At 40.6% G+C, this 72,089-nt stretch overlaps 1 protein-coding gene across 1 annotated transcript; it reads left to right on the top strand.

The window, feature by feature from the left end:
* Positions 1 to 34,423: 34,423 nt before the first annotated feature.
* ISL1 (ISL LIM homeobox 1) lies at positions 34,424 to 45,855 on the top strand. The gene is made up of 6 exons (XM_027095059.1): positions 34,424 to 35,004; positions 35,834 to 36,023; positions 38,767 to 39,026; positions 40,855 to 41,141; positions 42,388 to 42,555; positions 44,605 to 45,855. The coding sequence occupies exons 1-6, from the start codon at positions 34,977 to 34,979 to the stop codon at positions 44,719 to 44,721; spliced, it is 1,050 nt and encodes a 349-aa protein (XP_026950860.1). The 5' UTR covers positions 34,424 to 34,976; the 3' UTR covers positions 44,722 to 45,855.
* The last annotated feature ends 26,234 nt before the right edge of the window (positions 45,856 to 72,089 follow it).

The following is a 72,089-nucleotide window of genomic DNA, read 5'->3' as shown; positions in this document are numbered from 1 at the left end:
GAGCCATGGCCGCTGAGCCATGGCCACTGAGCCTGCGCGTCCGGAGTCTGTGCTCCGCAACGGGAGAGGCCACAACAGTGAGAGGCCCGCGTCCGGCAAAATAAATAAATAAAACACAGGTCATAAAGAACAATAGTGATGTACATTAAATATACTGTCACATACATCACTTTCTTAAAACCTTCATTCAATCCTGGCAGAGACCACAATTAATTTAGAGCTTCTCATTTATTTCCTATCAAACATTTGGCTATAGTATAATAAAAAGAATAGCAAAACCCAACACTTTTTGAAAGGTTCCACTTGCTTGAAGTGTAGATGCTGAAGCCAAAATTGAAAATGACTGGATTTTCCTATAAACTAGTTGACCTATTTATTCCAGAAATGGTCACCATTCAGCCACACTAACCATGACAAATCAACACCTTGAAGATTTACTGAATGTACCAGTTTATGTTCAGTAAATGTTCATATGTATGGCTTTACATAGACTCTTTGAATACTACAAATTATCAACTACAGATATTTTTTAAGTAAAACTTTTTCTTGGGAAGGAATAATAGTAAATGACAAATCATAAGTTAAAACTCTTTCCCAATTCTGAGAACTGTAGGCAGAAAAGGAAGGAAAGTATAGAGTGGCTAAAATTAACATGGCTTATTTGAATGTAAAGATTAATTTGAAAACACTTCAAGTTCAGAATACTGTGGTACCTCTCAAAAATGGGGATGGAGTGTATATTTAAGTGTGAGACAAGACAGGTGGGGAACTTTAGTCCTACCACTGATGGACTTGCACATCCAGAGAACTGGTCCTCAGAACAGAATCAGTGCCTGCGGAACAAAAGGGAGAAAGTCAGGGTGATGGAGGAAAAAAAAAAAGTTTACATATGTAGCTAACTAGACTCCTTGATGAATAGAAAGAAAAGCTCTTGAAAATAAGGCTTAATTTATAGTGTTCATAAGTGAAGTTATGAGGAAATAGTAAATAGTACTTTTCTAGTTTCTAGAAATGGATAAATAGTAAACGACAACAAGTATCTTACTTGTTTTATAATATCTTTAGCACAAACTAAAGTGAAACAACTGTAATGGAGGGTAGGAAAAAACCAACAAAGTTTTCTTACAGTTTTCAGAGCAAATGCCAACATTAAAACAAGAATATTAAGTACATATAAATGAAGGTGGTTTGGCTCAGACAGGCTGGCAAATATAACATTTAAGTGAAAAAAAGCACCAAAATGCTGCCTTCTCTATTAAAACCCCAAAGAATTTTAATTTAAACTTAGAGTTTTAAGTAAAACATTACACATTAATTATCCAGTCTCCAAGGACATGCAAAATACGTCTTTTTGCAGGAAGTTGGTTCAGCATTGACTAGTTGCCAACTGTCAAGCTAAGGAACTTTTAAAGAGAATTGAATGCAGAGGTTTAAAAAGGTAGAGGAATTAAGATAATATATACATGTATAAAGAACTGGTATAGCTCTTGTTATAATTATCTGTGAAACTATACTTTTAAAATGAAGAGAAGCATATTGCTATTGGGAAAGTTTTCATTTACATCTTTTAAAGATAAGAAAGTATATTATCATTCTACATAAATTGTCACTTTTTTGTTTTAAGAAAAATAACTTCAATCAAAAAAAATTCAAGTTTAAAGATTTATGTCCTTACAATCCACAAATCTTTTAAAATTTATTTACAAATGTTTATTTGTTCAAATAAATAAATGATGAATCTGTAAATTAAATACACAAATGGTGAATAATGGTATCTAAATGAATTAATAGGAATTTCTTATATGCAAAGTATGTCCTTAATATATATTATCTTCAAAGTTTACATATATATAATACAAGTAATTGAACTTAAAACACAGGAAATCATCATGCCTAAGAGTTTGATGTGGATTATAAACCAGTCATTCAGTAAATGAGAAACTTTAATCAAAAGCTCCAGACCAAACACCATTAACTGTAGTAAAGCTTCCTTTGGAAGAGTTTCATGTTGCCTGAAATTTTCACTCGTAGGAAACTAAGGGAGTTGTTGTAATCTACCTCCATCTTCCAATGGTGTTTTACATATTGCCATGTGCACAGAGTTTCAAAATATGAATATTTACATGTAAGTGGAAAACTATATTCAAATTAAACATTTAAGAATAAGAAAATATATTTTGTTTTTAGACTTGGTATTGCCATTCCCCACCCTCATTCTGCTTTTCTTCCTATAACCAGCCATTTAAAAATGCTTGAGGCATAACCTTTTGTTTAAATGCATTCTTTTTTTTTTTAAATAAATTTATTTATTTTATTTTTGGCTGTTTGGGGTCTTCGTTGCTGCAAGTAGTCTTTCTCTAGTTGCAGCGAGACGGCTTCTCATTGCGGTGGCTTCTCTTGTTGCAGAGCACGGGCTCTAGGCGCACGAGCTTCAGTAGTTGTGGCTCGCGGGCTCTAGAGCGCAGGCTCAGTAGTTGTGGCACACAGGTTTAGTTGCTCCATGGCATGTGGGATCTTCCGGGACCAGGGCTCGAACCCGTGTCCCCGGCATTGGCAGGCAGATTCTTAACCACTGTGCCACCAGGGAAACCCTAAATGCATTCTTATAAGATGTGTATTGTGGTTTTGTGCTCACGTATTTTAAATTTATAAACATATTTTGCTCCAGAGTTCCTTCTGCTTCTTACTTTGTTTTAATACAACATAATATTTTTAAGATCTATATATTTTCTGTGTTACATTTAGACTGAGGGAGCCAGCTCCCAAGATGGCCCCCAATGATTCACACTTCTTGGTAATAATGTGCATGTGTGATTTCCTCCTGTGTCGAATCAGAGCTGGCTCTGTGTGACCAATAGGATGTGGTAGATAAGCAGCTGGGTGACTTCTGCTGCTAGGTCATAAAAAGTAACATGGCTTCTGCCTGACTTTTTCTGTCTTAGGACTCGTGGCCCAGGAATCAAGTGGGGGAGGAAACCCAGGCCAAAAGGAGAGGCCATATTTAGACATTCCCGTCAACAGACCCAGCCAAGGTTGTAACCAAGAGCCAACTTCAAATGTCAAAAGCGTGAGTCAGTTTTCAGGTAATTCCAGTCTCTCCTCTTTGTGTAGCTCCAGCTGAGGCCAAATGGAATGAGACGTGCTGTCCGCATTAAATTTCAGGCCTGTAAGTATGTGAGTTTGGGAGTTCTGAGAAGTAAGCGCCAAGCAGAGATCAGATGTGCAAGAAATTTGTTGTGAAAACTGCTTGTGAAGGACAAAGTGGGGTGGCGGGGGGAACAGAAGGGAGAGAAAAGCCTTCAGACTGTGATGCAAGTATGACAGCTTTGAAAAGAGGGAAGGAAGAAAGGAGAGTTGGTTAAAAAGAATTTCAGACTACACTGCATTTCCAAAAACATCTTGACTAAGCTGATGGGGACTCCCTAGGCAAAAGTTGCCCATAAAGGAGTCCCGGATCGGGCAAAAATGACTTTGCTCTAGTTCCTTCACCATGCTCAGCCACTGGCTGGGAGAAACTCTGGGAGAGGAGGGCCGTGGCATGAACACCATAGCAGATTTGATGACGTAGTAACTGGAGACAGTCAATGACCTATGTTCCATGAAGGTTCTTTTCACAGCTGCCACTGCCTACTCCATTCAATGCACAGATCCACTTACCTATGAATCTTTGGGTAGCAGCCCCTCATACGTTCCATGGACTTCTCCTGGACTTCTCCTGAAAAAGTTTTATTTCATTGGCTCTGATGATGCTACACACCAGTGATTTTCTCTGGCTACTCCCCAGTCTCCTTGGCTGATTCATCTTTCTTTGTATAACCTTTTCAATAAGGGGTCTCCTCAGGAACTGGCCATAGGTCCTCCTCCTAGAAGATGAAAATGAGTGGGACAAACGACTGCCCTCATCAGTGCAGCTCAGCTGCTCTCAGGATCACAACTGGTATTATGTCCCACCTCCACTGTCATTACATCTTTTCATCTCCAACCTCTGCAGGTCTTGGTGACTGTATATATATAAAGGGAGTCAAAGAAAGAGAATTATTATAAGGAACTGGTTCATGTGATAATGGAGGCTGAAAAGTCTCAAGTTCTGTAACTGACGAGCTGGAGACCTGGGAGAGCTGATACATAACTCCAGTCTGAGTCTGAAGCCCTGAGAACCAGTAGAGGCTCAACACCCACAAAGAGCTGATTTTTCAGTTTTAGTCCAAAGGCTGAAAAAGACAAATATCTCAGGTGCAGCAGTCAGGGAGGAGGAGTTCCGTCCTACCGGAGGCAGGGTCAGCCTTTTTGTTACATTAAAGCCTTTAACTGATTGGCCGAGGGCCACCCACATTAGGGAGGGCAATCTACTTTACGCAGCTTACCAATTCAAATGTTAATCTCATCCAGAAACGCCCTTACAGACATGCCTAGAATCATGCTTGATCAAATATTTGGGTGGCCCGGTCTAGCGGACACATAAAATTAACCACCACAGTGACTAACCTGGTGGTACAACCCAGATCTTCTTTCCTGTGGGAGCTGAGCTCTAGGTAATTGCATCATTCTCAGGCCAAGGCTTCTATGCCTGTCCATTCATAGTTTCAGCTAGAAAATATAGTACCTCAAGGTGCCAAAGTGGATGATCCATCATATCAAGGTCACCAGCAACAGGAATCAGTTTGTCTACATGATACTAAATTTATTTTAAAAATCTTGTACCAATATGTGTGGTCTTCCTTTTTGTCTATTGTTCAGCACCAGTTAAATGAGTTCCTTGCTCATAAATTCTTTGCTATTTGAAGCTAACAGTTCTTCAACATTCTCATTATGTACTTCAATAAGTCTAATCTCCTTTGCAAGCTCTAAGATGTTTTGCTTTGCATCAATCATTTCCTTAAGCTTTGGAAAAGAGCAATGAACTGTGAGACGAGTGTCTTCTATACTTTTTCCTTGTATGTTGTGTTACAGTTTGTCAAAACCTGATTGATAAGTTTTAAGGAACTCCTTGATGTCAAGACTATTCCATAAATCCTTTAGTAGAGGACTGTCACACCAGATACCACACATAATATTTGAGAGGCAAAAAAGACCACTTAAATAGAATCTTCCTAATCAATAACACTACAGGCCAAAAAAAAAAAAAAAGACTACTCAGATAGGATGTTCCTAATCAATAACAATAGAGGAATGTCTGGGAACATTATTATCAAAAGAGACTTGTTTGCAAGATTTCCCTTCTTCATGTGTTCCATTATGAATAACCATGAAGATAACACTGTCTATAATCATTAAACATCTGCTTTGCAAAGCATTCTTCAACAGTCTCTAAAGGGCCATGTGGTTTGCGGAATGATAAACCAACAACTTGTAGCTTAACAAATTCCACCTAAAAGCAACATTAGCCTATCTTTGGATGCTTCAAGTGCGTGGTACTGTTTCCTCCTAGAAATTTAAAATAAATCTACATGATGACAGTCATCTCCAGTGATATCTAGTTTCATCAATATTGAAAATGTGCTTTGTTTATCAATAGTTTTCTGCCATATAATGGGGAGAATCGCTACTGTTTCAGTATTAGCAGCTTCACCTATGACCTTCAAATTACATAAGGTAAGGTCTTGTGAATATCTCTCCTTTCCATCTCCTTTTTCTTCAGGTCTTTGAAGATGTTCAGTTCTTTCTGCTGTATCAGCATGGTTCTTAATGACATTCCACAATGACTGAGGTTATCAATACACAGCACGTGGTTATTTCTCCAGTTTTTTAATACCAACCATACTTTTCATAATTTTTTTTCTTGTTTTACTTTCTCACATGTAGAAAATCATTGTACACTTGGTAAATGAAGACAAGTGCATTACCAGATTATGTCTTTTATAAACTCTCCTCTCTCAATTCAGTTCTTAATTCAATTTAATGCTTACAATTTTTCTTCCAATGGATGGGTTTTTCTGGACTTTAGGTTCACCTAATTTTTTAAAAGACATTTTTACTTAATGTAAAGAAGAAAATAGATAATGCACAATACTTTTAGACAAAGATGATATTAGGAGAAAAGCTAAGACTGAAACACAATCTATGTACATCCTCTCATTCAAACTCTTAAAGCAATTTAGATGTTTTTACTGGCACATCAAACTATGTTTGCAATAATGAATGTGGCGAAATTTTTGCAAGTATTTATAGTGAATATATGGTTAAGAGTTCAGATAACTAGAGACACAGAATATTTGTAATATTATGTGACTCACTGATGACTCACCCACATAAGAAGAGAACATGTCCTTATTTGGACCTATAAGCAAGTATGAGTGGGATATGGCTGTCAAGAGCATTTGAATTTCTTGAGGGTGTCAGTGCAACAATGCTTTCAAACCCAGAAAGAAAATACTATTTACATTTAAAAATATGAGACCACTGGGAAAAAGAAAGATTGATCTGAAAAATAAGAAGACTAAATGAGTGTTCTGTCATAAAAGGAAACATAAGAGAGATTACATCATGAATTATGCCAAGAGTTTGAGAATATATCAAGTTTTATTTTCACATGGAAAGTGGGGATGGCCCTAAATCATCTTAGATTTTTATTATTGATTTAATTATCATTCCAAGTAATGTTTACACTTTTGATGTACTTTAGAAAATAGTAAGATAAATTAAATAGCTGTATTTTGTCAGTAAAGGACATTTTAATATAACACATCAAATAGTAGCTCTGGAAGAATGCCAAAGAGGGGGCAAAAAATGGTTCTCTGCATTCTTGTTAATACTTGTTTTTGTCTCAAGTCTATGCTACCTAATAAGAATGCACCACCACCTTGTGGAAATTCCTTCAAACTACAGACACATCATCCCAAGATCCAGATGGATCCAAGAAACAGACTACCAGATCAACATATTTCATTTTTATTTAATTTAGTTTGACTATTGTTTCTATGTAGCTCACAACAAAATCTTAGTCTCTCAACCCAGCCTCTCCAACTCTAGTCCCGTCTTTACAACTGTTTGGTTCACTTTCCCACCTGATGCTTTGCTGGCACTTAAAATACCATAACTTCCAAACCAAACTCTTCATAATTGTTCTAGTCCTAGTTAAATGAATGGACACTCATATGGTAGTGTTAAGTCACCCAGGTTAAAAATGTTTGCCTTCTTTGACTTATTCTGTCCTGAAAATCCACTCCACCTTAAAATTAATCACCAAGTTCTGTTAGTTCTCATTCCTAAATGTCTTTTCCATTTTTTCTCTTCTTTTTATCTCTACTGACAAAATCCTAGATTATGCCTTCAAATTTGCATACCTAAGCCATTATAAGTCTTATATCTACGCTTCTAGCATCTCCTCTTCCTCCACTGCCACTACTGATGCTGTATCTCTCTCCTGTGTTAATCAGTTTACTTGGTTTACTTAGGCATTACAGCCTCCAATACTCCTTTTTTTAAAAAATTAATTAATAAATTTTTGGCTGTGTCAGGTCTTTGTTGCTGCGCGGGCTTTCTCTAGTTGCCGCGAGCAGGGGCTACTCTTCGCTGCAGTGCGTGGGCTTCTCATGGCAGTGGCTTCTCTTGTTGCGGAGCAATGGCTCTAGGCACGCAGGCTTCAGCTGTCGCGGCACTCGGGCTCAGAAGTTGTGGTGCATGGGCCCAGCCGCTCCGCAGCATGTGGGATCCTCCCGGACCAGGGCTCGAACCCGCGTCCCCCGCACTGGCAGACTCCTAACCACTGTGCAACCAGGGAAGTCCCCGGCCTCCAATACTCTTATCAGTGTCTACATGTTCCCTGACTTCTCCCCCACCAGTGTGCTGAATATCTGATGTTCCAACAGTAATCTCTACTCCAACCATAATCTCTACTCACTATCTAGTCCAACCATAATCTCTATACACTATGTCCCAAATGTGCTCTAGTGCTTTCTTACCTCTGCTACTATGCTCACACTCTCTCTGGCATGCCCTCCCACCACATCTGGAAGTCAGAATTCTTGTGAATGTTTGAAAACATTTTCACAGTGATGTTTAGCAAACGTGAAGACTTTTGACAGAAAAACTGTTTACCCACTCTGAAAAAATATTCCAGTCTGATGTTAAAGGGATACACATGGAGTAATGGCTATTCACTTGACAAGCTAGGTAGCTAAATCCATATTGGTGATGAGTGGCATTAAAAAAGCTGACATAAGAAGGAAGAGAATATCTCCTATCATATCTTAATTTTGATTCACTAAAGTTGCTATGTGACTTTTATTCCTTTTGTATAAAATTCTGAACAATTATTTAACTTAGAGTTTAGCAGGCATTTTGATCTTCCAGTTTTATTTGCTAGCCCAAATCTCCTTACTGACTAATGTTGCATTTTCATCAAATGAATTTTATGCTTTTCAAAAGAATAATGCATATAACTTTAGTTTTCAACAGATAACTTTTTTGTACTTGACAATATAGCTTAGGGTGAGTTGATGATAGAGGAACTGGCCACAGGGTGGTAGCTCTGGTTAGTAACTAGAACTGGGTATATGTTTAGAATCAGATCAGATAAGAATTGCAACAGTGGTTTTTCAAGAGATTTGATGGGGCTGGAAGGAAGCAAAAAAGATCACCTTTTAAGTAAGATATACTAGAGACAGATCAGATGAGCAGTATTCAAAAGATTATTAAACAGAGGAGACAGTCTTTGGTCAAGTTTTTAAGCAGCACCAGGGAGAGCTCCCTGCATATGTTAGCCTCCACTTGGAGGAAACTAATGGTCTGTTCTTTAACTGCTGGCAGCTGGGAACTTTTCAGATGGACTTGATTCCCAAAGGTAGTCTATCTGACAGCACAAGTCTCAGTCCTGTTTAGTCCGATCCCAATCCTCCGTGGATGAGGCTCCATACTCATATATACCTAAAAATTATTGCGATACATAATCCAGGTCAACTGGGAGTTCAAGCTACAGGATGAATTTTGGTGGGAAGAGATTCTCCTAAAGTCTCAAGGTCTCCTTGGTTAAAGTTTTCTTCCTCCATAATCATCCTTGAGAAATGGGCTGAAAAAGGTCACCTTGCCCAAGAGTATACCTCCCCTGACCCCACGTCCCAGGGCAGTGCACAGCCCTGGTTGATAGAGTGTTATAAAAGCCAAACTCTCTTTTCCCAATTCTGGGCAACTCTGAAAGGCCATTAAAGCTTCAAGGCCTTCATGGGGTCACCTGAAATGTTGTTGGGACTGTACCATAGCCCAGCTTCTTATTCATCCCAATTCTGCTTCATTCCCTTCTCCCAAATGTGTTGATCATGAGAACAACCACCATGCAAAAAAAATTAAACAACCAGATTGATAGAACAATTCAGCCAGTTGACATCAATCCCAGTCTGTCATTAACCACCACAGTGCTGATACAATGGACACATAAATGGAGTAGCCAGAGTAGCAGGGGTGGTAGCTAAGCAATGGCTAAACAACATGAATCCTCACTTGCTAAAGCTGATACAGCAGAATCCCAACCTGCTAGAGACAGAGACCAATACTGAGCACCTAATATGGCACAGCTCCTTGAGGAAACCAATTGGCCATTTGATGGCAAGTTTATTATATCTGATCCCTTCTACTATGGGAAGGGACAGAGACACACTTGGTTGGTAACGGACATGTGTTCCAAATGCGAGTGTGACTTTATTGTCCACAGAGTTTTAACTAGCACCACCATTCGAGGACTTATGGAATGTTTGATACACTGATACATCATGCTTTATAACTTTTCATTAGAGCTGTGGGCCCACTTTACAGCAAAAGGGCTGTGATAGTGAGCACATGACCATGAAGTCCACCGGTCCTGTCACATACCATGCACACAGCAGTTGATGGCCTCATAGAGAATGTAATGGCCTACTAAAAACACAGCTGAGGCGCCAGCTGGAAGATGATACCCTGCAAGGATGATAGGTGTTACCTTCCTGGACACAGTGTACATGCTAAATCAATGACTACTGTAGAGTGCAATGATCCCAGTAGACAAAGTATATGGGTCTGGAAACCAAAGATGGAAGCAGGAGCGGCCCTGCCTACCGTCATTCTCAGTGACCCACTTGAAAACTTTATGCTTCCCAACTCTGCAACTCTGTCACCAGGGAAAACAGAAAGAGTCTCACTGACCATTAAGCTACAGCTGCAGGGGTAAGAGCTCCCTTCTCTGAAGGAGAACTTGATAGGTTGCCTAAGCGCTCTGAACAACTTTTGCCAAGGTACTCAGCAAGCAAAAAGAGAAATTGCCATTCTGGCAGAAGTAATTAACCCAGACCATGAAGAGGAGGTAGGGATGCTGTTACACAATGGGGATAGGAAGGAATGAATATATTTGGCATCCAGGTTGTCAAATGAGATGTGCGTGAGACAAGAGCAGCAGACTCAAAAGAGCATGGTAAGAGGACCTTGTACCCCTCAGATCAGGGTCTTGCCACCTCACCAGATAAGCCATCTAGACCAGCAGAGTTGCCAAGGATGAGGCAAATCTAGAATAGAAAATAGGGGAAGGAGATGCTGAGTATCAGTTGCAGCCTTTAGACAAGCTGCAGCACCAGAGGCTGGAGATCAACCACTAAACTTTCTCTTATTTGTTTTGCTGAGGAAAAGAGGCCCATCAGAGCCCTGAAGGAGTTGCTCTTGACCTCCTCTAAAGCAAGTGGAGGCAAGTAGCTCAAGGGTTGGACTGTGAGAGATGCTGTGCTGTCCTATTCAAATCCTCTTTTCAGGACTGAAGAAATTATTCTTCAGCTGCTGGGAAGTTTGTTGAAGGCTTCCAGATCTGTTCTCAGCCCCTCACAGAATTACCATAAGCTTCAGAGAGCCAGACAGCTGTCTTGCCTCTCAGAGGAGCCCCCATCCAATGACTAGTAAATATGGGGTTATAAAGGCTAGGCTCCCTCACCTTAACTTGGGACAACCTTGAAGAACCATCCCAGCTTCAACCATGAGGTTGGCTGAGACCTTTGTTGCATTTGCATCACAGCCCGAATTCTCCTTCTACTTAATCCTGTTTCCTTCCTTTTTCAAAAAACAGCCTAGTCAACTTCCTGCATAGTAATCTTCCATTTCAAAGTCTGCTTCCCAGGGGACTTAATCTGATATCTACAATAGTAAGTGAGTTAGGTACTTCTGAAAATTATATAAACTTTTGTTAATGGCTAAAACAGATATAACCTTCATGGTCTGTGAAAGAAATACCCATTATATTGTGTGTACTCAGTTATATCATCAATGTATTCAATTTATGAGAAAGTATAAGTTCTCTGGAGTTATTCTGATTTTTATCCAGTAGGAACGTAGATAGGTACATTTCAAAACATCCTTAAATGTTGGGAAGATACTTTAATACTGAAGAGAACTAAAGTTATAAATCCTTAATATCCATATCCCATAATCATAGCCAAAAATTACATCATATATATAAATTAATTTTCAACCACAATATCCCAGGTTTTAGTTTAGATCCCAGGAGGATCATTACTCAAGTAGAGTAAACTCTACTCTACTATCCATCATGAGCAAGAAAAGGAATGTGTTGATTAATTATATTATTTTTAATGGAGATTCCATATGTATTATGTTTGAATTACCAATTTTCAAATAATTTAAAACATCAATATACATTTAAGATCCAGGTGACTAAAAATAACACTTTTTTTTACAATGCAAAAGTCATTTTAGGGTCTTGTTACATCACACATGTATCAATATAGACATTGTCATTTAGACTTGCAGGAACAACTACTAATGGAGACTTCTGCTGTTGGGTCACAGAATAATTATTATATTGTTATAACACAGTTTGAACTACATGTTCTAGTTGCAAAGACCACCAGAGACCATCATGCTATATCTTAACTGTACCCCACAGTTGAAAAGGAATAGATGAAGTGTTTTCTTAACTTTCAAGTTAGAAACTAGTTGGTCAGTATGTACAACATAAGAATAACTGGGGGAAAAAAGTGAACAGTGGTAGTAAGCTAATGCAAAAATATGATAGTCCAGGGTTGAGTAATATGTGTATCTATCCCCTCAGATCCATGGAAATCATTGGCGACGTGAAGCTCCTTCATTAGCATCTTTGCTCACGAAGGAAGACAAGGTTGCTCTGATATATTTCCTCTGAACAACTACAACTCATTTTATGAATACATCTGACATGTACTCAGTATCATTTCAGTGCTTACACTACCTTGTTGTCAAGGAAACAGCCATCAGGATCACTTAGGAAGTAGTGAAAAGAAACCAGTAAAAGAGGAGTATATTGTATGTTGCAATGGTAAGAGTTTCCTTCTCTGAAGGAGAACATGATAGGTCTCCGATGTTAATGAATAGAACCCAAACTCACTGCAAAACATGAAATCTGAGCATGACAGAAAAGGTGTTATGAACAATGCTTGCTGATGGCAGAAAATTAACAAGGGTGAACTGGACTTATATTTACAGAGAGATTTAGTACATAATATACTCATTATATCCAACATAAGGTATGCTATGTCCACATTTGAAAATTAATAAACTGGTTGAACTTAGTAAGTTAGTCATTGTTTTTAAATTAGTTGCTATAAACAAGTACATAAGCAGTTGACCAAATGCAACTAAGTCATTTCAAGTTATAAATTCACTTGCTTGGGGGATGTGTTTTTGTTAAAGTCACTACATGGAAATGATTAAGAGCTCAGCCTCTAAGTCAAATATCCTTGTAATCAAATTGCAGCTAACTTCCAAAGGGAGAAAAAAAGACGGCACCTTCAGAAGGGTTTAAATAAAAATCATTGAATGGAGGAATTATTTGCAGAGGTAGGGGAAAGTTGAAAGGAACAACAAGGGATGCTGAATAACTCAGGGACTCGCAAAAATGGGAAGCCATTGCTACCCCCAAGAAGTCAAGAAACAGTATTACCAGAATTTGGTGAAACACCAACAAGAGCACCCAACAGGAGCTACGACTGTACGGGAAACAGACTCTCCACAAGCCAGGCAGGAAGGGAGCAGGGTGGCAGTAGGGTAGGGAAAAATAACACCACTTCCCTCTTCTTTCACTTTTAAGCCTCCTGCTGAGATCTCCCTTGTGTTGAAGGCTCCCAGAAGCCAGGAGAAAAGGAAGCCTGGATGATGCAGTTTGAATAGTTTTGCCTCCCACAGCAGGGCAGAGGAGAACAGAAAATTGATCTAGGGAAGCAAATGGAAAACGATAGTCAACATATCCGCTTGTTGGTTATATTACCTGAGACATTTACTTCTCTGTTTCATCATCTCTAAAGTCCAGCTATAATAGTATCTTCTTCATAGGGATATTGTGGAAATAATATACGAAAATAGCTAGAAAATCATAACTACTCAATAAAACTTAGCTATTATTTTTTTTCCAAGTCAGTTTTTTTTTAACTAAAACTTGTCAAAGTAATTCATGCTATGAGATGTGGAGAGGATAACTTGGGAAGCTGAAAATTTGGAAGAGATTAAAAACATAAAGGCCTAAACATATACAACAGTGTTAACACTAAATGGAACATTACTTTAACATTTTTTTTTGCATTCCTCCAAACAATACTTTTCAGATTATGAAAAGCAATTCTTTCTTAGCTGTACAATGTGTAAACAAAGTCTCTAGTTTTCATCTCCCAATAGCAGAGGCATCAACTTCTTTCACATTCATAGCTAGTTGGGGTCTGTAATCTGAACACAGAAAAATGGCTCCCCAAAGATGCCCAGGTCCTAATTCTTAGAACCTGTGACTATGTTACCTTATACTGCACAGGAACTTTACAGCTAGGATTAAGTTAAGGATCTTAAAATGAAGAGATTATCCTGGATTACCCAAGTGGGCCCAAAGTAACCACGGGGTTCCTGAGGAGAGAAAGGCAAGAGGCTCAGAGTAACAGAAAGCAACGTAATGACAGAAGCAGAGGTTTGAGTGACTTGAGGAAGGGGTGATGAATCAAAGAATGCATGTAGTCTGTAGAAGCTGGAAAAGGCAAAGAAACGGATTCTCCTCTAGAGCCTCCAGAGGAATGCAACCCTGTAGACACCTTGTGTTTAGAACTTTGGCTGTAGAACTATAAGGTAATACACCTGTGTAATTTTAAGGCACTAAGTTTGTGGTCATTTGCTACAGCAGAAATAAGAAACTAAACAGGGTTTCTGCTTATTGTTGCTTTCTGACATCCCAGATTCATTTTCCACCCTTTCCTCTTTGGGTCTGTGCCATAGGAGGCTAATCTTTGGCTTCTAGCTGAGATCAGTGAATGGGCCCTGGCAGGAATGGGGAAGGCGAAGAGAGGCGCTAGAGTACTTATGCCTGTCCTGCCCACAGATCACTGCATTTTTGGCCTTTGATGGTGTCTCCCTACAGCCCCCATTCATAATAGGTATCCTTACTTCCACAGCTTCAGGATCCTAGGCCTAGGGCTGGTCACTCCCCACGGTGGCTAGTCCCAAATGCTTCACTACCCCTGTTGGTTCCCTTAACCCTGCCCACACTTCCCTAAATCCTTAATAATTCTCCGGTTAAGCCCTTTGAGTGTGCCATTTCTTTGCTGCTGGTAAACTGTCTGATTCAATACAGAATATCTATTTTCATATTCATTTAAGACTCAATTAGTTGAGTCTTACATTTTCCTTGAGGTGCTCTAAAAGAATATCAAGCATAAGAAAGTTTAAGACAGTGTAATCATCTACCAGTAATTAAAATTACAGTTTGTTCATCTTTTGAATCGAGTTATAACATGTCTGTCCCCACTTTAGAAAAACTGAATCCTCCTTCACTTAAAAAGCCCACAAAAAGTGTTACCAAACATACCTTTAGAGAGTAAATACTTTCAAGTGTTTTAGGCACTTTAAACTATTTAACAAAGGCAAAAAGAAGAGTGGAGAGAAATGCTTTTCATGAAGTAATACAGTTCATTGCAATACTGAAGGTCAATCAGATAGACATAACAGATCATTACAGTAATAAATAAATGGTAACTAGAGTTTAAGAATTTAATTTTTAAAATGTATGTGCCCATCAGGAGCACATTTATTTTGTTTATAATCTATCAAAACTATTATTTAACATGGCTGCTTTTAGAAACTATATAAATGAAATGTCAAATATCTGGATTGATCAAAAATATTTAGTCAATCTTCAGGAGATTTGCTATAATATGGAAAATAAGTGTCCAAAATGACTTATAACTGAAATGCATTTGTCACTTTATGTCTAGATTATTAAGTGTGTATATATATATATATATACTTAATAATGTATAAATATACTTAATAATATATGTATAATTAATATATATGTATATACATATACACTTAATAATATATATATACTCTTAATTAGTACACTTAATTACGCCTAAGTGAGAGTTGGTCAAAGTTGCCAGAAGAAGAAACTTTCTTCTGTGCATGCTTAAATCACAAACATTCACACTTTATTGAATTAGACAAATTAGGTAAAGAAATAAGATAGCATAATTTAAAGAACCCTCCACCAGCCCCCTCAAATTGGTCAAATAACTGTATTTTATAGAAATCATGAAATCCTCTCTCCTTTTGGAAAATATCAAGCCCTACAAGATTAATTTATGCTGTACAGGCAGATGATGAAAGATTCTGGGAAATAAAGCCAAAATGGGCTTGAGATTTCTCAAATCAATTAAAATTGTTTTCAGTTACCATTTTGCTACAGAGTCTACCCCGACTCAACTCTTTCCGCTTTGTTCACGGATGAATGTCACAAAGGAGAACAGAGAACTGAGAATGACTGCGGACACATTACTGCTCCTGGAAATGCCATAGAGTCTTACATATAGAGACACGATAGTGTCAGTTTTACAGTCTCACTGAAACAAAGATACAAGAACAGGCTTCACTCTAGATATTGCATACTAAAAAAAAAAAAGCCTCACATCAAAGGGTTGTGAAAATACAAAATTAACTAAATATGCACACTAAGATTATAATTTTAGCACTTGCATTTAACTATAAAATAGGCTCCTGTCTCTACAGGCTTATTCAGAACAGAAAAGATTCATACGTACATTGTCTGCACTAATTACTTGTTTGAACTACCCTAAGCTGCCTTCATTAGAGTCACTGGTACTCGTTAGTAAAACATAACGTGCTTGAAGTGTACAAGTATGGATGAATGCTTGCCCTTCCAAGTTCAATTTAACATTTTTACATAATATTGTAATAAATAATTTGTACTTTACAAGAGAAAGATAGAATTGTAATTAATATATATGATAATTAGTCTGTCTTTGGTATGAGGTATTAGTGCCTCTTTAACTTGATGTGTACTATATTGTAATATACATGGAATCTACATTATAGTAGTGTGATATATTACACATTACATCATGGATAGTACTTATAAAATCTATGCACAACATTCATAAATATGTGCTTATATTAGTATTTTTGCATGTTGTATATATATAATATTCCTCTGGCATCTCTAAGAAAACAACAAAGCTATATATTTCTACATGGCTAGAAAAATTATAATCATCAGCAATCTATTAGCTAGCAATTATGTCTTTAGTGTATTTCCCATTCTGAAGTCTTTTGCCACTTGAACAGGAACATACATCTACAATGTCCTTCCTAATGCTACTACTATATACCTTCAATGATAATAACTATAGTACTAATAATGAGAGTTACACTGCCTTAACTACAATGCCTATAGAACAAAACTGCTTTTTATTTACAAATTATTTTCACATTCATTACCTTATTTTGTTCACATCAACCTTGTGATATTCAAATATAATCTTTAATGATAGGGGTATGCATTGCAGGGGGTAGGAAAGAAAAATTAGATTCTGTCTCATTTATCTCTTGCAAGTAAGGGTTACACTTGACCTTCCCTGTGAATAGACTTTCATGCATGCATGCCTTTATGAAATCTTAAGCAGATGCCTTCAAAGTGGGTTTTCTGGGTTGGTGCTCGAAAACCAACCAAACATCAGCTGATATGGGGCTGCCCCAACCCATCAGGCACATCAGTTGAGAGCAATGAGGGTACCTGACTGGCCACATGAAAATAGGGAACAAATCTAGAATGCACAAGCCAGGGCTGAGAGAACAGGACATACTGCATGATAGTCCAGATCACAATGTTGGGCACTAGAGCTCAGTCAGGATCAGTGTGGGTATCCAAACAACACCCACAGAGTTCAGAGTTTGGCAGGATGGCTCCTTAGGCATGAAGACCACAGTACTATAAGAAGTGGAAGGTCAGGGAGCCTGATTCCTCCAGCTCCATTTGTCTTTCTCAGGATTGCTTTGGGTATTTGGGGTCTTTCATGTTTCCATACTTACAATAGTGAAGACATGGAAGCAACCTAAATGTCCATCAACAGAGGAATGGATAAAAAAGTTGTGGTACATATATAGAATGGAGTATTAGCCGTAAAAAAAAAAGAATGAAGTAATGCCATTTGCAGCAACATGGATGGAGCTAGAGATGATCATACTAAGTGAAGTAAGTCAGATAAAGACAAATATCATATGATATTGCTTATATGTGGAATCTAAAAAAATGATACAAATGATATTTACAAAACAGAAACAGACTTCAAAAACAAACTTCTGGTTACCAAAGGGGAACGGTGGGGTGGGGGAAGCATAAATTAGGAGTTTGGGATTAACATATACACACTACTATATATAAAGTTGATAATCAACGGGGACCTACTAGATAACACAGGGAACTCTACTTAATATTCTGTAATGACCTATATGAGAAGGGAATATGAGGAAGAATGGATATGCATACATGTATTGTGTGGGCCAAAAAGTGCCTTCAGGTTTTTAGTAAAAATAAAAGACACATTTTTCATTTTCACCAAGAACTTTATTTAACAATGTATTCACCCTTTTGTTCCACTACCTTCTGCCATTTTTCAGGCAACTTCATAATTCCATCTTCCCAAAACTTATCTTTTTGAGCAAAGAACTGTTCCAGGTGCCTTTTACAGTCTTCCAAGGGATTGAAAATTTTTCCATTAAGAGAATTTTGTAAAGACCTAAATAAATGGAAATCCGAAGGTGCAATAACTGGTGAATACAGCGAATGAATCAGAACTTCCCAACCAAGCTGTAACAGTTTTTGCCTAGTCATCAAAGAAACATGCGGTCTTGCGTTATCCTGATGGAAGATTATGTGTTTTCTGTTGACTAATTCCGGGCGCTTTTCGTCGAGTGCCACTTTCAATTGGTCTAACTGGGAGCAGTACTTGTTGGAATTAATCATTTCGTTCAACGGAAGGAGCTCATAATACAGGACTCCCTTCCAAGCCCACCATATACACAACATCACCTTCTTTGGATGAAGACTGGCCATTGGTGTGGTTGGTGGCGGTTCATTTTGCTCCACGATCTCTTCCATTCCACATTGTTGTACAGTAACCACTTTTCATCGCCCATCACAATTTGTTTTAAAAACGGAACGTTTTCATTACATTTCAGTAGAGAATCGCATGTGGAAATATGGTCAAGAAGGTTTTTCTCATTTTGCTTACGTGGAACCCAAACATCAAAGCGATTCACATAACCAAGCTGGTGCAAATGATTTTCAACGCTTGATTTGGATATTCTGAGTATGTCGGCTATTTCCCACGTGGTATAACGTTGATTGTTCTCAATTATTGTTTCGATTTGATTGCTATCAACTTCAACTGGTCTACCCGACCGTGGAGCATCATCTAACGAGAAATCTCCAACACGAAATTTCGTAAACCACTTTTGACACGTTTGGCCAGTCACAGCACCTTCTCCATACACTGCACAAATCTTTTTGTGCGTTTCAGTTGCGTTTTTTTACCTTTCTTGAAATAGTAAAGCATAATATGCCAAAAATGTTGCTTTTTTTCTTCCATCTTCAATATTAAAATGGCTACACGAAAATTCACCGATTTTGATGTCTTTTTTAAAATTCACATTGATATGACAGCTGTCACATACAATCTAACAAAATTGTTTCGAATGAAGTTAAAGACAACTAAGTGATACTAGAGCCATCTTATGGAAAAAACAAACAAACAAAGCTTCTGGCCCACCCCATATGACTGAATAACTTTGCTGTATGCCTGAAACTAACACAACATTGCAAATCAACTATACTCCAATATAAAATAAAAATTAAATTTAAAGAAAAGAAGTGGAAGGTGTGCTAAAAATCAACTTGCTTCATCATTCTGCCTTCTCAAGAGACCACAGAGCCTATTCCCTTTTCCTTTGATTCACCAGGTAACCTGGATATGAAGTGGCATATGAAGTAGATAGAACACCTGGGGGGAACAAGGACCAGGAAACTGAATAATGAACTGGGTGTCTTTTGGCCGCTAAACTGATCTATTGTAATTGCTTACTCACTTCTAGCAGAGACTCGTAAACACATGTTCTATGGCACCTTTCCAGGGGTTTTGGAAAGGAAAGAAGGTACAGTATTGTGCTTATATTACACCTTTTTCAGCAACTTTAAATAGATTTGTGGAAGATTTCATCCTTTGAATACTGAAATTCAATCTAAACACTCAGAGATAACTTTCATTTTCTAACTTTTTCCCCCAAGAAATTACAAGTCATCTTAACTAATTTAGACAAGCAACCTACAGTCCCTTTCAGATAACTCTGTAACTACTTTGTAGACAAGGCTTACAACACTTACTTGAAAGACTAGGAATGTGAAAAATACACATGACTCCAGTTGGAACTTCAGAATGAACTTCAAAGGGCTCTCTTTCTCTAACAGAAAAATGAGAAACCAGGCTGGTTGACTCTGGAAGAATCTCACTTACTCCAACTTTAGAGAGAAAAATCATTACAGCCCAGATCTATTTTGGACCAAGGATATTTCGATTACTAGAGAAGAATGCTATAAATGCTAGAGGAGAATTGAACTATTCTTCATTTGGTTTCAGTTGGAAGTATTTATTTGCCCACCCAAAAAGTTTCCCAAAATATAGCTTATTGAGATTATTAAAAAAGATAAATATTTAGAAGGACACAACATACTCTGCATATTTTTAGAAAATGTTGTTGATATTAGCAGCAGCAGTTGGTTGTTTATACAACTTTGAAACAAAGACCAATCAAGATAAATCCTACAAGTTCTAACTAGTATACTGATTCAGGATGTGATAGTTAGTAATACTTTCTCTTAACAAAGTATATACAAATTATATATTATAAACATGTCTATAGATACCTTTAGAGTAATGTTTTCTCTTAAAAAGTATATATATGAGACATATATAAAACATGTATTTCATATATGCTTGTAGGTGTGGTGTGTGTGTATCCTACCAACATAGGATATTTTCAGACAATATTGAAATGTCTCAAAGTCTAGAATTATCAGCTACATTATGATCCTACATATATAATTATGCATGTGATGGATAGTTTATAAGTGTTCTATCTCCAAATCAATGCAATATATTACCTCATTTGTATCTTTCTTTTTCTCTCAGTAGATAGATTCTCTGGGAGAATGAGAAAAGCAGATCCTGACATCTGTGTACTTAGTCTGACACAGCTGGGGCTCAGTATTGCTAGGAGCTGGCCTGGCCCTCACACCTAAGGCTCAGTGTTCTCCCGTTTGACCCACCAAAACAGTCTCACAGATATCAACATGAAGCGAGGTTTCTCTGTGACTCTAGAGACCAAGACCACTTTATAATTTTGTCTACTCACAAGACAAAAGCCAAGTCACTGTGCAAACCACAGAAATATCAAATATCTCCTGGCTCATTTAAGTGAGCCCTGCTTCTTCAGCAATGACAGCTTTGTTTTCCTTCTGGTCTTCCCTCCTTCTAGAAAAGATTGTTAAGATACTCAATCACAAAATTATCCCCACCTTCTGATAGCATCCAATCCAGAGTGTGCAAACCCCCAATTCTTTAAACCCTCCACCCAAATCACTCAACTAAAGTACAAATCCTCAATTCTTTCTAATACCCTTTTATCAAGATACTCCCAAGTTCTCCATGGTGTGCAGTCTCTCTTGCAGCAATGAACAATAAACTCGACTTGTTCCACTACAAGTGAATTCCTGGTGGTCTTTGGATGGAAGGCATTAACATACATAAAAATCCTACAACAATATTATGCATCACATGATTAATTTTTTAATAAATATAGATGTGTTATATATGTATAAAATATAATTAAACGTTTTATATATGTAATACATGCATATGGGAGTGTGTGTCTGTAAATGCACAGAAAAATGACTGTGACTAACAGCCTCTACTCTTAGGGAATGAAGAGGTATTGGGGTGTTTGAAAGAGGGTGTTCACTTTTGACTTTTTAAAAAAATTTACAAACATATGTTTTTGTATTAATTTTGAAATTACTTTTTTTTACTAAGTTATTTCTTTATATATTTTCCCTTACATTTCCAAAGACTGTAGCAGTTAGGAATTGTATTTGGTCGTAAGTATCAGAGATGTGTCTATGGTGAAAGAAATGAGGGGTTTATCCTCTGAATGTAAAGGAAGCCCATGGGCAGAATTCTAAGACAGCCTCCAAGATTCTCAGCCTCCTGCTATACGTGCTTTTTGACTGTGGACAGGACCTGTGAATATTATGGGATACCACTCCAGTGATTAGGTTACAGTATGTGGCAAAAGCCAAAGGACTTTGCAGATGGAATTAAGGTCCCAGATCAGTTGATTTTTTTTTTTTAACATCTTTATTCAGGTATAATTGCTTTACAATGGATCAGTTGATTTTTGAGTTAATCACAAGGGAGATTTCATCTCCCTTCATCAGGTGAAAGCCCTTAAAAGAAGGACTGAGCCCTTCCTGAAGAGAGAGATTCTTCTGCTGGCCTCGAGGAAGCTAACAGACATGTTGTGAACTATGGAGATGGCTACATGGCAAAGTCCTGAACTAGATGTTGAGAGTAGTCCCTGGCTGACAGCTAGCATGAAAATGGAAACCTCAGTCCTACAACTGCGAGGATATGAATTCTACCAACAACCTGAGTGAGCTTGGAAGCAGATTCTTCCCTCAGTCAAGACTCCTGATGAGAATGCAGCCTGGCTGACACCTTGACTGCAACCTTGTGAGACCTTGAGCAAAGGACCTCTAAGTGGGTCCTTTGCTCAAGGACCTAGGCCATGCCCAGACTCACGACCCAAGGAAACTGTGAGATAATAAGCAGGTGTTGTTTTAGGCCGATAAATCTGTGGTCATTTTTTATGCAGCAATAGATAACTAGCACAACACTTCAGAGATGGTATCATGGCTCTAGAAAATAATCAGAGACCCAGGAAACTCTTCCATCTGCTCACTGTGCCTGGCTTCTTCCTCATGGTCATCCCAAAGATACAATATGGCTGCTGAAGCTCCAGCCACAATGCCCAAATTCCAATCAAAGAGAAGAGGGGAAATAAGAGCAGGAGAGATGCATGCTAGTTGTCTGCTACCCTTTAAATAATTTTCCCACAAGACCCACACATATACCTCCACTTACACCTTGCTGGCCACTCCTATCTACAAGAGAGGTTAGGAAATAGAGTGATTTAGCTGGGAATATATCCAATAGGCAAACAAACAAACAGCAAACAGGATTCTATTGGCAAGGAAGAAGCGGGGTGGGAGAGGAATGGATATTGTGAGCAAACAGCAGTCTCTTCCACAGAGAGAAAAGGAAGAAAAAAATTGTTCTGGCAACAGCCTTTCAAATGCTCTTTTTTTTTCTGCCACAAAAGTTTTCTGCGAGGGTGAGCAAAATAGATGAAGGGTGTCACGAGGTGCAAACTTCCAGTCTTAAAATAAATGTCTTGGGGATATAATGTACAGCATGGTGACTACAGTCAATAATACTGTATTGCATATTTTGTAACTTTGAATGGTGATGGGAGAAACTAGTATGAAGAAAGGTTTCTAGTCAATACTAGTGTTCTTCATCTTGCTCCATCTCCTCTGCCCTCAAATGCCTCATACCCTCCTCTGACTTTAAGGGAGGTACGTGTTCACCCATGTACAAGTCCTGCCCTGTGGAGAGACCCACACACATAAGCTACAGGCAAAAAAACTAGCTGATCCCTTCCCTCGTGAGTAATGTTTAAACCCCAAATCCAAAACATGGAGACATAAATCTTACATTTAAGCACTGTCACATTAAATCATGTCTCTTTCCCCTTCTTTCCACCTCACAGAAGGGCCTGTGTGTGTCTGAGTGATTAAAGATAGAACCAATGTGATTACTTGAAGATCAGATATAGAGGTCAGCTCACAGCAACTTAAGTTGACAAGGAAGAAGTGAGCTGGGGACGTGCTAGAGACCCATCCACAGGGACAAAAAGAGGAACATGGCAGCCTGTCTAGAAAGCCATGGGCTGCAGCCAGGAGTTGAAGGCAGTGCCTGAAGGGTGTGAAGAGCTCAGACATAAATCAGGCTGACTTTAGGACCTGCTGGGTGACAGAACCAAGTGGCCAAGATTACTGTTCAGGGGAGCCACACACTGACATCTGGAGGAGTTCAGCCGAAGGCAGCAGGGCTCATCTGGCTGGGAGACCATTAGATAATTCACCAAAGATCTGTAGATAGCCAGTGGTTTATAATAATGGACTGGATGTGGACTCTCTGTTAGACTTTCTGATAATGATGGAAAGACATATGCTTAAACAAAGTAGAAAGTTATGTATCATAAACAATTATCAACAAAGTGCTAAAAATGATAGAATTAATTTGACTTTGGGGAAAGTAGGATACTTGAGAAACCTTCTTGAAAGCATATCTTGGGATCCTCCCTAATAGTGATAGTACAAGAGGAAGGGAAAGTGCTTAAAATTATAGAATTAGGCAATAGAAAATTCAGATTGGTGTTCCTGATCAACTGCTGACAAAGCTCCAATCAGGGCAATGGCTGAGGTAAGTTCCTTCTCTCTTCAAGCACCTTATTTCATCATGTACAATGCTGTGCACTTGTCCCTTCCCCTATCACCTCACTGTAAAAAGTATACAGGAATGATAATAATAAAGAATGGGGCAACACAATACTTCAAGCTTCTTTCTTGAGGTTGATTTTTTAAGAGCTTTATTGAAGTCTAACTGATGAACAATAAACTGCACATATTTAAAGTATATAATTTGGTAAGCTTTGATATACACCAGTGAAACTATCACCACAATCAAGATAATGAAACTCCAAAAGATACATCACCTCCAAAAGTTTCCTTAAAGGCCCTTTGTAATCCCTCCCTGCCTCCCCTCCATTACCTGTCCCATCCCCAAGCCCCTACTTATCCAATTTCTGTCACTATACATTAGTTTGTATCTCCTAGAATTTTACATAAATGGATTCATACAGTGTGTCCATCTGTTGGTTTTACTTCTTTCACTCAGCATATGTATTTTGAGCCTCATCCATGTAATAGCATGTATCAATATTTCATTCCTTTTCATTGCTGAGTTGTATTCCATTGTATATCACTCGTTTTTAGATCCACCATCTTTGTTTCCTTTTTGACATCTTCCTTCCCTTTTTCTTGTTGTCAACCTGCTTATTATAGAAACTTTCATAATAACGCAAAAGGGTAAAGGGACAGGGGAAAAATCACCTACAGAAAGCTTTCATATTTGAAATAAAAACCAACAAACAAAACCAAACAAAAACCTCTGAAGATTAAAAAGCCTTTTATGAATGTCAAAGAAGTAAATCCTTACAAGAGTTGTTTGGTGTCCCTTGATAGATACTGGGGGAGGGTTGTGGTGCTATTTCAGTCTTGGTAGCCTTGCCTAGAGCTAACGTTTAGAGCTACCTGTTCAGTCCTTCAAAGGCCGTTATGTAAATGTTTTACTTACACAAAGGATGTCTTAATGAGGAGAGGTTATGAAATGAGGCAACATGCTAAATCTAGTAACATAAGGGATATACATAAAAAGTCCTGAAGACCCACAGGCTAATAGCATCCAATAATCTTTATAAATCCATGTTACTCCCCAAAGTGAACGGCATGAGCGCTGAGAGGGAATGCAATTTTGATTACCATGTGTTATCAGAAGTATTCCTACTGTTAAACCACAAATAATTTTTCTTTTTTTTTTTTAACATTAAAAATCTTTAAGTGTCGTCCATCTGCCATGGTATACACTCAGCAGCTGCCTCTTTTAGCCTAGCAAAGATCAACCTGACCTTGACCAATCAGCTTGTACTTTGAAGAGTGTACTTTGTGAAACATGTGAGTAGAGAAGTATTCATGCTTGGCAGAATTTGCTGTCTCCTGCTCAGTATTTTACCATGATTAATCCCCATCCATCTCTCTTCACTGCTGCTGCCACTGCTGAAGATGACGCTGTCAGTCTCATATTTCTTCTCTATAGCAGACGCCTTTCAAATGTTGGATTCTAGCTTGGTATGACATTTTATGGGGCACTGCTGCCTCCAATCAGGCTGTTATGGGCTTGTTGCTTTGTGCACATGTGCAGACATTCTGACCCCAGGACCTCCGGAATAGATTCTGAGAACAACTGTATCTGACCATTCCAACATTTTGGACATCCCAGCTCTTCCCAAGGGCATGGGTGCGAAGAGTGCTCCCTTGTGGTTTTGGCTTACATTCTTCTCACATCAGAGAACTAGTCTAGGAGAATGTGAAGCCAGGTCAGAAATGCTAACAGAGCAACGATTTTGCTGGCAGCCCTTCAAGTTCCCTGGCATGAATTTGAACATAGCGTAGTTTTTTCACAACATCTTTCTGTTTTTATTATGGTTTAAGTGAGCAGTTCCAAATACGTGAATTACACTTTCTGGTATAATCCAATCTGTAGAAAGGGCAATGACTGACAAAAACTCTGGAAAACTTTGAAGCCATTTTATAAAATTCCTTCTCAGATCTAGTCCTTTCTCCTTTCTGAGTCCTGAATCTTGTTGTGAAATGAAAATAGTTACATAAAAAAAATGTAGGAATCCATTCTGTGGTATTTCTAATAATTTTAGTTTGTATTTTCTGTGCTGATTCAGTCTAACAATAGTGAGTTTACTTTTGGTAAGCATTCTAGCATAAGACATTTAAAGATGCAATACAACTTTTTAAAATTATTGCCAAATAGTCTACAAAAAATCTCCCCCCCTTAAATCAGAGTTTTAAAGTATAAATGCCAGATTAAAATAATTATAAAGTCTATTTTTTTCCCAAATTCCATCTATTGCTAGTAAAGATCTGGGTGCCAGATGAACTGGGTCATCAAGGCCTCTTCCTTTCTTTTGTTCCTCTTGATATTTACTCCACTTTTTCCTTTTCCTCAATAAGCTTTCTCTTACCCTTCTCAAAATTGAATACTTTTCTCTTAGTCTAACATCTATTTTCATCCTCTCTTTTGATGGTTGATAAAGTCACGTACACTCAATTCTTTCTCCACCACCATATTCAAAGGAGTGATGTTCTACCCACTTACCTTTTCTTCCACTTTGAGAGCTGTACTCATGTTTCCTCCTCACTACTGGCAACATTCAAAAGAATATACTTGCCCTGGCACAGCATATCCAAAATCATGTCAGCAGATCTGCAATGACTTGGGTACAGGATTATGGAGAGGTACGTCATGTGATGTTCGGGACAGCTAAATCAACATCTCAGGATTGGAAGAAACACGCCATCGAGACCTAAAAAGATAAGACTTCTATTTTGTCAAAAAACATAGGAGATTCTAAAGCCAATGAAACTTATCCAGCACTTCTCATCACTATCCCCAATGGTTTGTGCAGCTCATAAAAAGGAGAGTGAATAATAAATTGTAACACTGAGCCAAGAAGACAAAACAGCACACTGTACCACATTCTGAAGTAAGACATGATTTGAGTCCTGATATTCAAGTGAAAGTCAGCAGGATGCTAGTTATAGGTAATAATATAATATCTGATTTAGCATTACCGTTGATGCAGTGATCTTCCTAGGCTATTACACATACCTAGGGAGTGTGGGGAGGATTCTTAAAAATGACAAAGCGTTAATTTAACTCCATTCAAGTGAGAGCACACATGATATAATAGTTCAATGTTTTTATAACTAGACTGAACACTCTGATAGCAGAGTGGATAGCTACATTTTGGTTACTCATATGAATCTTATTACTATATTTTGATAATAGACCCTAAGTAGACATTACAGAAAGTAATGCTTGCTCTTTCACTATATGAATGTCTTGTAAATTATGAGATGGTGAACTATCTAGTTATATTAATATATTAATATTTACATTTAAATAAAGAAGAGCACAATACTCTCAAACCACAAAAGTTAATCGTAGTCATTCCTTAAGCATTATCTAGGACTTATTCATATTTTAATTCTTGTTGATATAATATGATTGGAAATTTCAGAATAGTAAGTGGTAAAATACATACTTTAAATGCACAACTGAAATAAAATGAGACTGTGCGAAACAGAAGGGTATTTCTTTATAGAATTAACCTGCAGCAAACTAGTTATGGACCATGATGTTTGATGGGATTTTGGTCTATGAAGCTTCAGATTTTGTTCTTATTACAAAGCACCCTGAATATTATTTTGAAGCTTGCTAATTCTTTTCTTGGAAGGAGGGTGTTTTGTGTACTATGAAACAGCATTTCAAACATTTCTTTCTGGAATTATATTAAAATATTAAATAATGTTATCATTAGCACATAATTATACATAATTATACATAAAACATACGCTATATACTTTTAATGTTTTTCATATATTTGTAAGGTATATACAATCCACACACAAAGTCAGTTAAAATAGATCTGTCTTACCATTGTTACCTTTTTGCCTTAATTTTTTTTCATTTTTGGATTGAATTTTGTACAATGGAGGCATTCCAGATACAAGTCAACAACAGAGAATTGAGAAAACGCAACAAGGTAATTGTTACCTCTTGCCTGATGAACTCTTAAATCAACAAAGGAGTCCGCTTCTCCGGCTAATCAGTGCATGTGGGTCCCCCGCCTGACAGAAGAGCACAGAAGTGAATCTACGCTGCGGGGTTTCCCTCGTTTTCCAATTCAAACACTTGCCACACAAAGTGAATAAAATAAACCTGGAAAAAAATGCCAGCGAATACTTGGGGCTATCTATATTTTGGTGGTGATATTAAGAATTAAACCACTCACTCCAATGTTCTGTATCAATAGCTATACCATCCTTTCCGGACGCTACCACCAAGGCAAATGCAGAAGGAATGTCCTTACCATTTTCTGGAATGTAGGCGCTCAGATCAAGTTGAGCCCCTGGCAGCTGGCATAAAGAGATGATTTGACAAAGGGTTTGAAGCAATTAAAATGGTACCTTGATTCTTTCATTTCCACAAGTATATTCATCTGCGGGGGGGGGAAGCCCGGGGGATTGGGGTATGGACAGAGACGGGGGCAACCTAACACTGAAAGTTTTACCTTCCCAAAGGGTTAGTCTCTGAGCCTGCAGCCGCGGATTCTTTCTTCTCCACTCTTCGGGTCTAGGAGGTTGGAGGGTCTCCCAGCAGGCAGCCCCCAGGTGGCAGGCAGAGACCCCTGCTCTTATAGTGCTCGGCACCGCGGGCAGGCGACCTGATTCACTTTTACTTTCGAGTCCCCACCCGGGCCCACCAGTGCGCGACAGAGACAGGCCATCCGGGGCTCTGGTCCCAAAGGTGCGTGACAAGCAGATTCACACTAAGGAACTGAGTGGCCTCTCTCGGGGGGCCGCGCTCGCCAACCCGGACGGAAAGAGGTCTGCGGGACGTTGGTTTTTTCCCAAGTCTAGCAGGAATTAGGGCCGGGGGTGTAGATTCAGTTCGATTTTTCCACTTCTTTCAATGGGAAGATGAAATTGAAAAATGCCCTTAAGCGCAGAACACGGGGCGCGGGGAGTGGGGGGGGGGATTCCAGCACAGGGTTTGGCAAGTTGGAAATCCGGAAGGGAGGAGGCCGAGAGACAGAGATGTGGGGCGGGGGGGGGGGGTCTCTTTGTTTCGCGCTCCTCTTATCCTTGGACTCGGGGCAGGCTAAATTTCTAGCGACCTTTGTTGCTTGAACGCGGGCGAGTGGGGTTCTAGGAAACACCAGAAACATGATCGCAAAGCTCTGAGCCCTACAGAGAACAGTCAGACAGGGTTTCCGGCGCCCTCGATGAGAGGCTACCTGGGGTAGAGCGGTCGACCTCGCGCCGCGCGGCTGCCCCAGGGGGAAGGGATGGCGTTCTTGACCCCTTCCGGGAGGCAATTGATTAACTCGGTTGAGTTGATCAAATGACGTTCTTTCTGAAAGCGGTCGTCTCCTGCGCCCCTTTCTCAGCTGGTATTTAGCAGGTAGGGGGGCAAAGCAAATTCTCCTCTCAGCCTGAAGTCGCAAAGAATTAATGATTTTTTTTAACACCCTGGATCTGGAGGCGTAGAGAATTCTATAAATGTACACGCGCCCGGAGCTCATCCTCCCATTCACCTTCGCGGAGTCGACCTTTAAGATTGTCCCTAACATCATACCTTCTGAACTGACCAGCCATTTACTGGGGTTTGGAGATTTTCCTCCAGCCCCGAAACCACCTTCTCTCCTACGCTCACAATCTGCCGGTAGATGCCACCAATGATTGCCTCCCCCCCGCTTAAAAACAGCCTCCACCCACGCTCCTCTCAGATACAGTAAACGGCCCCGACACGCTTTAGCCACCAGTTTTATTCGTAGAAAGTAGCTATAACTCTTGACATCACCTCCGCAACCTACCCGAGGACTCCAGCCGAGGACACCTTACTGAGGCTGTTTTTTTCGAGCGCTGAATTCTGAGACGTGAGGGAAGGTTATTTGAGGCATAGTGGTAGATTTCCGGGCTTCCAGTTCCCTCCCCCGCTTGGCCGGTAATTTTCTGCTGCCCCTCCTCCTCTTGACCTCCAACAAGGTACCTTCGCCTCCCTTCCCCCCACTCGTTCCCAGTAAACCTCCATCGCGCGTTGGAAATCAATCCTTTGGCGCTAAATTCAGAGCTGCCGGTTGGACAGGATTGCAGTGGGGCAAAGGGTGTCACTTCTTTCGGAAAGAATGTCATTTGATCAACTACACTTGAGTTAACTTGCTCCGGGTTTCCCGAGAGCTCGGGTGGACCCGTGGGTGTTTTGCTAGATTCGGTACAGATGTGGTAGCTTTCAGCTGAACCGCCCAGGACCTGGGAGAGAAGCTTTTTCGCCCCTCAGGACTCCAATTACCCCCGAGAGAATCCGATGCATTTAATGAAGGCTTTGCCAGAGGTAGGGTTCAGTGCGTCCTTGGGTCAGAACCTCTTAGCACATTGCACTCACTGACTCCAACCTGGGGTCCACGCAGACCTCCAGTCCAGTTAAAAATTGCCTGTTCCTAGTCGCATAGGGTTTCAAAAAGAAAAAAGAAAAAAAAAACTTTAAGAAGGAAGAAAAGGGTTTCACCTGACATGGCCAGCGCTTTTGTGAAATCATAAATGTTTCCAAAAGCACAATTTTAAAGGGAGGGTGCAAATTTCTGTCCTCGCTTGGTCGAAGTCCTACCGGCAATGAGATGCGGAAACTCGCATTCTCAAGACTGATCTGAGGTTTGCGGCTTCGCCGCTTCCGGGAGTGTGGAATTCTATCCTGACTGGGAACCGACCAGGAGACCGCACATGAACGCTGCCTCCCTGGCTGCCGTCCGCCAGTAGAGAATAGCAGAACCGCTGGTGACAGACACAGCGGTTACCTGAATTCAGGCTAAGAAGCTCTGCATGCAGAAGAAAATTCTTGCTAATTCACCCAGATTGTTTTAACTGGTTAATAAAGCAACTGACACTCAACAAAACTACAATCACAGCAGGAGTCCTTGGCAATAAGAATGACAACTAAAGGTTTGTTGTTGTTAACTGCCTTTATTATTATCTTTGCTTAGAATTATTTTTAAAAAAAAGTAAAAGGAGAGAAAAAAAGACAATCATTTCATACCCAATGGTACATAAAGAATATCCCTTCCATTCTTCTCTGAAATTAGAGTGCAGATTCTCTTGATTCATCCTCATTAAGCCAGCACCAGCAACTGGAAGAGAGGCAAATTAGTTCTAAACATCCACACCCGGTTCTGGGTGGAATATAAATGGTTAATCGTGACTCCCTTTATACAGCTGTAATTTTATCTGACCCTTGGATGTGATTTAAGATACTGATGGTTTGTATAGCCTTATTCTTATTCCTATCTTACATAGGATAAGTAAAAACAAAAAGTGTGAATGGGATAAATATATATATATTCCATACCTATTTTCTGAGGTGAATAAAATATGTCCATGTTTCATTTTGACCCCCAAATTATGTATTTGTGGATATCAGAAAATATAAATCCTTCAGTTATATATATATTTTTATATCTGAACACCTTACTCGTGGAGATTGGCATTCCAATTGTTATTCTCAAGCCTGATCCTGATGTGGGCTAAACTGAGCATCACCTCCCTGGGAATAAGTTCCCAAACAAATCCATAGTTCAGGGAAAGCTGATCAAAGCCGCCTCTCCTTCCCAATCTTGGTTAGTTGGGGAGGGAAAAGTTTTCCCCCTTACCGTACATAATTTCCCAAAGAACCTACTTAAAACCCACTTACATCTGCCAGAAGTTGTTGGGAAATAAATAAATCCTAAATATGTAATGCTACTTGTCAATTGCAATTAAAGCCTATTTAGATATTTGAAACGTAGCTTGAGAACATGATATTTGTTTAGGAATCTGTATTTGGCATTGTTTGATGTGGAGTGTTTAAATTTTAATCAAAGCAGAGAAAGAAAGCAACAACACACAAAGCGCAGCTGTAAGAGCCCACCAGGCATTTTAGGTGGAAAAGCTGCGTTTTGGAAGGTGTGTACAAGTCCATGTGGGTGGATGCCACAGACTCAAGTGGAACTTACTAAATCTTAGCATCCCTTTTATATTCAAAGACACTAAAATGTATTTGTGATGGCCAGGAGGTAATGGGAACTATACTTAATAAGAACTCATATTCTTTCTTCTGTCACCAGTAGAGGAGCTGACAACGGGATTCACACAACTGCTCTTTTTAAGGATAGATTTTTTGACCTACCAGAATATACAAAGGTCAAAATTGAATCCATTTTTGACAAGAGAGGGTCTAATCCCCCCTTTGAACACAAGAGGTCGCTCCTGTGATCAAATACGGGGGGGGGCGGAAATATTGCTAATCACAGTTTGATATGAGTTTGATGTATTCTATAAAAACATTACAAAATTTTTTTAGATATAGTTGATGCGTTAAATGTGTGTATAGAAATCATTTAAACAAACAGGGGAATAATCTGTGATCGCACTTGAACTTCAAGGTGAAGTGAAACAATAATGCCTGCTATCCTAACTTTGATTTTAATGCAAAATGTATTAGCTACACACAGAACTCCAGAGTACATCCGTCATGGAACAACATAATTGGGTTCCCTCGAATTTCTCCCTTTGACAGAAGGTATCTAACAGCTTAGAAACTTCTTAAGAAAATACTTGTTTACAGTAACAGTGTGGGCTGAAGAAAGGAAAACATCTTGTCTTCATCATTATGATAAAATTGCCTATTACTAACGGTTTACCTCCAAGCCACATGCCAGCTTTTCTATTTGGACTTGCTATCATCAGGAGCAATAATTCTTTAGAATAGCTTATGAGTTTAGGGAGTTAAAATCCCACACTGTGTGTGTGGCTGGTTTGAAGGAGGATGGATAGTGAGGGTGCTTTCTGGATCTCAAATATAAGTCATCAGGCTTCTGGCAGCTTCCGTTGTTTAATTCCATGTTATAAAGGTGGCATGATGGAATATGATTGGTTAAAATTCTCTACTTCCTGGAGATATAGTACCTTTTTAAAAAATAGAGTCAGCTTGGTTATCTGTACAGGAAACATACCCGTATGCTGGGAAGATTTGCTTCGTGTTGTCATTACCAGCATCAGTTTTACAAAAGCAGCCTGACAAAAGGCTCCACGCATATAATACCATCGAGACTAGAAACTATGACCAAAAACCAAAACCACCCCGCCCCCCCCCAGTCTGGTAAATGTATCAACCTACCTCTAACTTTCGATTTCACACACGCACTCTGATATAGCTTATTGATACAATAAAAACAGAAGGGATGAGATCCATTTAGAAATTTTCCTTGAGAGAAAACAAAACAAATGCATGTTCTTGGCAAAGCCCCAGCCAGATCAGGAGGAAATTCAGCATCTTAGTTTCTCTCTGCGCTCTGGAGAAGCATATCCCTGTAAACCGAGCCACTGAGACCGGCTGAGGGCTCACGGCTGTTATCAAGGGCTAGATCTGGCGAATGATACAAAGAACGGAGTTTCCTAACACACCAGGTTTTCTCAAGGCAACCGAAATTAAACACCGAAATTAAACCTACTACTGCGTGCGTTTGCGGGCCTTTTTAGATAAAACTGGCAGTCACATTAGATAAGGAATAGCTATTCAGGAGTTTTGGAGGAGTGCGGTGGGGGGAGTCTTCGTGGCCTTCCTGTGACTCTTTTGGGGAGATGGTTAAGATATGACGGGAACATGTAAGAAATTATTAAAAACAGTTATTTACCGGCGAGTTGCAGCCAACACTCTTCTCTCTCCAGGTTGTTTCCCGAGAGAAAATGATTAGATAAACACACCCAGTGAAGGGAAATAGGTATTTCGCTGTTCTTCTGTTGGACCTCTCCCTAACTCACGCCCTTAGACTGACGCATTTTTAAAATCTCTAGAGAGACGTGGAGACTTGTCCTTACAATTATCAAACACCACCAGCTAACTGTACACGTTTGCTTAAAAACAAAGGGCAGGAAACCAGAAGAGAGAGGAACTGGACAGGCTATATTCACTTTGCAAACTTTAAACTACTGGCCGATCACTTTGCACTTAGGCTTCGGGTTAGTGCACTTCCTAATTCTAAACTGCAAAGCCGACCTCGCGGGTCGGAAGGAGAGAGTAGTCCGCGGAGTCAGCTTGGTTTTACCTGTGCGCTTCCAACCTGATCTTCCGCTTAGGCACGAAGCGCCCCTTCCCCCCACCCCCCACGTTTCTGGAGATCTGAAGTCAGGGATAACGGGGTAGTGGGGTAGCAGCAGCGAACAATTCCTCTGGGTCTATTCATCCCATGACCGGTTCGTCTTCCCCTAGCCAGCTCCCAGCGCGCTACGCGCAGCCAGTTCGGGAACTCACCCGCCCCGGCAGCAAAGCCCGGCCAGGCCCGGAGCTGTGCGCCAAAGCGCGAAACCAAACGAGGCAAACGGCCTGTTCCAAGTCGCCCCTCTTCCTAAAGCCCGGGAAGGACCTCTTCATCAGGAAGACCTACCCACCAGCCACTCGCCACCGGCGGCGGAAAAGTGAGCCCAGCGCGCAACACGGCCAGCCGGACTGCGGGGACCCCAGGAGCGCAGGGCGGAGGAGCAGCGCGACAGGAGGCGAGGGCGCTGGCGGCACGGCCGAGAAGGAGCAAGGGAGGGGGCAGGAGGAGGAGGAGAAGGAAGCCAAAAGCCAGAGCGGCCGGGCCGCCCGAGCATCGGGGGAGAGCGGCCTGAGCCCCGAGCAACTCGCCTCGGGAGCCCTAATCCTCTCCCGCGGGCTCGCTGAGCGGTCAGTGGCGCACGGCAGCAGCGAGGCTGAAATATGATAATCAGAACAGCTGCGCCGCACGCCCCGCAGCCAATGGGCGAGGCGCTCGCCTGACGTCCCCGCGCGCTGCGTCAGACCAATGGCGATGGAGCTGAGTTGGAGCAGAGAAGTTTGAGTAAGAGATAAGGAAGAGAGGTGCCCGAGCCGCTTCGAGTCAGCCGCCGCCGCAGCGCCTCCGCTCCGCCAGCTCCGCCGGCTTAAATTGGACTCCCCGATCCGCGAGGGCGCGGCGCAGCCGGGCAGCGGCTCTCTCAGCCTTGGCAACCCTAGGGGCCACTGTTTCCCACTTAGCCACAGCTCCAGCATCCTCTCTGTGGGCTGGTCACCAACTGTACAACCACCATTTCACTGTGGACATTACTCCCTGTTACAGATATGGGAGACATGGGAGATCCACCAAAAAGTAAGAGGCGATTTTACCTTGTGGGGCTCGGTGTGCTGTTCTTGTGCGGGGGTCTCTCTCAGGCAAGGGTGCCAAGGGCTCTTCGGAGTTCGAGTCATTGCTTGGAGAGAGAGAGAGAGAGAGAGAGAGAGAAGGTGGCTTTTTCTTGTTGCCGCCACGCCTGCATGCTTGCTGTCGGTTCTGATCTTCGGGAAACTGATCGTACCTTGTGTTTGAATTCGCCTGCGTGCCCTCCAAAACCCTAGCCTTCTGGTGCTAAGCGGTGGTTTCCTCCTCGGGAATCCTGAGCTCTCCGAGAAGGTTATTCTGTTGCAAAGGTCCGCCTGCAAGTACAATACCCGGAGATGTGAATTAGCATTAGACTTGCAAAAGAGAACAAGTGACAACTGTATTGATGTCTGCTCTTGCTAACAATTTCCAGTCCTATGTGCTATTTAAGAGCGTGCTTCATGGAAAATATAGACATCCCTGCGTTCACTTAACGCTTCTAGTCAAAACCTTTTCTTTGACTTGACTTATCCATAATCTTTCCCAATGATTATGGCAAAGAGGGAGGAGGGAGGAAAAAGAAATACAAAATGAACGGGTTTGATTGCGTGCTAGGCTTACAAATGTAGACTATTCAAATCTGCATTTTACATATATTCCACCTCCTTTTAAAAGTGAGTCAGGGTTTTGATGGCACACTCCAATTACCATCCCAAAGTGCAATACTCTTAAAAAAAAAAAAAACTCGCAGAGTACGCCCTATAAGAGAACGACACTAAAAGTGTGTTTATCTCTGTAGGAAGTAAACGGTTAGTCAATCATGTATTTATTTTCATTTCAGAAAAACGTCTGATTTCCCTATGTGTTGGTTGCGGCAATCAAATTCACGATCAGTATATTCTGAGGGTTTCTCCGGATTTGGAATGGCATGCGGCATGTTTGAAATGTGCGGAGTGTAATCAGTATTTGGACGAGAGCTGTACGTGCTTTGTTAGAGATGGGAAAACCTACTGTAAAAGAGATTATATCAGGTACGCCATTTATACTGCTTCCTTAATTTTGTGAGATTTCCCTCTCTCTCCCCATTCTTTATTATTTTGTGTGGCTTTGTCCTTTGGTGAAGTTTGCCTTAATGGATTCCAGCGTGCAAAAGTTACCCTTGTAAGTGTAATATGTAAATTAACCTATGCTGTTCATTTTACTTTTTAGAGGGAAAAAAACCCCCGCAAAACTCGATAGTGGTTCCCATAAATTATGTGGCATTGAAGCTTGTATAATTGCTCTTGGAATTTGTGATGCTCAAATTATTTTCCTCTGTTACCCTCCCCCTTCCAAAACAAACAAAAAAAATCAAGATGGAAAAGTTGGGGTTTCTAAACTTAAAAAAAAAAAGGTTGGTTGGTTTTTATTGTATCATGCAATGTTTTTTCTTTTTTATTTATTTTAATTAAGTATTTTATTAGTAACTTCCAGATTCTTCGGAGATGTCAATGCAATAGGTGAAATAGTTTGACCTAAGCATATTTAGAGATGTACTTTGAAAGAGCAAATAGAGATATTGCCTTTTACTTTTAGGGTAAGGACTCCTGCCTGGAAAATTTAAAAACCAACCCAAATATTCTCTGTAAAAAAGACCGGAAATTTAATCTTTTTAAATATTAACCCTTTGGTGACATCTGACTGTCTTCTTTCTTATCTTATCTGAGCTGATGAATTAGACAGAGCAGATCAAATTGCCCATCATCTGTCTACGAACAATTGGTATATTTAGATAATTGAACAGCTTCCTTTCTCACATTAAAATCTGGTAACTGATAAAATGAGCGAATTGCCCTTACTGTCAAGAATAAAACCACATAAGGAACTTTCTGAATTTTTTTCTTTCAATTTATTCTGCGTCTAAACTTTATGCTTTGCCAATCTCAAATTTTCTGACTTGTGTATACATATGTCAGAAACTTCATTTTCTGCCTTAGGAAGGAAGTAGAATTTCTAAAGAAAATATTATTGTTTTAAGAACAAAACAGAAGAGATAACACCTTCGTTATTATGTCGATTCGTTATTATGTCGAATAATATCAAAATATTATATTTAAAAATAAGTTCTCCAGTGGCTGTTAACAAGTAATTAGCTCTGTAAGTCATAGAGTTTATGGAGCTTAGAACTTAACCTTAAAGTTTAGCTGTGATTTAAGTATGCAGTTACAATTTTTTCCTGCTCACTTAGTGTGCAGTATTTTTTCCTATTTTAAAACCACGAAGTGGAGAGTGTAATTTTAATAAAGCTGAACAGTGCAGAAAAAAAAGTTTATTAATACTTTGATGGTGGGGGAGGAGAACGGGAGGAAAGAGGGGAAGTGGGGAGCTAGAGGAAGGGGGAGGGATTTTCCAAATTGTTTGGTCACAGGCAAGGTAAAGTCTTCATCCTATGAAGTGGAAGATCTCACATAGAGTAGGCGGAGGGAGGGAAAACTTTTGAATCTACCTTCTAACCTCTGACAAATGAGCCATTTTCAATTGTTTACTTGATTGGTTTGTGAACTGGAGATTCTGGAGAGGGAGAGCTCACTTCTCAACCCCAGCAGTAGCTTTACTCCTGTGGAGATAGTGTTTTGCTCAATTGTATTCAGACCTGCTTGTGCCTAATTCTGGCTAAACGTTAGTGGAAGGAACCAATCGCTTTTACATTTTCTTCTCCACTCTTTCAACTGTGTGTGTGTATGCGCGTGCAAGTGTGTGTGTCCCTTTGAAATCCTGTAGTTGTAAAAGCAGAACAGAGAGACCGTTTAGATTTCCGAATGCCTTTCCCCCCTTGGGGGAGCGAGGGTCCCCCTCTTACCCCCCTTTGTGTAGGTCTTTTCCTCTCCTCCATTCTCTCTGTTTGTAGGAACGCTCCTGCTTTGGTTATTAGTGATAACGCGGAGAGGGGGCCAGGGCAGAGCCTCTAGATGAAACCTACAAGGATTGTCTCTTGGTAAAGAAAGGTCAGCAGTGAGGAAGACCTTAGGAGTGGGTCTTTTCATTTTTCTGTCTGGTCAGCGTTCTCAAACAAACTGAAATAAAGGTAGATGCTTCAGCAAATTGAAAAAGATGGAGGGAACCAAAGCAGATTTTTAAAATAATAATAAAAGGAGGAAGGGAGAGGAAACTTTCTGTTAACATTGCTGCCTGAGGAAAAGATCTTTAGCTGGGGAAAAGTGCAGTGGGCTTGTGCAGAAAGGGCTCTGGAAACCCTCAGAGGTTTCATTTTGTTCTTCTGCCTGTGCATTTGTGTGTTTTCAAACCGAGTGGGGTGACAATCTCATTCCATAACCTCATTTTCTTTTGAAAGGAGGATTTGGGTTGCAGTTTTAGAGACGTTTCTAGCAGCAGAAATTGGGGGATAGGGAGGCAAAAATTTGGGGCCAGTGACTCCCGAGTCCCCCTGGACCCCTTCCTGCCAAGAGCGGCAAGGGTCACCCTGGACTGGTCGCTGGAGCAGCGGCCCAGGCTTCCAACACGTCAAACATTTTTCGATGGTTTGGACTGGGCGTTTTCAACTAAGAGGTACGGATCGAGACACAGAAGCTCATAGGAAAGGGAAATGGAGCGGGAAACGAGAGAAATCTAATCATTTCCACCCTCCCATTCCCAGCTTGTCTGCGAATGCTGATTTCAGTGTCTCAGGGCGTCGTGGCCGAGGTTGCCAGCGACCTTGGGTCGGGGGCAGCGCCCGCCTGAAGTGACCACCTCTCTCTGTGCTTCCCTCCCGCCCCGGGCCCGGCCCCCGCACAGGTTGTACGGGATCAAATGCGCCAAGTGCAGCATCGGCTTCAGCAAGAACGACTTTGTGATGCGCGCCCGCTCCAAGGTGTACCACATCGAGTGTTTCCGCTGCGTGGCCTGCAGCCGCCAGCTCATCCCCGGGGACGAGTTCGCGCTGCGGGAGGACGGGCTCTTCTGCCGCGCGGATCACGACGTGGTGGAGAGGGCCAGCCTGGGCGCCGGCGACCCGCTCAGCCCGCTGCACCCGGCGCGGCCGCTGCAAATGGCAGGTACTTCTGGGCGCGGAGGGAGGCCCTCCTCGGGGAGTCAGGCGCCAGGCGAGGCCAGCGCCACCCCTGCCAGCGCGCCAGCGGCCGCAGCAACCCTGGGACCCTTGCGGCGGTTGCTGCGGTCGGAGACGGAGGGTTCTGGGTGCGGTTTGCACCGCGCTTCACTCTTTCGCAGCAAGGTTCAATGCCCTCACTGTCTCCCTTGACTCCCCCCAGCACAGCTACCCGTCTGTGTGTCTAGATGTGGGTGCCCGTCAATGTACACCGCTTGGGCACACGTGTCTGCACACGCCCAAACAGTACTTCCAGTTCACCTTGGCCTCCAAAACGCGGCTTACTGAAAACGGGCTTCAGCTCCCCGCCAGGTATTCTCCCCGCAGCTGCCTAATTAAAGGGGTGGAGCTCTGGGCCCCTGGAGCTTCCTCCTTTAACCCAATGAAGGAAGCTTAGGTGGCCTCAAGTTATTTAGCCTCTCAATTCCTTTTCCCTTGCAAACTGCCCCCCCACTCGAAAATACTTTAAAAATTTATTTGTATCCCTTTGTGAGAGAGTGGGCCTGAAAAGATACAGTTTTAATAATTGCAAGCCTTCACATGGAGCCGTAATTTAAAACTGTCCACAAGCTTATCTGCAGTAATTGCCTTTGAAAGGGAGCCTCCCTCTTTAAACCGTTCATTCTACTTGATTTGGTGAGAATTTCATCTTCGGCCCTGTTGCTGTGACACTAAATTGACCCCATAGGTGTTGACCTGACCCCCGGGGGTCCTGGAAGGTGCAAGATTTGTAACAAACAGATCTGAGGGCCCTTGCCCCAGGAAGGAGAGTAGAAATAGAGCAAGGTTGGCCAGGAGGGGGGCCACAGGTAAGAAGGCAGACAACGTTTCCAAACCTGCTTTCTGGTCTTGATAGATCTGCCCTGTGCATTTTTAAAGTGTCAATTCGCCCTGAGTTCTGGCTGTGAGAAAACTACAACTCCTCCTCCTCTGCTCTCTGGCAGCTCTAAGAATTCCGTCCTGGGGGATTTGTGACTTAGCTTGCAGGGGGGCAAAGCCAGAGGTGGCAAATTCTGTTCGGTGCAACCTGTGCTCTGCTGTGGGAAGCACAGAAGAGGCCGAAGTATTGGGAGGGAGTCAGGAGCCAGAACACTCCCCAGCTGTCTTTTCTCTAGAGGCCAGGCAGCTCTAAAGAGTTTCGATTTTCCTTTTCTTGGGATCAGATCACATCAGGAACATCCAGGTAGATTTAGTAGATCCAGGTAGACTAAGAAGGATCAAAGCCTGGAGAGGTGACCGAAATCCCGAATTTCTTTATCCCCTTGATATAATTGTACCCTGGGGACTGAAGTTCAAGCTCTCTGTCAGAATCCTCCTCAGCCTTTGCGCTGCAGTCATCCCGCTGGGGTAGTGTCTCTGGCTGTCACTGGGGTTCTGCGTTTCTTTCCCTAGTACCGCCTGTGCGTTGGGGGTGGGGGGCTGTGTGGACTCGGTGTAACCTGGGCCCAGTCCGGGTACTAGAAAAGGCGCAAAGGGAGGAGAAACAAGGCAGAACGATGCCACCCTTGCTGTGAGCAGGGGGACAGGCCCTGAGACGTGCGCCCCTTTGCTGACTCCATGTTGACACGAGCAGGGGCGAAGGCTGCTTTCCGGGCCCGGATTACTGAGCATTGACCTCTGAGATTAGAGAGCGAGATTTTATTCTCCCTTTCGCGCCCCTTACCCCCACCTCTGCTGCCCCTGCTTTGTCTGTCGAGGCTGCAAAGAGCTGCCCATTGTCCGGGAGAGGCGCGGGCGGGCGGCCCGGCCCGCTCACGGCACCCCTTGCCCCGCAGCCGAGCCCATCTCCGCCCGGCAGCCGGCCCTGCGGCCCCACGTCCACAAGCAGCCAGAGAAGACCACCCGCGTGCGGACTGTGTTGAACGAGAAGCAGCTGCACACCTTGCGGACCTGCTACGCCGCCAACCCCCGGCCCGACGCGCTCATGAAGGAGCAACTGGTGGAGATGACCGGCCTCAGTCCCCGCGTGATCCGGGTCTGGTTTCAGAACAAGCGGTGCAAGGACAAGAAGCGGAGCATCATGATGAAGCAGCTCCAGCAGCAGCAACCCAATGACAAAACTGTGAGTGGCCCTGGGGGCCGGGCAGGGGACGAGAGGGGGAAGCCGAGGAGGCGTGCGTGCCGGCTGCCCAGGTGGGCCGGCGCCGTTTCCCTCCGGCTCCGGAGCAGGACCCGGCACTGGCGGCCCCTCCCCCCGACCCCTGCCCCGGGGAGAGGCCCCCCACCGGTGCCCGGCCCAGCGCCCACACCGCGGCCCGCGCTGCTCCGGGAGGCCCCAGCCCGCGGGGGTGGGCTCGTGCCCTTCAGCCTCGCCCCATCCCGGATCCGGAAGGGCCGTCTCCCCCTCCGTGGGCAGTGAGGCCTGGCGCTGGTTTTGCCAAAGTTCCGGTCATCAGTTCCTCAGGCAGCCGAGAGGAGGAAGGGACAACTCCTTGGCTTCCTTTTTAATCCAGGGTCATCCCGGTGTCCCCCGTGCGCAGCCTGCAGCAGAGCCCCCAGGTGGGCGAAGTGCCCCAAGGTGACCCGTGAAAACAGGGCACCTTCTGCTCCAGGTCAAGCCCAGGTCTCCAGAGATGTCAGGCCCCTGGCACTATTACCCACAATCATCCCTGGCCCAGAGCGGCACCCAACTGGCAGGCCTCCTGGTTAAGTTAAACTAAAGAGTTTCTTTCTTCCCCCCACCAACCAGCAATTTTTTTTTTTTTTTTTTTTTTTTGCTTTTTACGGCTTAGGCCCTATTTTTAAATGCCATAAAACGTGCTGTCATTAAATTTGACAGACTGGCCAAGCCTGGGCCAGGGCATTTTCTAAGTTGGTTACTGCATAATAGCACAATAGTGGCCTGACCCAAGTGCTTGGGAGTCGGGGTTGGCTCCCAGAGAATTGCCTGCAGAAAATCTACCCCCAGATCTGACTAACAAACTGCCCAGAAAATCATCATGTCTAGAGGCTGAAGGGAGGCCTATCCTGCCTCAGCTTTCCACTGAGATGCTATGGCCTGGAAAGGCAGACGGGCGGAATTGGGATTAACAGTGAATTTAAAGGGAAAGAAGAAAGTCGAAACAGAATTTCACTTAATAAGGTCCAAGCAGACCTAATAGTCCAGCCCACAGAAACAGAAGAACAAAACGTAATAACACAAAACTGAACCCTGGCTAATATCCATACTCGCAGCAGATTAACTGAGTCAATAAAGGCCACTATATAGATAAGATAATACCAGGGTATATTTGCTTAGCCTGCACAGACAATGGAGGGAGGGAGTTTGCTCATTAACATGTTGGGCTTGGGGGGGGACCTATTCACAGAATATCCAGGGGATGACAGGAACTCCCATGGTGGCTGCCAGTCCAGAGAGACACGACGGTGGCTTACAGGCAAACCCAGTGGAGGTGCAAAGTTACCAGCCGCCTTGGAAAGTACTGAGTGACTTCGCCTTGCAGAGTGACATAGATCAGCCGGCTTTTCAGCAACTGGTAAGTGTCAGCTCCCAGAGTGGGGAGGCTGATTCTCCAGAGAAAGGAGACTCTGGTTAAACTGTCACACAAGGAAAGATTCTGGGGGGTTAGCGAGGAGGGTGCTCCCCGACCCCAGGTTGGGGAGAGACGAAGGGGGTGTGTTGGAGAGAGGAGGGAAGCACTCAAGGAAAACAAACCTCTTGTCAGTCTTTTCTGTGAGAGTTCATAGTTTGACCATATAGGTTGAATTTTCTATCAATCAGGCCTGTTCTGAGGGATTAACTTCAAGGTGCCTAACTAAATAGACACGCGTGGGAAGGTATCCTGGGTTGCAGAGTCATACATCTTCGACTTGTAGCGTCAGAAGGGACATTAGAGATCACCTTGGCATTTTGATCAGCAGCCGGTAAATGCACTCCCTTCTCAGCTCCTAGAGCATGGTATAGTTAAGGACCTAAATCAAGGTGATTGTAATAATAATCAATGTTGTAATACATAATCAGTGTTATTATCAATGGTCAGCAGGCACCTATCTGCACTCTTCAAATATATCAATAAAAAGTTCAGTTATTCAAAGATATGATTGATACTTTTGTGACTATATCTCTTTCTGGGACTATATCTTAATCTAAAATGTAGGAGTGCTTAAACATTTTTTTAGTATGTAAGTTCAAATATCCTACACAGTCACATACTGTGGGGCATGTATAGCAAAAGGAACCTGAGTTCTACCAATCAGAGAGATAATAATGTGAAAACCGGTTTCCGTGTTAATATTTCTACACATCCAGAGAAGAGAAAACTCAACTCACTTTTCACCTGGGTGAAGATAACTAAGATTATTAAGTATATATCTTTTGTGAGATGATATATGTACACATACGTTTTTTTTTCTTAAGTAATAAACAGCCCTGTAGGATCTTGTTCTATAAAACAAGATCCATCCGAAAAACTTGTTCCTTTCTTTGAAAATAAAGCTTGAATTGAGGTTAACTTTTTCCCCTCACATTTACCTGGAGGGCATTTTCTTTCTTTGTGGCAACAGTTGGGTAATGGGCCACAGGCAGGGGTTAAAAGGGCTTGGCCCAGGTGTCTGTTTGAAAGTGGGCCAGTCTAGGGGAGGCAGATTTGAGAAGTCCCTTGGCTTCACAGTGGGAAAGTTCAATAAGATAGCAAGGAAGGTAGACCCCGGAATTAGGAAAAAGAAATTATTTTTAATGTCAGGCTAATCTTACCAGTTATTTGGATCATAGAAGGCAGGTAAGGGGAGGGTTCAGGGCAGCCGAGTGTTTGCACCTCCTGAAACTTTAGTGTCAGCTGAGAGCAGTGGAAGGGAAGCCGAGGATGGGGAGGTGTTGGGAGCAGAGTGGAGAAGAAGGTTTACAACAGCAACACAGTACTTTCGGCTTAAGAGAAGGAGCCAGATATTTATAATGTGGAAGACGTTATAATATATGGGTCTCCTCTCGGAAGGAAGAGCCTGATTGAAAGAGAGAAAGAGGCCAAAAGGCAGCAGGACCAACAACAAGGAAGAAAGGCCACGCTGTGAACCCTCTGAGGAGTTAATCACTGTTCTGTGGAGCCTCCTCTGAATCTCCCGTCACACGATCTGAGCGGCGTGTTATGGATTTTCCAACTCAAGAAGAGAGGCTTTGACGCCTAGAGACTGAGAACTCGCCTGCTCCCAGGGCAACACGTAGCCAGCAGGATAATTTTATTTCGAGCATGCATGGTAGAGTTGCGATGCCATTTTACAGTGGGAAACACATTTGTTCTTAAATAATTTAATGCAACATAATGTTGGGAATTCAGTTTCAGTTAAAACAGAGATCTCTTGGAAGATGGGAAAGCGAGAGGATTTCTTCCCAAGTTCTTTTCCTTGTAGGCTTTCTTTAAGCCTGTTAAAATTCAATTATATGTGCGGATATCTCTATCTATATATCTGTCTCTGCACACAGACACACGCGCGCGCACACACACACACACACACACACACAGGACAAGTTTATAATCCTTTTGTGAATACGATCACAGCCTCCTTTATTCATTTCTTAACCTTCTATGCAGGTCAATTTTTCAGAAGGAGGACCGGGCTCTAATTCCACTGGCAGTGAAGTGGCGTCGATGTCCTCTCAGCTCCCAGATACACCTAACAGCATGGTAGCCAGTCCAATTGAGGCATGAGGAACATTCATTCAGATGTATTTTTTTCCCTGTTGGAGAAAGTGGGAAATTATAATGTTGAACTCCGAAACAAAAGTATTTAACGACCCAGTCAATAAAAACTGAATCAAGAAATGAATGCTCCATGAAACGCACGAAGTCTGTTTTAATGACAAGGTGATATGGTAGCAACACTGTGAAGACAATCATGGGATTTTACTAGAATTAAAACAACAAACAAAACCCAAACCCAACATAATGCTATCCAATGACCTTAGGAGTACTGAAGAAAAAAAAAAAGACGTTTTTAAAACGTAGAGGATTTATATTCAAGGATCTCAAAAAAGGCATTTTCATTTCACTGCACATCTAGAGAAAAGCAGAAATAGAGATTTTCTAGTCCATCTTATTCTGAATGGTGCTGTTTCTATATTGGTCATTGCCTTGCCAAACAGGAGCTCCAGCAAATGAGCAGAAAGAGAAACTGGCCTCTTTGGCTGAAAGAGTCCTTTCAGGAAGGTGGAGCTGCGTTGGTTTGCGATGTTTTTAGTTGACTTGAACAAGGGGTTAATTGAAATCCTGGGTCTCTAGCATGTCCTGTAGCTGATTTCTTTTTTCCTTTTGCCCCTCCCCCTCTTTTTTTTTTGAGATCCATCCTCTATCAAGAAGTCTGAAGCGACTTTAAAGGTTTTTGAATTCAGATTTAAAAACCAACTTATAAAGCATTGCAACAAGGTTACCTCTATTTTGCCACAAGCGTCTCGGGATTGTGTTTGACTTGTGTCTGTCCAAGAACTTTTCCCCCAAAGATGTGTATAGTTATTGGTTAAAATGACTGTTTTCGCTCTCTCTGGAAATAAAGAGGAAAAAAAGGAAACTTTTTTTTTGTTTGCTCTTGCATTGCAAAAATTATAAAGTAATTTATTATTTATTGTCGGAAGACTTGCCACTTTTCATGTCATTTGACATTATGTTTTGTTTGCTGAAGTAAAAAAAAAAAAGATAAAGGTTGTACCGTGGTCTTTGAATTATATGTCTAATTCTATGTGTTTTGTCTTTTTTCTTAAATATTATGTGAAATCAAAGCGCCATATGTAGAATTATATCTTCAGGACTATTTCACCAATAAATGTTTGGCATAGATAAATAAATAAACACAATGATCCAGGGTCCCTCTTTTATATGTTTACAAGTAAGTCATTAAAATGTCTGAAATTAAAGACTGCATGTGAATCGGGGTAAACTGACATATAATAGGTGTGATATTTTATTGCAGATAGTTAAGGTTGAACTTGCAAGTTTGCATTTCAATAGTTGGATCAAAACTGGTGGGAAGCCTTTTGCTCTCAGCTGTGATAATATTACTGGGTTTTTGACAATGAGATGCTTTCCTCTGTCCTGTTTCCCACCTTTCTTTCCTCCTGTCTCTTTTCCTGCCCCACCCTCCATCCCACTCCACCCCACCCAAAATAGGAAGAGGGTCCTGCTTAAAATGGATTTTGATCCTGAGTCACTATGTTTATCTCCTTAGAGTGCTTTATACCAAAGTCTTCTGCTTAGGATCGTTGAAATGACCCATATTTCAAGTATAAGCTCTCGCTAAAAGAGAGGCTTTCTGCCTAGCCAGTGAAGTATGATCATTATTTACCAGTGGCGGCTGTCAGCCGTTTGAGAAATGCTGCTTTATTTGCGCAGGAAGACCAGACGGAGAGAGGGGAGTTTTCTCACCAGTTCCCAGACCAGTCAGTGGGTGTCTTTCCTTGCCTCTCCTTCCCCACCGTCTCCAACTTGTTTCCTACCCCCCTCCCCTTCTCTCTTTCTCCCTTAACTCAGACCCCCAAAACCTTACGAGGGTGATTGGTTAGGGTGGAGGGGCGCGGCGAGGACTAGGTGGGGAACCGCCTTCTAGGGGCAGGAATCCGGGTTGCATGTGGTCGGAGTTTCGTGGACGTGAGCTCTTAACACCTTGCCCGCTGGCGTTTAGCAGCGGCTCCTGGGCCAGAACCGGAACCCAGGGAAGGAGAAATGGCCCTGTTCGAAATCAGGCTTCTCGGTTCGTTTGTGGGTGTAGAGTAAGGATTTGGGGCTCCACCCTGTCTCCTCCCCTCCCCCTTCCCCCATGATACTTTGGCTCTCTACAGACTGAATGCATTTGTACGCGCCAGTGTAATGCCTTTTTAAACATCTGACAACTCGTAATAAATACGAAAGCTAACGTACCCTAATCGTGTGTCTCGTGGCGTGCGCCCCTTAGGACCCCTGACGGCGAGCGGGGTGGAGGCCGGGCTGGAGCCCCGGGAGCCCCGCGTCTCCCCAGCTCTCAAGTCGCTTTCACCCTCTCCAAACCTGCCGCAAGTCGGGAAAGAGCCTCAATTAGGCTTTTGTTTGGCTTTGTCCTACATAAGGGGTTAATTACAGGCTCTAACGTGGTGGGGCCAGAGAGAAAACAAACTTTGCATTGAAAATGTTACAGTGCATTAGACATGCCCGTTGATTACTTTGATTGTTGTGTCTAATTCTTGACAGAGGGGTAATAATTTGGCCGCAGTAATAATGGCTTGTAGTCATCTGTTGAGAAAAACAGGAGTTATGTCTTATCTCACACGGATCTTCTCCAAGAAAGGCCTTTTTTCTTTTTTTTTCTTCTTCTCCTTCTCCTTCTTCTTCTTCTTTTTCTTTTCTGTCCCGTCTCTCTCCTCTAATCTCTTGCACCAGACTTGACTTTTTCAGATTCCGATTCACTGTTTCTATTCGCCTGTCTTTGATTTTCCTTTTTGCTCACCGTCATACCTGAGGCGACTAACTAATAAGTGCAAGGATGGCAGGTACAACATGGATATTGGTATCAGGAGTGCGGAGTTACTGATAGCCCAAGCCCTGGTTTGAAAACCATTAAGTTCCCTTTCCCAGCCATAGCCTTTAGTAGACACTTTTGAAAACATTAGTACTTGGAAAAAAACTTTATTTAGGGTTTGAATGCAATAGAGTTACTTAAGTGAGGCACACATCTTTGTGGTGGTTTTTCATCCTGACATTTATTTCTAAGATTAGGTTTGTGTGTGGGGAGATAATATTTTACATATATAGATGTCAGTCTGTTCTGAAGTCCACAGCTCGAATTTAAGTACAGTAATTAGGGAGGGAAGTGTTGAATGATTTGGGTTCACTTGCTAGATTCAAGATATATGTTGCCTGATGGCTGAGAATGGATTGATGGGTCGATAGCATTCCAGTTCTTGTATTATTCATAGGAAAGGTGTGTTCCCTTCTAGACTCCTCAGCATGTGCTCTAAAAGGTGTAGCTGAAATGTCTTCTTGTTTGCAAACCATCTTTTGCACATACTCTCCTTTTCCCTGCACACCTCTGGAGATCGAATTTTGAGCGGTGCTCTTCTAATGAAATTCCTCCTGTTTGCCATTATCTTTGATCCTCCCTCCCCTTATTACTCTGAATTCTTCCTTCTGGACATTATGACTCATTTCCTCCAGCTCTGCAAGCTAAAATTTAATGCAACTAAAAACATCCAGGACGCTGTCCTTAAATCAGGGAATCTATATCAACATCTATACTCCTAAAAAGACAGGATTTTTTTCTCCTTATTGTTCACAGCAATAACATCCTCTGTGTCAGTTTACTGTCGCTGTCTTTTCCTTTCATCAAATAGACCTGGCTTTTCTTACCATTAAATTTTTTTTTAAAAAAGGTCCTTTCTAAGTTAGAATCATATTCGAAGAGATTTTTTTTTCTTCATTGAAATAACATTTCTGGTTATTTGAGATTCTGCGTGGGTGTGTCTACCCACTTCCCAATTCACAACTTTTTTGGAATCCAAGATTAAATAGATGATTTTGTGTTGCTCTGCTGCTCTTCATCATGATCAAGTTGTTAAACCTATCTATTGACCCCCTTTTTGGTCTATCTTATCCTTTTGGCTAAAAGCCAGAAAGACACAGTGTGCTTTTGAGGTACCTCAAAGTACTTGGCATTTTTTAGCACCTTGAATTTTTAAGCCATAAGATCGATCTCATTGAAATATCTCTTATAAACCCCCTGTGGATTTACTTAGCCTTTTCCTTTTTCTTCAAAAAGAAGAAAAAAAAAAAAGTAAAAACTAGGTCCAAACCACCAGAAGAGCTAAGTTTGGATGGAACCCAGCCAGTTTGAGTTTAATCTCACCTCTAATACAAGTAAACTAAGCAGAAAGTACTTGTTTTCTTATCTGTAAAGTTCAGTTTAGTCAACTTTTGTAAAGGAGATTTATAATCCAAATTATGCTTGGGTTCTATTCATTAAGGACTATTTACTTCCTCGCTGCTAATCAACAATTAAAGATTATGTCACAACAAGACAAGTCAAATTTTCTTTGGGGGCACTGGGGGAAAGGGGGAGGGGATTATTTTTGTGCCCTTATTTTAAAAGTGTTACTTTCAAAAAATGGCTGCAAATCTTGAATTCTCATTAATTATTTAAAATAAAAACAATTAACTTGTACAGTGTGAGTGGGTATTTTTAAACTAAAGTGTAAGTAGTTAATTCAGGGTGCTGGCAGCCGATTCTGTTTACTGATCTTTTCTGATTGTTGTTTTCTTGATAACCGAGCAAGCCACTGAATGGCTGTTTGAGCCCAGGCGCCACAAACATAAACTTCACAGCTTACAATGTCCCAAGTCGTGATGGAGGATCTCTCCACACCTCCCGGAGACTTCTGAAGTGTAGACAGAGAAGTTGGTTCACTGGGAGCGAAGGAGGGGGAGGGGCAGGAGGGAAGGCTGCTGAGTGTTTGCTGTGAGCATTGTTACTATCACATACTTTAATTTTTATGGCGCTTAAGCTGTTGGCTCCGAGAAGCCAGTTTCTATGCCTTGGAGAAGCCAGCCTCTCCCGGAGCCGCACTTAAAGAGTACTTCATTCTTTTTAGTTTTTTTGACATTTATTTTGCAAATCTTTCGGCTTAATTATGCCTCTGAAAAAGGGCTCAGCAATGATAAGCAAAGCGTTCTAAAAAGAAAACCATTTTTTTTCTCCAAAAGAGGACACCTAAGACTAGGGGGGAAAGTTGGGGGGTAAGATTGCTTTTCACCAGATGGGAAGAAAGGCACCTTAACCTGAGCTTTACGAGAGCCCTACGGGGAGACTCCGCTCAGCCCTCTCCACGCCTAGGACCCTCTTTCCCTTCCACTGAGCAAAAGTTCGTGCTCATTTCAGGGTGATGTTATTTGTGGACTTGATTGGGTTGGCAACTAATTTTTCCGGTCTTCCTAGTGGTCTCCCCTCTGAAGTGTTTCCCATGTCCAGCGGGCAGGGCAGAGCCGGGCTGCACTCGGGTTTGGGGTGGGTGGGTGATAGGAATGGGGGACCCGACAGCGGTCTAACCAGCCCCATGACTCCCGCAGGCAAGTCAGCCCTTGATCCCTTAAAGCAGGGACAATCGTGGTCCGGGAGAGGAAAAAAGGGTGTTGCTGGGCCCTTCTCTTTCAGGGGTTGATCAGGTTGGCAGATCTGGAGGGCTAATCCAAACAAGGCGCTTGACTTGTGAGGTCGCGAGTCTAGACAGAGCTGGTGGCTCGGCGGCTCCTTATCTTTCCCTGGAATCAGCCGAAGAGGCGCTCCCCGGCCCACTGCGCTCGGCTCGCCCCGGCCGGAGCCACAGCGCGGCGCAGACGGCACAACAAACACGGCACCTGAGGCTTTACAGCTCGCTTTATTGTTTAATGGGGAGTGCCGCAAAGCAGTCATTTGTTTTCTCGGCCCCGATCCGGGCCGTTCTGCGTGGCGGCGGGCCTCGGACACCGGGTGGGACGCGCGCCAGCGCAGCCGTCCGCTCGGTCCCCGCGGGCCACCGCGCGCGGCCATCCGGTCCCATGCCGCCCCCGCGCAGCCCCTGGCCAGGGCTCGCCGGAGACCCCAGCGCGGCGCGCATCTTTATCCGCGCCTCGGAGGCCTAGGGGGTGGCGGGCTGTAGGAGAAAGCTCAGCGCGAGGTGTCCTAGACTAATTCGGTATCTCCTCTTGCTGCCTGGAAATGACAGGTCTGCGCTATAACCACTTACGGTCTGCGGGGTCAGTGGGCTCTGACTCAAGGGCAATCAGTAAAAACATTTAGTTCAGTAATAAGCTTCTCCCCCCTTCGCCCCACACCGTGTACCGAGAAAGATGCGTCACCATCTTAGAGTGTCCCTGAGCGGCGGAGCGCCCTTTCTTTCCCAGCAAGCACAAGGTGTGGCGTGACTTTCTTTTCGTGACCAGTTCACTGGGCAAACCGTGGAAGCCTGCCTTGATCCTCCATCTGGCTTCCACCACAGAGAGGCTGGCACTACCATCCACTTGGGAGCGAGGGGACCATTGGGACAGAGCTTGCAGTGCCCTTTTTGGAATGACGAATAACCCAGCTTGGGGATTTATAACCAAGGATTTTGTGGCTTGCATTTCAAATTAATTGAGTAGCATTCAGTTAATTATAATTTTGGTCCTTCCCTGTGGGGTTTTTCTCTTGTTTCAAAAAGAAGGGAGAGTTTCTAGTTACATCTTGTTACTCACTATTCTTCTAGTTTGCAAACAATGTATGTGTGTATGTGTGTGTGTCTTTGGCATGGAACAGATAATACTGCCTCTGTTTGAAAACTAACCATCAATGGAGGTCAGAAAATTTGGTTATTTGCTTCATGTGATGGCAATACAGACAACACCATCTCCCAGCTTTGGAGGTATGCGAATTCACATCGTGTTCTTCCTTGCCTGGTCCCAGTCTCACAAATGTGTCAAATGAAAAAAGACAAAACCCAAGTTTCGTGAAATCAAAGAATTTCTGTAGGGAGCTTAATGTTTTTTTTCTTTCTCCAGAAAATAATCCTTAACTGTAACTCAGGCATTGACTTTCCTTTTTCTCATGGGTAAGAGTTGCTGTTTATTTTGACCTGTCACAAATACAATGTGTTGTTTGAAACTTGTTAAACTTAGCAGGTATATGGAGATAATACTAGACAGGCCACTGAATATGATAAGGTAAAATACGGTGGGAATGAACTTTTAGGGGCTATGAAGGATTTTACTTTTTCCCGATAGCTTTTTAATTAATTTCTTCAAAATGTTACATCTATTTTTTTTCACAGTTCTGTAATATCATACAGTAAAGAATTGTTCGGAGCACAGTAAAGACATGACTGGCAAAATGCTACTTGTGCAGATTCTGGTCTGCAGTTATTTTGATAATTTAGATTACTTATAGTCTCAATTAAATAAGTTTTCTTTACCATTAATAAAAACTACCCACACTTAGTTAAGATCATGTTTTGCCTTAAAATTTTCAATAATTACTTATTAGATCAAATATTACTTTGTTTTTATTATATACAAGAGGTTTACTTTAAAAATAGGTTTAGCAAAGGAAAAAGAATATCTGACTTCGGGGGAGAACTAGCAGGAAATAGAAAAAAAAAGTTTTATTTGGGAAGAGAGCGTATATACTTTGAAACAGTATATTTTAAGCAATAAAGGGGAAAGTGCTTGTGGGCTAAATAGTTAAAATCTCATTTTAAACTCACAGACTGTAAATAATAGTTATTTAAAATTTTGTCCAAGAGTTTTTGTTGTGGGATATAAGTTCTCAAGAAGAAATACTTGAAATAAAAATAGTCTGGCAACCTAAATAACATTTAAGATTTAATTCGTGAAACAAAATGAATGATTTTATTTATAAAATGCAGTAATTTTCTTCCACTAACAATGAATACTGATGTCTAAAACATTAAGTGTGGAAAATACATTATTGTCAGTTTCTGGAGAATGAAACTGATTACCAGTTTCTGGAGAATAAAAATGCTGAATAAATTCTGAAATCATTTACTTCCTTCAGTAATGTATGGAAATATTTTAGAGATCACTACTTAGAATTTCATTTTTGTATCAAAGTACATTTCGTATTTTTAAGACTATGCTATATCCTTGAAGTCTTTACAGCTTCAGAGATACTAGGCACTGTGGCATTTTATGCATGGCCAAATTTCTCCCTGTTTACCAGAATTTTAACACTTGGATGAAGGATTGTATATCACCAATAGAAATTCACCTTTTAGTTCTATTATCCCATCAATGGATTCATAAGTCTCATTAATGTTAATGGAAAATGTCCTTATGTGTCATTTGCAAAACAGGGCTTGGAGGTATTTCACCCAGCAATGTCTTATAGCAGGTATGTCAAGGCCAAAACGACCTAAGAAATAATTTCAGTCACACCTAGGCCTAGATAATATATTAGTCTCACAGGTGAAAATCAGCATATGAAATGGTAGGATTAGAATTGACTTTAAAAACAGATGCATTAATTTTTTTTAAAAAGGCCTAAAAATATTTTCCCTGACCTTTTAGAATTTTAGGAGTAACCCTTATTTGTTAACTGACTGTTCAGAAATATTCCTGCCAGGCCAGGCAAATAATACAGCTTCTCTACCATTGAGATCTAGGACCAAAGCTGGTGATATACTGCTTACTCACCATATAGGAACTTGTTTCTAATGAATTAACTACCGGAATTGAGTAATGCTTTGTTTATTTGTTTTCATTTTGTAGTGGTGATGGACTCTGTGAAATCATTCTTGTGGATAAATGTGTGCATTTGTAACGTGTATTATGGCAGCCTTTGGCCGTGGCATAGTTTTCTCGAGGGCCAGGCTAAGTGGCTGGTATTAGAATTGAATCTGTAACATTACAGAATTGAGTGATGGTCCAAGAATATAAATGATGAATGTTGTTCATCATGAATGTTGTTCATCATGAATGTTGTTTTGGTTATTCAAGTTAAAATCTTCTAGAACCACTATATAGACTATTTTAAATCGTCTTTATAGGGAATATCAGGGAAGGAGGCAGTTTCTCCTAAAGGAAAAGACGCATAGTGGTTGCTTCTGCCATGACATGACACTTTTCTATCTGTAAAGCACTTTACAGTCATTAGTTATGCATGAGAGCCGCCCTGAGCCCGTTTTTCTAATGACCTCTTTACCTGTTTCTCAGCACAATTCTCAATTCCCTTGTCTTTCCCTCATATGTGTAAGAGCAGAACATCAAAGAAGCAATACTTTGTCCTTGATGGCTTCAGTGAGGACTAAATTAGATCAGAGAATGGAAACCATTCTATAAACATCTTCAGTGAGGTCCACTCTCCTTACTTCCAGGAATTGAGGGGAGATGCTGAATGGTGAAGTGGGTGCGTGAAATTGACTAGCAAAACTGTAATTTATCTCCTTAAATAAGTGACTCTCAAACTTTTTGATTTCAGGACCCCTTTAAACTCTTCAGAATTATTGAGGATCTCAAAAAGTTTTGGTTTATGCGAGTTATGTTTGTCAGTGTTTAGTATATAAATTTTAAATAATGATTTTGAAATATTTATTATTTATTTAAAATAATGTGTCATATGATCACATAAATTACTTTTTAATGAAAAATAAGTATAGACTACAAAGCAAAAAATATAGTAAGAAGAGTGATATAGTTTTCTTTTTTAAAATCTTTCAATATTTTTAACTTTTTATTTTATATTGGAGTATATAGATGATTAACAATGTTTTGGTAGTTTCAGGTGCACAGCAAAGCAACTCAGCCATACATATACATGTATCCAATGGTCTCCCCCAAACTCCCCTCCCATCGAGGCTGCCACATAACATTGAGCAGAGTTCCCTGTGCTATACAGTAGGTCCTTGTTGGATATCCATTTTAAATATAGTGGTGTGTACATGTCAATCCCAAACTCCCTAACTATCCTGTCCCCCCACCCTTCCTCCCTGGTAACCATAAGTTCTGTTCTCTAAGAAGAGAGTAGTATAGTTTTCTATCTTTGCAAATCTTTTAGATATCTGGCTTAATAGAAGACAGCTTAATCCTCATATCTGCTTCCTCATTCAAACTGTGGTCATATCACACATCCTGTAGCCTCTGGAAAAGTCCATGTCCTCCCATGAGAGAATGAAAGTAATAAGGTAAAAAAATGTCTTAGCATTACTATGAAAGGAGTTTTGACCTCACAGACCCCCTGAAAAGGTTTCAGAGACACCTCCTCAGAGGTCCCCAGATCACACAGTGAGAATCTTTGCCTTAAAAATGGGCTTTTACAAAAGGATTATAGAGAAACTATTGCTTGAGGGAATTTAATTGCTTAGGTTAATGTTCTAGTGATAACAGGTTTGTTTTTAAGGCAAATTCTTGTTGCAGTTTTATTTTGTGACTTTCCAATTCCGTCATCAAACACTGATCTGAAAGTCACCTATATCCAGGGCCTTGAAGAAAAAAAATATTGTGATGTTACATAACTGAAAATTTAAGACTCCTTTCTAAAAAAACTTTAGGAGAAACAGATCCATGAATGTGGACTAGAGTATGTAATATGTGCGGGACTCATTTATTTTATGTTTTTATCTTTTAGAATCTTTTTCTCCTTTACCCTAGTAAAGTTGGAGGATGATGAGCACTGAAATCCATGAGGAATAATTCTGACCTGACATATGTGGGAATTTCTGGCTGCAGTATTTTGAGACAGCAAATTAAAAATGACAGTGATAATTTGGAAAAGTCATTTGGATTTCGGAATGAGATAAGCTTGTGAGATGAAAGACTAAAGGCTAGAAAAACAGCAAGTCAAGGATCATAGTGGTTCAGGCAAGGGAAGGACTTTTTTAGATTTGGCAGGAAGAGAATGGAAGGAGTTGGTCTGAAAAATATTCTGAGAAATTGACTGATGTGGAGGAGAATGGCAGTTGTCTCATCAGAATCTGTTTTTCCCTTTTGGCATAAGCTATTGTATAATAGGCTTATATCCCAGGTTCCCTTGCAGGTGTGTGTGGGGTGCACATGATCACATCCTTGCCAATGGAATCTAAGCAGAAATAATGTAGGTTATTCTGGGCTTGGGGATGTGCTTCATTCATGTTCTCTTTTTCCTTCTAACTGGCTGGAACCCAGGAAAGTCCAGTGTTAACAGGACAGATGAGGAAAGTGCCCTACGGGAATGGTGGATCAACATGGTGGAAATAACTAACGTTCTAAATAATTTCACGGAATGGAGCTGCCCAGCTGCCCAGTGGAGCCTGAAACAGTTCAAACTATAAGTGAGAAGTAATTTTTTAAATCTTCGTTAAGCCACTGGATTATTATTATTATTATTATTATTATTATTTTTGCGGTACCCGGGCCTCTCACTGTTGTGGCCTCTCGCGTTGCGGAGCACAGGCTCCGGACGCGCAGGCTCAGCGGCCATGGCTCACGGGCCCAGCCGCTCCGCGGCACGTGGGATCCTCCCGGACCGGGGCACGATCCCGTGTCCCCCGCATCGGCAGGTGGACTCTCAACCACTGCGCCACCAGGGAAGCCCCAAGCCACTGAATTATTGTTAGGTCTATTTATTACATCAGCCTAGCCTTAGGCTGGTAATTAGCCTTATTATCCTAATACAACAGGATATAGACTAGAGCATTGAGGTAGTAAGAAATCAAGGATGATTCTAAGGTTCTGAATCTGAATGACAGATTCTGAATGAATCATGCATTTATTTACTTAATCACTCACTCATTCATTAACCCATTCTAATATTTATCTTGTGGTTACTTCATGCTATGTACTATTTTATGTGTTGGCTATATAGCAGTAAACATGAAGCTTTCATGAAGCTTATATTTTTGTGATGCATTCAGATGACGTACAATAAATGCACATTACAGTGAAAGCAATAACAAATGCTATGAAGAAAAATCAAGCAGATTAAAAAAAGGGACAGAATTTGAAGTAGGGTGATCAAGTACAGCTTCTCAGAAGCAGTGACTTTTGAAGAGATGGTGAGCACTTGAAAAAGTGAAAATGAGATAATGTATGTACTGTATCAATTCTATATTGAAACTGTATATTTGAGTTTTAACATGTCCTTGATGTACGGAAAGAAATGGATCAATGTTAGAGAGGTATCTGTAAATTATTAACTTACACAACTTAGTGAAAACAAAAGAATCTCTGTAGAATTAAAAAAAAAGCAGGAAGACACAAGGAAAACAGTAATTCATCAAAGATATGTTTAGAAGAAAAGTGACTGGAAAGGTATAAGGAAAAAAGAAAGACAAAGAAATGTGAGAAATAAGTGAAGAGATCAGGGTGATGATGAAGAAAAATAAATGACAATAGAAATGTCTCAGGAACTAAAGCCAGAAGCCTTCAAAGGGACAGGTATGAAAAGCTGTGCCCCATACATCAGAAAGATCAAGGAAGATAAGGACAGAGAAAATGCCTTTGAACTTGGCTGAATTGAGATCATTGGATACCATAAAGAGGCAAAGATGGAAGCCAGATTTAGGAGGGGAATTAAGGGGGAAATATTTTAAATATAGTTCATCTAACTCTTCACCATTGTTATTGGACATTTATTGAGTGCAGTGATTCTATAGAGTGCTGTTCTGATAACCAAAGTATTCGCTGAATCCAGTTACCGGGTTTGTGAAGAATGACGGAAGTACCAGACTCTGGTACTTCTATTTTAGAAGGGCTCTGGGGGACAGAATTACCTAAAATGCTTTTAATCCCTTTGGCCGTCTGGCTTTGCTGAGTTCAGGAAGACTCAAGTATCCACAATCTAAGCAGACAAACCAATTAGATGTTAAAATCCCAGAGGCTAGAACTAAGCTGTCAAAAGAAAGTGAGTATGGAGAGGTCATTATCCAGTAATTATAAGAACCTAGGCAAAAACCTAAAAGAAAAAAGTCCTATTGGCATGTTGTCAAACTGAGAGGTTAGCAATTTGCTTAGTTTTGTTGACGATAGGCTAGTGTATGTGATGTTTCAACAGTAAGTAATATTCCTTGGGCTCTATATTACCATACTATTAAAAACTCAACTGAAAACACTTTGAGAAAGAGCAACAGGTTTGAAAACCACGTGAAGTAACAGGAAAAAAAATCAGTTGGGCCTTAGAAACTTAAGTGGCAAGAAGCAAAGTCCTCATATGTTTTAAATTGTGAGTCATCATCTAGCTGATGCTTTGCTAGTCTGAAAACACTGGGGAATCAGATGGTATATCGTTTTGCATCACGGAGGTGTCCATGGGAAGACAAAACCAGTAATAATATCTGCTACAATTTGCCTCTCATGGAATGGATGCCTACCAAGAAGTCAAAGTTTCTCTTAGTTTTACTTTGCTCTGTGAAAAATGGTGGGTTGTATATGTACCACTATAGATGTGCCTATAATGTAGGCCCTTTAGAGGGAAAAGTAAAGACTAAATCTAGTAACATAAAAACACACTAGGTTAGTTATTATTTGTAGTTAAAATAATTTGAAAAGATTAATTATCCCCCATCCAATACTTTGAAAAGATTAATTATCCCCCTTATTTGTGTACACAAGAAGGTACAACATAAAATCTTTGGTAAAGGTAGGAATGAATGGAGGAAGAAGAGAAAGGCTTACTTGATTTTGGGGGCCAACATAAAGGAAATGGGAAACACTCATCTGACAGCTAAACGTGCTAGGTGTAGTACGGACAAGTGTGTAAAGACAAGACAAAAGACTTCAGTCAGTATCGTTGAATTACTCAGTTTTGAAAATGTTTAGTCTTGGTGAGTTCTTTAATACTATTTTCCCCTAAAATGGTAGAGATTCCATCTTTTTCCACCTGAAGCTCTAATTTTGGGATTATGTTAAAGTGCATCAAACGATCAAATGAAGACACCTCCATAATTGTAAAGGTTTTAGTTATTCTATTCATTGTGGAATCCAGAATTGGCATATAAAATACTTTCCAATATAATCTTTGACTTTTTTTCTGAACGAAATATCATCTGTGTTCATGTGATAAACTTTCCAAAATACACATCATGTGGAAAGTATATTAATAGTGGAAATGTAACTTACCTCTTATAGCTAGATTAATTTGATATCACCTGATACGAATTGTCTTTTTTCAAAGACAATGTCTTGATTGTTTCTCTTTGTGGAAAAAAATGCCACAGCAATCCAAACTACATTTGTTTTCAGAAAAGTGGCTTTCTGAAATCAATTGGTTAGAGAAAAATCATTTCTCTTCAAAATGATGATGATAAATCTATTTTTATACTTGAGAGTTAATTAAGATCATTTTCTTCCCCACCGACCACTACTCAGAAGGGCAGCCTGAATCAGTCAGTATTGCTTAGCAAGAATGTATAAGCGACATAGCCTAGAAAGTTGTAGAGTTAAATAAAGGTCTTGATTTTGTAAGGCATGCTGCAGTAAACTATCTCGGAAAGAAACATGCCAGGATAAATTCACAAGAGTTGGATGCTCTACAAGAGTCCCCAAACCTCTTGGCGTTGAACTAATTAGTTCTATAGCAAGCTGTGCATAAGCCCCATAGGTGGCTAGATGACACAGGCAGTGAACGAGAACTTTTGTGACGCATCCTCCTAAGTTTAGGAATGTTCTAACTGTGCCTAGAGGCCTTATCCTCAATGGATCAAGCCTTCCATTCTGATCTGTAGCCATTGATCTGTAGCACATATTCTTATATGCAACATGAATGCATATGGAATAAGGGAAAGAGAGGAAGCCTTCTGAGTCATTAACACAGTTGAAGTTCGCTGTTAGTAAAATAATCATATATTTGAACAGCCAGTCAGTATTGGGAACAAAGTGTGAGGCAGGTGAGCAAGTGGCGCTTCCTTCTATTTTTCCCCTTCTTCTTGTCACTAAAATGATACTTTATGGGCATTAGGCTTTGCAAACTCTCCTGCTACGGTGATTATTTAATGGTTGTCTTCTATGTACCAGGCACCCAGCTAGGTGCTAGTTTCATATTGTTTCTCTTTCTCATGCATAAACATGTAAGATAAGTTCATTCCATTTTGCAGAAGAGGAAAGTAACCTCCAGTCGAGAAAACTTGCCCAAGGTTTCAGAATTCGTGGAACTAGACATAATGATATTTAAATTAATTGCACCGGTAATTTGCATAACAAACAATTTAGGTGTGCTCATTCTCAAAGAAGTTTTTATTGTTGACATGCAATGAGGGAAAACCTAAAAATTTTTAAATGTTGCTTTTTTTTCTTTTTTTTTTGCGGTACGCGGGCCTTTCACTGTTGTGGCCTCTCCCGTTGCGGAGCAGAGGCTCCAGACGCGCTGGCTCAGCGGCCATGGCTCATGGGCCCAGCTGCTCCGCGGCATGTGGGATCTTCCCGAACCGGGGCACAAACCCATGTCCCCTGCATCGGCAGGCGGACTCTCAACCACTGCGCCACCTGGGAAGCCCTAAATGTTGCTTTTTGACATCATGAATAATTTTTTCCTTGAAAAGCAAACCCTCCAAGTCTTCAAAAAATAATACTGTTTAGGCACAACGAAGTATTTATGGTTATTATTGCATGCCAAGTCCAGCTATATGGGTCACTTTCGGCTTCTGGAATACACCATGTTTGTTTGTTTTTGTCCTTTTTGTTTTCCCCCACCTTGGCCCTCTACGGGAATTATTTCCTATAATGCACCATTCATCTGCTAATCCTAGCTCATCCCTCAGTTTCCCAGTTCAGATGTCAGTTCCTCAAGAAGCCTAAGTCATATGCCCCAGCTATGAGCTCCCATCACAGATTGCACTTGCCTGCTTGCCTGTTTCTATCTCCCACTTGCCTGTAAGCCTCCAGAGGGTCTATTTTCTTCAGCTCTGTATCTCCAGAACCACCCCAATACAGAGCAGGTACTCAAGTATTTATTTACTGCATGTGTATATTAAAGTATGAATGAATATCAGACCTGCCAAAATCAGATGAGAATTGCACCGTTTTATTAGGGGCAAGGGAGGAACGGAAAAGAGGGCTTTTCAGAATTATGACTGGACCTTAATAAAATAATGAGAGAGACAGAGAGACAGAGATTGAGAGAGATGCAATTTAGTGGTTAAAGACAGAGTCAGGCAGTAGTCTTGGATACGAACACTTGCTGTTTGACCTTGGACATGTTACTTAGCTTCTCTGAACTTGTTTTGACATGTTTAGGAATGGCTTGTTGTACTAGTTTGAAGGGTGCCTACTACGTAGGATTATTGTTATATTATGAAGGGTGTAAGAAAAGTATTATTCTCATGAATGAATTTACTTGGTTCTTTGCATCTTTTTCTTTGTTCCCTATTGAGATGGATACTGAGTCTTTATATTTTTTCTTGTTTTTATATTTTTACACTTGTTTCCTTTCTGTGGTTACAGTTTTCTTCATGAGAATGCTTGTATACATATACTTCTATGGCTTCCTTTAACTGAGGAGAATTAAAGGGATTTTAGCAAATGATTAAAAGATAATTTTTAAAAATCATACCACCCTACCTAGCACAACTCATTTCATTTTTACATATAACTTCCCACAAGCACAGATTCTCATATAGTTATGATTATAATGTGTACGTATTTTTTATGCCCTTTCTGCTTAATATCCCATAATAAGTATTATGTGCACTTTCAGAATCAAAAACATCTTGAGAAAATGGCTTTGTTGACATCAGTTGTTCCTTAAGCCTTTCTCACTGGTTACCATCGCACAGTCCATTTAACATTATTGTGTATGCTTAATAATTTCATCACACTTCTTGTGGCATAGATTCCTAACCTTTTAATTATGGCAAAATATTCAAAAGGTTAATGAAACAACCCCCAGAGGAGCTTCTGGTACAATACAGTAGCACAGGCTTATTTTCCTTGGCTTAGAAATGATTGTGTGAAAGAACAGTGTGCACCTCTGGAAAGGCTAGCAATTCTGCCATCAGATAAATGATTGCGTCTTCAGTGGGCTGGCTCCCTTTATTTGAGCTACTAGTTGTGGAGCTGGGAAACAGAAGCCTGCACAGAGAGTGAAGGCCCAGACTTTTTTTTTTTTTTTTTTTAACTGAAATGTCAAGCTATGTGGCTATGCACGGCAGAAGACGACCCCCTGCGAGATGTGATAAGCCCCAGGCCTGCTCCACACACTACACTGAAAATGCCGTGGGAGGGCTTCCCAGGCTGATGGAACTAATGACAGTAATAGCTCTGGGTAATTTGTCTTTTTCCTTACTGTGCACATTCTCTACATGTGGTGCACTTTACACCTACCACCAGGCTCACATCTGGAATGCTACGAACCTCTCAGGCCTGATTCAGATAGGTTGAATTCTCCTGTAAAGTAAATCTGACCTCTAATTTTCTTAATAATTCAGGATTATGCTAATGTTAGCAACCAGTAAAGAACAGTACAGGAGCACTGAAGAAAGCTTAAGCCCTTGTATAGGAAGCATGACCAAGTTTTCCTTACATAATGGGTTAGAATTTTTTCCTCTATATCGTTCTAAGAGAGAAAATATAAATTTTGGAAAATGTGTAATTTGCATTATTCCTACATCATTTCTGGTTATAGGACATCCTCTGCTTGAGAAGAAATTTTCTGTTTCTTTTCCTTGGTAAACAGATTTTCTACAGAGGATTTGTAAGAATCCTAATGATAGGTTTGGGTTTTTAATTCTAACTGTAAAAAATACTTAGATAGTTAAAAAGACTGACAAAATAATTTCAGGAATAGATAAAAGAGACCTCACAGCAGCTTAATCTCATGAATGCAGAGTGCTTTCAGGGAAATTTTAACAATAAAAATCCTGTTTTAGTGCTGGTTCCATAACAAGACTATACTTTTAACATAGTCTTAAATATCGTATTTCTGTCTTGTATTTTCTGTATTTATGTAAAACATACCTATATTATTAAAAGTGTAAACATCTGTGCATACCTTTTAGAAAAACATAAATGAACTTAAGTTTTAAGAAATGTTGTACTACATTAAAAGGGTAGGCTCTCCAAACCTAGCTCTCTGTGAATAAAGGGAGATTCTCTGTGAATAAAATAAAAGTATTTTCATAAATTAGTAGGTGAATGATTCCCCCAGAGAGCAAGAGATTTTCAGCATCGTGGAGGTTGGAGAACCACACTATTTTCCAGAAAAAAATATGTGTGCTCATTAGTATGGACATCTGAATCATTCTGTCAGAGTATTTGTAAACTTATTTCTAAGTTATAAATAAACACTTAATTTCATTACCTTTTTCTTCAGTTCAGGTCCAGGAAGGTGCTAGTGAAACACTTTGTTTCAGGGACTAAAGATTGTGCACAGAAACCCACAAATTACAAATTGTTTATTTTGGTTAGTAATTTATGTTTCTCATAAACAATGTAGAGATTGTAAATATTTTTCTATAAATAATGTCCGTGGCTATAATTGGTCAACAAAATGATAAATCATCAACAATGTTTGGTCTCTCTCTTGGTACCTCTGACTATTGACTCAGTTATTCAAACTCCGCACCAATTAAAGGCAGAAGTGTTTGCATCTTTAAGTACTGGGTCACCTCAGAATTTAACCATGGACTCAGACCACTCTGTAAAACCTCCTATGTACCTCCTACATGGATGGTACAGATGAATTTTAGAAAAGAATTTTTTTTCTTGGAATCCTAAGAGGTTGACACTTACCCCTTGGTTTATGGTAAAACCAATCAAATTAGGGAGGGAAAGACAGATGAGGGAGAAATGGCAAGCTGAGCGTCCCTCCCCGGAACGTTCCTTTCTGCTGGGTCCGAGCCTCTAGGAAGGATTACTCTAGGGAAAATAATGATCATCATTATCCCTGGATGAAGCAAAGGAGGCTGCAGAAGGACTGCTAGAGAGGCTAATTGTGACAGGTGTACTGTATTGACCCTTCCTGGGCCACATCCCTTTGGGCAAGATTTGTGCACAGAGTGGAGCCTTCTGCCTAAATGACAGATCATGCAGACTGAGGTTGCTGAGAGCAGTTTTGCTCGTGAGTTTGGGGTTAAACGAAGGTGAAGCATTTAAATATTACACGCTCTTAAATATATATAATGCTTTAAGATATTTGACAAGAAAATTCCCCAAAGAACAGCAACAAATTAGGTGGTATAATGTGATTTCAGCAGAATCTGTGAAGGGTGAAATATCAGTTAGTTCATTTCATTGAATGAGTGGATAGCCCAGTAACGAGAAATCTACAGGGACATCCTGTTCATAAGACCAAAGTTGACCGCACTGGCTGTTTTTATCAACACCTTCCATTTACTGAGTCAGGGTCCTCATATGCTCCGTCTTACACATTCCTCACAACAGCTCCAAATGGCCCATATTATTACCAAGAAGGAAGCTGAAGATCGGAGGGGTTCAGTATAGGGAAAGTAGTAAGATACGAACCTAGATTTGTCTCACAGCAAAGTCCTCTGCTCATTCATCTTCTCTCTCATCCTCTTAGCCACCCTCCCTCCTCTTCCCCATTCCCTTCCCTAGTGTTTGTGGTTTTACTCTCAATAGTCAGCAGAGTTCTGAAAAGACAGAGGTCTGTAGAAAGAAAGAATCTCTCATACAGGGGCTTGAATCCCACTTCTGCCAGTTGGGTGACCTAGGGCAGTTAGCCTCTCCAGATCTCAGTGTTCTTCTCAATAAACCATGGATAACCCTAACTCGGAGAAGACTGAGAGGGAATCAGATAAACTGCTGAGCGTGGCAGGCTCTCAATGAGTGCCAGACATTAATTTATAATGATAACCCTCCCAAGTCAGAGTTTGAAAGTTTTTTTTTTTTCTTTCCTTTGGGAATCTGAAGTAGAGGTCTTTACAAATACATGTCCCTTTTCTTTAGAAGTCTCCTAAAATTGCAACACATTTATACAGAAAGGCATATTTACTTACATTTTTATAAAACCTCTTAGGATATTTAACACTTTTCGGACACAGTTTTTCTATGCAAAGTAGTACTTTGAAATATTTTTCTTGAAACCAATTTCTTTAGTTTGTAAAACTGGTAAGAGTGGCATTTTGATTTAGAAAGTAGTTAAGCTTTTATAGCTGATTTAGCTGGTTCTTGAGAAATGCTGATACTCATTTATCTTGAGCTGCCTTCCTTCCAGTACCTTGTTAGTATATTGAAGGTGGAATGGGGATGGTAACTAGTCCTTAAGAGAAGAGAGCTTGCTGGATAAGTATTCTGCCTGCCATCAGCTATTATGCTTTCATTACTTCATTGATATCATATACATTTATTGAATGTCTAAGTTCCGTGAGAGTACAAAAATATGTAAAAAAAAAGGCTCTTTGACCCAAAGCAGCTTATTGTTGAGTAAAGGAGCTGAAGCATTATATATAAACTGATGTAAACCTGTGCAAGGGGAAAAACTGAGTTCACAGGAGGAAGGAATCACTTCAGCTGAAGGGATTAGGCTTCATGGAGGGGCAGTTTTTTTTTTTGTTTTTTTTGTTTTTTTGCTGTATGCGGGCCTCTCACTGTTGTGGCCTCTCCCGTTGCGGAGCACAGGCTCCGGACGTGCAGGCTCAGCGGCCATGGCTCACGGGCCCAGCCGCTCCGCGGCCTGTGGGATCTTCCCGGACTGGGGCATGAACCCATGTCCCCTGCATTGGCAGGCAGACTCTCAACCACTGCGTCACCAGGGAAGCCCGAGGGGCAGTTTTTGAACTTGGTTACAGAGTAGGGAGGATTTGGATGAAGATAAGGGGAAGGCATTTCAGGTGGAGGAAAGGAGTGGAATGAACCAGGGCTCGGGAGAGGTAGCGTGAGGGCTGCATGCAGGGGAAGGCATGCTCTGTTGAGCACTGGGTCGGGCGGGTGTTTCACCCTGAGTTGACAGCGGATGACCTGTGGAACTTCTTAAACGCCCATGTTCCCAGAATCAGCATGTTTAACATGGATCCTAGTTAATTCTGAGGGAACGACTGAGAAACACAGGCATGGCTGGGTCATTGGAAGTGATGGGATGGCTGGAGGGTAGACAAGTGGCTCTTAGCCCAGGCTGCTCGTGCGCTAGGATCACCAGGGAGAGTTCCCTCCTTCTTCCTACTTTCCTTCCTTTTTCCCTCCCTCCCTCCATTCCTTTCCTCTTTCCATTGTTTCTCTTTCTTCCTCTTCCTCCTCCAACTTTTCCTCCTCTTCCTCTCTTCTACTCCTCTCTCTCTCTCTCTCACACCTGAGCCCCAGGCCAATTAAATGAGAATTTCTGAGAGTGGGGCCTTTGTATCAATGCATATATTTTTTGCTTTTTATTATGGAAAGATTTAAATATATATAAAAGTAGGCAGAGCAGGATCGTGAACACCCATCCCATCACCCAACTTCAACAATTGTAAACTCACCGCCAGTATCATTTCACTTGTATCCCTACCACCCTCCCCATCTTCTGTATTGTTTTGAAGCAAATCTTGGACATTATAAAATTTCATCTGTAACATTTCAGCCTGTATCTCTAAATAAGGACATAAAAGTGCCATGGTACCGTACTTTTAAAATATCATGAAAGAGCCAGTTGTGTTTTAATTAGTTACTGTTTCATCAGTGTGAGTGTGTATGTGTACAGTTTTCTACAGATCGTTTGACTCAGGATTTTGACAAGGCCTATACAATAAGATTGGTTGGTATGTGTCTTTGAATCTATAATATATGTTCCCTCTCCATTTCTCTCTCTCTCTTTCTCTCTCTCTCTGTTCAAGAAACTAGATTGTCCTACAGAGTTTTCCTTACTCTGCAGTTTGCTGATTTCATTCCTATGGTATCATTTAGCATATTTTCTAGTCATGTATAGATAGTTGGATCCAGAGGTTTTATAAGATTTCAGTTCCAGTTTTTTTTTTTTTCAAGACCAGTTTCTAGGTCGTGATGTGTTCTTTCATTAGGAGCATATAATATCTGTTTTCCTGTCTTATTAAGATGTTAGCAAAAACTGATGAGCAATGCCTTGAGCCATTAACTTAATAGAAATTGCAAAATGATAATATTCTATTGTCTCTTCATTAACTTGCTGAAATACTTCTACAAAGAGACATTTCCTTTCATCTACTAGTTGCTTAAAAGGTGGTACAGTTTAGACAGGAAAGGCAGGACGCATGATTCTTTCCCTTATTTACCAGTTTTCAAAAATAATGAATTTGTTCATTAGCATCATTCAGTTCAGTTATCTAATTAATTTGTTTAATTTGTTTATTTAGTATTACTATGAATTTAAACATGTTTGGGATATTCCAGTCCATTGTAATGTTACTGTTACTGATTCTCAGATTGTTCTTTCTTTGCCTGGTGGGAACCTCTTCAGTTTGGCGCCAGAGTTCTTCTGATATGACCTTAGTAGTATTTGAAACATTATTTACTTTCTAGTATGACAAGATGTCTCAGGATCATCATGTACATTTCCTGTCCCAAACCTGCAGTGGAGCTCTGATATCTTTCACTAGGAAACCATATTTTAAGATTACAGTCTGGATACTAGTGGTTTGCATTGCTATTAGGCCATGTTTCTAAGTCTTTTAAATGGAAAGAGCCAGGGAAGATTTTATTTTCTAAGATACCATCACATCACAGATATATACTGATACATTCCATTCAAACACAGCACCACAGGGTTTATTTTATGTTGGTATCTTCTTTACCACAGTCCTCCCCCAAATTCCAGCTTTCAATGACACCAGGAATGTTAGAAGGAGAATATTTTATTATGAACTATTTGCTTTGTCCTATAGTGAACACACAAAAGTTTCAGATTAACAATAATAACATCTTTTCTAATGATATTATTACTGGTAACTTTGTTATCTTTTTGTTCTTGGTGTATATATCAGTAGGGATATACAGTCAATTTGCTTTGATTTAAAGTTACTTTGAATAGTTCATCTGTTTGATTTCACCAGCAATTGGTTATGTATTTGTCTTATTTTCATTTGTTTTATTTTCATTTTGAGAGGTTAATTTATAAATTTAATTTTGTTTTATAATTATGTAGAATATTTACATGTTTCCAAAGTTAAATTTACAAATCAAGTTATTGTCAAAGTAATTTAGCCTGTCCCACCAGCCTATCTACTTCCTCTCCCTATAGATATCCATTTAAACAACGTATGATTTGGCATTCCATTGTTTATGCTCAGTACATAGTTGTAAAACTCCCCCAGTGATCTTATGTGGAGTCAGACTGGAGAGCCTTTACTGTAGAAATGATGAGCTGGAATGTCAGTCTTGTGAAGCAGGGAGTTTGTACAATGTTTTAAAAACTGTATTTCCTGCATCTAGATTAGTGGCTGTGACCTAGCAGGTGATCAATAAATGTGTTGAATGAATGAATGAATACTTATTAGGAGTTTGCAATCAGAAGAGTGAGAGGATCTAAGCTGTGCTTTTTTGAAAAGCTAGTCTGACAGCAGTGGTTAAGGTAGCTTGGCAGGAAAAACTGAAAGCTGTATCATAAGTTTGGAGGTGATTAATTGGATGATAGTAGTTTTGAAGGAAGAAACAAAAAACTCAAGAGAGAGAGAGAGTGTGTGTGTGTGTGTGTGTGTGTGTGTGTGTGTGTGTGTGTGAATTCCATGGATTGGCAAGGTACTCTGTCTGGGCTGGCCCCACTCTTCTCTGTTGGGCTTACTCACATGTCCATGGAGAGCTGGCAGGCTGGCTGGCCTTACTACAGACCTGGCAGTTGGCAGGTTTTGCCTAGAGGCTGTCTGATTGTTGTCTGTGTCACCTCACTTCTCCTTGGGGTCTTTTCATCTTTCCTCCTCCAGGAGGCTAGCTTGGGTTCTTTTCCATCCATGGTGGTCTTACGATACCAAGTATAGTAAAAGGCAAGCCCCGAGGTGGAAGTGTTTCTCAAGCCTCCCTGCCCGTGTCATGCTTGCTAAGGTTCCATTGGCCAAAGGAAGCCACAGTGACAACCCTGATCCAAGAGGTGGAGAGAACAGACTTTAGCTCTGGTAAGGGAAGATTTATGGCTGTTTTGAATCTCCCCATATGATGCTGTGTGAAACAGACGTGTAAGTCATCTACTTATAATTTTTAGTCCCAGTCCCTTACATGGTTATTAGTTTCCATCTCTGTGTCCTGTCTCATGTCCTTTCCTGAAATGTTTGTTTTTATCTACATAGTCCATTTTGAGTTCCGAATCCTCAACAGAGCCCTCCCTTACCGATATTTCACTTATGAGAATTTCTTTAGTATTTCTGGCTTTTATCTTGGTGATTACCTTTTAATTTTGCACTATTTTGTATTTTTGCATTGTTCTCTAAATTCTTTATGTATGCTTCTCCTGAGTTCTCACCTAATTTGTCTTATGTTTCTATTGGAATCGTCAATGAATTTAACGTAGTACTAGAATCTAAGTTCTCTATAAATCATTGTTACTTGAATTTTGGATCGACTAAGTGAACCCTCCTGGGATTCAACATTACCAAAAGCCTCTTTGCTTTGATTTCTAATGGAGCTGTCTAATCGTGGTTTGCCATGTGTAAATAATGGTTAAAGCAATCTGGTTAAATTCAGTAGACTATTTGTTTTTAAGTGTTTTGGCAATTGGATTGAATCAGTTAAAAATATTTGAAATTGTGCTTTTTGAATGAATTTACACATGCAATAATACCACTTACAAGTAAGACATATATAATACCCTTGCTAAACCATGTGTATGTCTGAGGAGGGGTCTTGCAGTGGTCCGAGTAGTAAAACAAAACAAAACAAGCAACAGAGATTGTGATGATCCAGAGTGTGTCATTGGGAGACCACCTTCAGTTTCCTTTAGGACCAGGTCATATTGGAGAAATCTCAAGAAGAGTTAGTGGTGTTTGTGAGAGGCAGAAAAATAAAGATAAAAGCTAAGAGGCTAGGTGGGAGAGAGGAGAGTAAGGTTGTGCAATGCTAGGATGGCAGTATCAACTTACAGCTTCTGGCTCTGATTTCCTTTCCCATGGGCCGCAGAAGAGTACTTAGGCATTCTCAGAGGAGGAAGAACTAAAGAAGCCCTTTCCTTCTCATCCTTACTGAAAATTTCAGAGAAGAGTAAAGGCAAAGGGTGCTGCTGCTGAGAGAGCAAAGGATAGGGTGGGGATCATTCTAGGTCCTGGAAGAGAGAAGGAAGGGGAGGTGAAATGGAATTTGTGCAAAAGCCACTTCTCTTAAGCCAGTATTGATCTTTGCACCATGGTTGAAGAGATCTCTGTCCGATTATGGGTGAAGTTTTAAATTCAAATTAAAACTGCCCAGAAGGTCTGGCTCTAATAAAATTATTTGTGAAATGCTCTACCATTTGGGGGTAGGGTGGCAAGGGTATCAAAAATTGTGAAATTTTTTTGACTAATGAGAGATTTTGTTTTGCCTGGAGACTGTCAATCTAGACTAAAGTGAACCTCAAAATTCTGTGTCTATCTCCTACTTAAAAAAAGAACTACAGAGGAGTTAATGTGAATATATGGAAAGAAATGAGGTTTAGCAAAACGCATAGCAATTCATCAGTGAGAGGGATACTAGTGAACAGAAGTCTAATAGATACTATCATTGTCAATAATTGTTGGGGACTGCTTGTCAGCAAATTGGATTGTTTGTTATAGACAGTGACACACTAAAGTATCTGGATCTTGTACTTGTTGCATACGTTTTAAATATTTAGGTAAATATATATATGCGCATGTATATTTTTAATGAGACTAATGTTTTCCTGTGTTACAAAGTTTCAGGATTTGTCTAATAAGGCTTGAAGTCTTTTTGCTAAATGGTGGAACTTATCATGACATTTATATACTCTAACATCCAACCATACTGGTTTTAATGAAAATATTTTCCTTAAATATTTTGAAAGTAAAGCATCTTCACTGAATCAAAAGTGACACTTTAATTTGAACTCTCCACTCTGGAAAGAGTTTGCAGTCAAAATTTGTCATTAAAAAAACTCAATGAAATGAAAAATAATGATATGCTGGCTTGCTCCTACAAGCATCTGGAGCAGAAATGCTAAAGATACTATATTTTAATGCTTAGTTGGCTTTTACTGCCATGCAGGGATTAAGTGGGAGGCAGCTCTCAGTGCAGTAGAAAGAGCCTCGACCTTAAACTCAGAAGAGCTGCATTTAAGACAGAGTCTTGTCATTTATCAGTGGGATGACTGTGTTGAAATAACTTAGTTTCTTCATCCTTAAATTGGGATGATAATAGATATGTCACAGAGGCTTCAGACAATCTTGTATGGAAAAGTGTTACACACAAAATCTTATGTAAATGTAGGATTATTAAATATACATTTTATATATTTTCGAATTAATGGTCTTGTTTGTATTCAGGTTCTATAAAAATCAGTGTACATTTGTTTCAGTTTTCTTATTAAAAAAGCAGTACATAGTGAAGTTAAAAAATGGCAGCAAATTAAAATAAGCAAAAAGGAGTAACTGAGAATCATCCATAATCATTCCAAACAACTATTATCACATGTTTATGTCACCTTCATCTTAATTTTTACCTATACATATAGTTTTTTAAAGTGTACCCTATTATTGCAGTGTATAATATACAATATGTAGTTTGTTCTTTTTCCCTTAGCATTGAATAGGATCCGTTAATATATACTCTTTCATGTGAATGAACCATAATTATAATTTACTTACAATTTCCCTATTGAACAAAACTTTAGGGTATTTCCAATATCTCAGATAGATGAATATTCTTTTTTATTAATCCTTATACACATTTACTAGTATTCCTGGATGAAAGAGTGAACAGCATTTTGAACCTTTTGATATAAATTAACAACTTGCCTTTCAGGCAGACTGTTTTTAATATCCCCAGTAGTGTGTAAAAGAGCCTGTTTCCCCACATCGTAGTCATTACAATAATTTTAAAAAATTTTGTCAAGGTCATAGGTGAAAATATTATTTCACTGTTTTTAATGAGCATTAAAAAATATATATACATATATAGTTCAGTTGTAATTCTTCTTTTTGAATTGCTTGTTCATGACTTGGCCCAACTTTTTCTTATTAATTTTTATATCTTTATACATTAAGGTATCAATCCTTTGTAGTATATATTATGAATATGTTTTTTCATTTACCTTTAAATTGTGTTTATGATTTTTAAAAAAATGATGTATGCATTTCTAATTCATAGGTAGTAATGCTTCATTTGGGATTGTCCAAGAATGAGGAATTCTACCTAAATAAAGTTTCAAAATAATTGAAGCCTTTTTTAATGCAAAGCTTTAAAATGGGGCAATTTTTAAATGAAAAATCATTCTAAATTGTATTATCTACCTCTTTGCCTCCTTATACAAAATGTATTGAATACTGTTATATAATAGGCACTTTACATTTTTTTTTTTGGTCTTTAAAACAGTCTTGCCAAATAGTTATTGTTATCTCCTTTTATAGCTGGGGCCACTGAGGTTACAGAGATAATAAATACTAGACCCAGCTTATAAGGGGTAGACCTATGATTTGAACATGAGACTAGACCCACTGCTTTTGATAGTGTACTCAACACACTTCTTTTGTGTGTTAATAATCTGCGGCCCTCAAGTCTATATAATGTGCAGGGTTTTATTTGCATGA

Source organism: Aethalodelphis obliquidens, unplaced genomic scaffold (assembly GCF_003676395.1).
Source record: "Aethalodelphis obliquidens isolate GAN/ISIS:26980383/991018 unplaced genomic scaffold, ASM367639v1 scaffold4, whole genome shotgun sequence".
NCBI classification, from domain to species: domain Eukaryota; kingdom Metazoa; phylum Chordata; class Mammalia; order Artiodactyla; family Delphinidae; genus Aethalodelphis; species Aethalodelphis obliquidens.
This window is presented reverse-complemented; position numbering and strand designations above follow the sequence as displayed.

What these genes read in the sequence shown, in the direction of transcription:
- ISL1 (XM_027095059.1), top strand. Translation starts at nt 34,977, where the DNA reads ATGGGAGACATGGGAGATCCACCAAAAA. An exon ending in CATGGGAGATCCACCAAAAA is followed by an intron (nt 35,005 to 35,833) that starts GTAAGAGGCGAT and finishes TTTTCATTTCAG; the next exon opens with AAAAACGTCTGATTTCCCTA. An exon ending in GCGGCCGCTGCAAATGGCAG is followed by an intron (nt 39,027 to 40,854) that starts GTACTTCTGGGC and finishes CTTGCCCCGCAG; the next exon opens with CCGAGCCCATCTCCGCCCGG.